Below are 72,089 nucleotides of genomic sequence, written 5' to 3'. Positions count from 1 at the left end.
AAAAATGATGTTAAAGAGGAATTAAGTGGTGTGCAGTCCAATATAGAATCACTTATTGCAAAGACGTCCTCTCATCAGGAACATCTCGTCGAACTAACGACACAAGCGGAAGAACAAGTTTGCAATATAAGTGCTGTTAAAATTACACTAAATAAACAACAAGTATGTATTTCTCGCTTAGAAGACGAGATTGGTGATATTAAAACTAAAATAGGGCACATTAGTAGTACAAAAGTGTTAGCTTCTGAGAATGATAAAGCACCAACCGTTGATAAAATATCTGACGTGTCTGAAGCCAATCAAGTCGATGTAAATTCTCAAACTGCACAAACTACTCCAATAACAGCTTTAACTAGAAACCATGTTAAGAGAAAGAAGAAATTTGTTTCTTTTAAAGGCAAAAATATAAACACAACTTCATCCGATACAGATGTAACAGATTTTGGGAGTGAAGATTCGAATACTACGCATGTAAAGCAAATGTACAAGGGCAAGAGAACGAAGAGAAGCAGATTAGTTAGGGAGCGTTATCAGGCCATCAATAATGTTAATTCTAAACACTGTACAAATGCTTCTTTCACTAATTCATATGTCACACGAGATATATGCGGTTGTAATAATTCATTACAAGGGCAATTTAACACCGGTTCTGTTCACAACTCGCCTGACAATTGTATTAGCAATGTCCATGCTTGTTTCTCGGGCTGTTCAACAAATGCTATGACTACGGATTCTATTAACTGTAGCATTCATACCAATTCCTGCCCATTAACAGTTTGCAGAAATAGTTGTGTGTTAGACAATAATTCTGAACGAATTAATGCTACATATAATCGCGGCACAGGTTTTGGTACTGCCAGAAGTAATGTACACTTCATAAGTCCGAATAATCAGGATAGCACAGTAGTAACTACAGTACCGTTTGACCCAATGACACCTCGTCTTCAGAATTTGATGACTTCGTTGAGTAACCGTCCTTCACAAGCAATAGTAACTGGCTGTAATGAGACTATGCAACGCATATTAAAAGTGAGTGACTTGAACCTACTCCCAAAGTTCGGGGGAAATTTAGAGAAACAAAGTCCTAGAGACTATATTGATCAGTTAGTTTCAACATTCAATCTAATGGGAGTTCCGGAGGAATACAGGCTGAATAGTATATATAAGTGTTTTTACGGCAAGGCTTTGTTATGGTATAATTCTCATAAGAAGAGATTTTCATGTTTTCAGGATTTCGTAGGAAAGTTTTTGCATCACTATGCTTCTGAACAAGTAGTACAAGCACAATTGGCAGCTCTACGAACAAGAAAATATGATCCTAATGTTGATGAAAACTTAGCTACATTTGCATTGAAACTCTATTCTGCCTATTCAAATTTGGAAGAAGACCCATCTGAATCTGATATGATTCAGTTAGTGTTGCGACAAATACCGAGAAATGTGTCAGAATATGTGTCATGTCATGACATACCAAGTATGGACAGACTGATATCTATTTTAGACAGAATTGATTTGGTTCATTCGGGAAAAAACAAATCTTTTAGAGTTCCAGAGGACCAGGAAGAATTTATGAGAAGAAATAAGACAACCAAATTTCTGAACAACAAATCCAAACGATCATTCAATGTTGGACAAGTTTCTGTCAAAACGCAAGATTTTCGTAAGACCAGAAAGTTTACATCTTCCCAAAATACCGAACCTACAACAATTGGTGGTGCAAGTAGATTTTCGAGCAACGTTCAGCAATCAAATCCATGCCCAAATCAACAGATCCAAAATACTTTACGAACGGATGAAGGCTTTTCATCTCCGAATAGTGTTCAACCAAATACACAAAGTGGTTATAACAAACGTCCAGTAAGGAACCAATGGGTAGATGTAATTGGAACACAGTACGAAGCAACACTGAACAATCTAAACAACAATCTCAACCTTCTTTAGCTGAACCGGGGTTAAGGCCTTCGCAGACTATGCAGGTGAATCCATCTGTACCTTTACCTCAGTGGAATGCAAATAATTTAAATTACATGGTGCAATATCCTACTCAACCGTGGATATTCTCTCCCTGGACTACACCATTTACTTCTTGCAATACTACAGTAACTCAGCCAAGTATATATCCAGCGAATAACTCTTTATGGTATGGTAATAATTCCAATTTGTTACCACAACCTGGGACTAGCAGTAACGTGACCCAAAGTCAAGTACCTTCGAGTAGTAGAGTGTGCAATTTAACAGGAACTACTGCTAATACAAGTGAACACTCATCCTTAAACATGTAAGGCAGAGTAATGAGCTCCGGTTCCTCTGTCCAGTTAATTACAAGGAGCATATTCATCACTATACTCCAACATCAATTGAAGATAATCTCAATTTTCAGAGCAACACATCTATTGTTCCCAACCATTCGGAAAAGGAAGTTCTTACTATAAACTTTGTACTCGATTGGTATGAAGCTGAACCAGAATGGGCAATGGACGATGACGGTGTTCTTATTTCAAACAGAAGAGTTATTGTGTTGCCAGGTCAAATTTGTGATTTAACCATTAACTGTATTATTGATTGTGGGAGTCAAGCAAATTTAATGGATTATGCAACTTGGTTAAAATTGAAAACTATTATTCCTACTGCTAGATTAGATTCAGTGGATAATGTTAAATTATTTTCTTTTGCTGGTGACAAAAGATTTAGAGTTATCGGTTCTAAGAATATTAGTTTAATAATAGCTTCAGAGAACTTTCATATAGAGTTATATGTTATTAAGCAGTTACATGCCGAAGTAATATTAGGATTGCCATTTCTTTGGCGCTTCAGAGCAATAATTGATTTCAAGAAGCAAAATATCACATTATCAAGTGATAAGGGAGTTCAATCTAATTATGTTTTAGAAACGACTGACACATTCCCTTCATGTTCTCTTCAAAGTAACTTTGTAATATTTTATAAGAATTCTGAGGAAGAAGAGGATGAAAAATACTTAGCATCAGAAACCGATCTTAAAGCTACTTTAGCTGATAATAGTTTGTTGATTGCTACTGATGAAATGTATGATATATTTGTGAAGTTATTGTTAAAGCCCCTATCACACGGAACTAGATTTCTAGTAGGAATGCTCTAGTTGACGCTGGACTGACTACCCATTTGCTAGTTTTCGTCTCACACGGTACTTGTTACACCGTACTTGTCGATAGTCTTTCGTTCCCATAATGGCGGCCGCGCGAGATGTAAACAACGTATCACTTCACACTTTTAAAATACGATAACTATTCAACCGAGAGGAATATCGCGTCGTATTAAATAGTTTTAGGTAGAGAAGAATGGCGCTGATAAAATACATACTTTACAACGTTCATTATACACGTATGGAAGAATATTTTAGCTTTTTCAATTGTAAACACCGTGCACTCAGTCACCATAGATGATACTCGACATGCCTTTCGTGCTGTATGCACTCGGAAACCACAGACAAAAAACGCTACTTTGCAAACTCACAGATTATCTTCACATGGCGAAACTTTGCTCTGATTGGCTGTTCCACAGAATCTAGTCGAAGAATTAGTAGCAATTAGAACATGTCCTATTCCTCCAAACCAGTCAAGCAGTGAGACAGGCAGCCATGATTGCTACCTGAAAAGTTAGTTCAGCGCCAACCTACTAGAAATCCAGTTCCGTGTGATAGGGGCTTAAGTTTCAGAATATTGTTTTCTGCCAAACCTAGGCAAACTAAGGTAAAGCCTCAAAACTTTTCAATTGTACAGAAGAAAAGAGAAGAGAGCTATTGAAAGAAAAAAATGTGTAACCCAAATCATTGTTGTGTATAATGTGTTTATTTTCTGTGTTCTCAATTAAGTATTTGTGTATATTTATGAAAGTCATAAATTTTGCTTCTTTGTATAAAGAGAATATGACAAAGAAAATTGCCTAAATTATGTATGAATGGCATGCTCGAACGCAAATATTGTATTGCTTTAGTGTTTGTAGAAAGCACTGTGTAATCGTGCCCCTTTTATTGAAAATTTTCTTATTGTTCAACAATTTAATGTATATTGATAAAATTTTTCCTAAGAGAGGGGATTATATTGTGACGAGCACAATAGTTACAATGTTGTGTTATGTTGAGTTTTGATGAGTTTGTAATGTGAATTTATGAATGTACGTGTTGTGTTATGTTGAGTTATGATGAGTTTGTAATGTGAATTTATGAACGTACGTGTTCAAAATGAAACAAATGACTATCGAATATAGTAAACAGTTTGTAAAAGTTATGTACCATATCTAAGTTATGAATACAAGAAATATTAATATTGGAATCTAGTTTTATGTTGATACAAATGTGTAGGTTTCAATTCCCACCTCACTCAAAGACCTTGTGAATCCAGTGACGTGCGGTGACATCGACACTTGGGGTAGCAATCAGTGGAGTGCCAAAGGAGGGTTGGTGGTGTCATACCCCCCCCCTTTTAGGACAAGTATAGCTAAATATAAAGAGCTTGACTTGCAACAATATGTAGTATTGAAGATTGATCATAATCGTCACAACCTCATCATCAAAATTATGGATAAAGCGAGATATGAGAATACACAAACTTTAGGTATATGCTTAGGTATCCTGAAAATCTCACATTGTAGTCGAACAATTTGGTTAGTCGATATGTGTATAGCACGAAGACGATAATACAAGCGACAAATCAAATTATATTGTGAGACTACATCGATCTGTACCTTCTAGTATGTTCATGGACGTACCCAGAGATTTTTCCAGGGAAACAAACTTTCTCCCGCGGGGGAAAACAACATTAAGATATTTTTTAATATTTACAAATTTGAAAATGTATATTTTATTCAGGCAGATGAACAACTACAATTTTAGTGTTTGAGCAATATCGCTGAACCAATATTAAAACGTTTGCCATCACAAAATTTAGGACAATTTTTGGGGAGAGGGTGCTAACGCTCCTCGTTGTCCTCTCTGGATGCGCCCGTAATTATGTTTTTCGTCTCAAATAAACAAAGAAAAATAAAATAGATATAACAACATCAAATCCATTCAAAACATACAGTCACGGACACTTCTGGAATGTAACGATTACATTGAGAGTTAATGGGGTTCTTACAGCCCAGAAGTGTCTGTGACTGTACAATATAGAATGCAAGACAAATCCAAAGACTTACCTATTTGTATGTGAAGTCCATTCGACGCTCTGCTGTAGCGAAGTGGTCAATTACAGACTCAAAAAATGTATCTTGTTCCTTTAGTTCACTCAGCAGTCTTGATTCAATTGATATAAGCGCAAGATTAGAAAGACGAATTTGTCCGCATCTGTTTCTCGCTGAAAACGATCGTTCCACGGTGGCTGTCGTTACCGGTATTGTAGAGATCAAGGAGGCTAGTATGAGAAGCTGTGGCATTGCCTTCCCAACAGGCGTTGCGCTCAGATAAAGTAGCAGCTGGTGAGGAGATTTGTCTGCAAATTCAGCAGAAGAATAGGCTACGACCAACTCATTTTTCAACAGAACTTCATCAAAGAAACGACCGTAACTTGCAATTAGGTTCTTGAAGTGTTCCGAAGGAAATTGATGTTTATATGTCTGAAATTTGGATGTGTCCAAAAGACTCAAAAATGAAATGCTATTGTAGTCCTGAAATCTGGTCTGAATCTGTTGCTATATATTATCTAATATTTCAATGAACAAACGCTTGAAATTTAACTTCGGATCTAACGAAGCATCGGAACTACGTGGTCTTCTACGTGGTGGCCCCACATCAGTGACAATTTCATCATGAATTTCATCAAAAGAATTTCTTAGAGAATGAATCGCCATTAATGTTTCCGACACCTTATGTCTGCAGTACACAATGTCCAAAGCTTGCTTCTGAAGATAGGAAAAGAGAACATCTGTGTGCATGAATATTCGGTGGAAAACAGCAAGAAGGAAACAAAATTGAAAATTTTCCATGTTTGCTAAGTGACCCTCTTCAGATTCCAAAACATCTCTTTCAAGTTCATTGTTGTGGTCGATCATGACACAAAACACTTCGCGTAGGCTTTCTTTCTTTTCGTGCACAGTGTTTACCAGACGCGATGAATAGTTCCACCTGCTTGGACAGACACTTGGGAGACGGCGTTTCAGGAACTCTTCTAAATATTTTGCACGTTTTGACGACCGAGAAAAAAATGCTGCCAATCCACCTAAGGTGGCAAAAAAAATACGACATTCTGAAATATTTGACGCACTTTGTGACAGTACTAGATTTAAAACGTGTGCGTAGCAATGAACAAAAACCGCTCCAGGAAAGGATTCCTTGACGATTGCTTGTACTCCATTCAGGCCCGAAGCCATTACAGCAGCTCCATCGTAAGTTTGTGCTATAACTTTGTCGCAACAGCCCATATTTACTACATTTGCGACAATGACTTCAGCAACAGCTTGGGCTCTTTTGTTAGCACTATCGTCACAAAAACCAACAAATCTCTCAACCACGTGGCCATCTTTAATGTACCGATATACCATTGACAACTGAGATTTATTCGTGACATCAGTTGTCTCATCAGCCATGATTGCAACAAATTTCGATGATGTAATTTCATTCTGAATTTTGCTGTAAAGAGCACATCCAATAGATTCAATCAAGTCGTTTTGGATTCTGTTCGAAACACCCTTGAAAACTGTTGCACTTTGAAGATGATTTTTTAGTAAAGTGTCATATTGGGCGGTGTAATTAAGAAGTTCTACATAGTTGCCCCGATTCACTGAATTTTCTGTTTCATCGTCACCACGAAATGCGAGTTCTTGTTGGCCTAAAAAGCAAGCTGCGTTTATCAGGCGTTTCAAAAGTTCCCTGTTTGTTTTTACGGTTTCATTATGCAGCAACCTCTCCTTTCTAACCTGCTCACTAAGTTGAGTCTCGATTCTCACATTGCCAAACGTAGATAAGGCAAGAGACGCTTTAATATGTGTTAGGGATGTTTCGTGAACTTTTACAGCCTTGGTAAACCCCCCTAAATTACAGAAACCTAATTTCGTCCAAGACGAATTTCTGTCCGTGCTGAAAAGTAGGCAATTCCAGCAATACAGTTTCTTATTTGTTGTACTACCTGTCAACCAGTAAGTCTTATCGTAATTAGACGGTAAGAAATGGCGCGTGTAATTCTTCTTCTGTTGCGATATTTGAAGAGGTGGAGTTGGTCGACCTTTCTTGATCAGTGCCGCCTTTTCTTCAAATGTCCTGCAAGCAAATGGTCTCTGAAGAATGTTGGCCACAAGATCTTGATTTTCTTCGGACATTTGATTTGTTACACACAAACGCACACGCAGGCACACACACTACACACGCACAACCACACAACGAACTTTTCTTTGCTTAAAACGCACTATGAAAACCTTCGCGAATCGCAATAGCACTCACGTCTACACTCACAGCTCGGAACGGAAGCAACTATTTTAACTAACCCCCGTACCCTATTTTCACCAAGGGTCACGAGACATCGTTGCCAATATTTGTCTGATTTCAGTTCTTCTATCCCACTGAAACACGAGAGAAATATGAATATTTTTAAAATCCAATTCAAGTATTGGCGCAACAAAATTTTCGAATAACATACGTTTATTTTACTGGATTGCTAGATGCATTGCGCAGAATTGTATTATGCAAGTTTATACACTATCCGGAGGGTGATTCCATAAATTCTGTAGTTTTGCAAAAAGTCTAATAGTTGGCAACCTTTTTTTTATGATACTTGTAAACTGCGGCATCTCTCGCCTCTCTTGGCCAGTGATATCTCCGAGGGACACTTGTTTCTTGGCAGGAAACGAGGAGAAGGGGAGGGGAGTGGTTGCTACTGCTTCGGTGTCTATGCAGCTATATAGGAAAACAAGGGTCCTTTGAGACCTAATGCCAACCAAGGGCCTTTTTTAAAAAAATAAAGAAAAAAGTGAGAGGAGAGAGGGGGGTATCGCGTAGACAACGCATCGAATCCCATCGCGCATTTTTCTGAAACCGGATCCAATACGTATTCTTAAGTAGCTCTCACACACTTTGGGGTCCCCATTAGGAACCGAACCTATTACAGATGACAACAAAGACGATTTGATTTGACTACGAAGATAGACATACGGGTTCGAATCCCGGCCTGGGCATTGTTGTTCTTTGTGTGTGTCCCTTCATCAATTTTATCGTATCATCTTCGCGATTACCCAAAAGTGGCAGACAAGTGAAATAGAATAAAGCATATCAAGCAATCAATCAACGATTTGACTTTTGTTGTTTGGCGTAGCCTTTTTGCCACATTTGGTTAATCTCGGGGTAGAGGATGGGCGATGGTATGATGACATTGATGAAGGGATACTCACAAAGAACACGCATACCCAGGTCGTTGTTTGAAACCAGGACCCCTGGTGTCGTAGTGCGCTATGATAACCACTTCCCCAGGGAGGTTGGCCAAACAAAAGAAACGGGAGGAAAGCTCTAACTAATCGGATACGGTTGTATCGGAAAAGCAAACTGCACTTTTCTGCTGTTGTATTTTTCAAATGGATTTTTTTAAACACAATCTTTGCATATGATTCGTGTTTTTTGAAATAATGTTTATTTCTTGATTTTCCTAATTTCACAATCGCAAGATCTCGTTACTGAAAGATCCAGGCTCGAAGCCTGGCCTGTGCATCAGTGTTTCTTGTAACCACTATTCACCCGTTTAATTTAATCAACGTTCATCGTCATAGCAAAGATTAGGTGATGAAAGAGCAACGCTAAATAACAAAAATACAAATTATTTCCTTCCAGTGCATTTGCAAGGCACTACGAAATCAGGAGTCAAGAGCTCTCTATTTATGAATGTCCCTCATCACTTCCAAAAGCTCATTAGCTACTTATTATGGCAATTTAATCTATACAGCTAGAAAAAGTGATGGAAGGTGGCAAACATTCAACATAGTAAAAGGCGGATGAACTGGTAATAATAGACACTTTGTGTACTTTCTTCAATAATATTCAGGGCCTCCCCGATGGCGCAGTGGTAGCGTCGTCGCCTTGTAATGAGATGTCTCGGGTTCGATACCTAGTGGAGGCATATAGCAGTTCGGATCCGTACTTTAAACTGTAGGTCCAGTCCGGATTAGCCTTACTGTGCATAAAGCGGAATTAAAACACCAAATCAATCAATCAATACTATTTATTTGGCTCCTTGAGCTCTGGGACACATAATTCATTCCAAATTATTTCATTTTTCACTGCAGGACTGCAGAGTACAGCACATCGAACAGGAATGCGCGTTCTTCACGGATTCGAATCCTGGCCTGGCCATGGGTGTTCTTTGTGAAGTTCCTTCATCAATTTGATCACATCATCTTCATCTTCGCGATAACCAAATGTGGCAAAAAATCGAAGTAAAATAAACCAAACCAACAACAATAAGAACGCGCGTTCTTTGGCCCAAATAAATACATTCGTATTTATGACCGTTTAGCTTACCCGTTTTTTTATTTATTTAAATAAAACACTACTTAGACGAGAGAGAGAGAGCGAGTGAGCAAATATTTGTTATTTAATCATTTTATCTTCCATATTTGAAAAAATAAAATAAAGCATAACATTTCCAAGTATTTTTGTCTGCACATAATACGTTCCCATTTCATAAACAATAAAACTATATTTTTACATCCCACATTATACATTCATATTATACAACGTGCATAAATACAGAGAACGTATTAAGTACTGCAGACATTTCCCCCCGAGTTCTTTAGAGGATTTACAAAGGAATCGAAGGGAAACCAGTCCCCTATCTGTCCTATAGGAGATAGACTGGGGGACCTGAAACCACGGGCTTTCAACCATTGCAGCGGGGAGCGAGGGGCCAAGGGAGGTAGAGGCAGAAATATTTCCTTTCCCTTCGAAAACCCGTTTCTACCTGAAAGTGCTGCGGCGGAGGAAGAGCGAGCTAGGCCAGTCCTGCCGGCTGATGTCACAGAGGTACGAGAAGCGCGTGAAAAAAAGTATTGTATATGAACTGCGGCTTCAACAAGACAATAAATATTTTGATTTGAAAATAATTAGAGACGTGAGATTGATTGATCTATCTCTGCTAGACTAGCTACTCCTCAGTGCACGTCACTGTGTGAATCCAATCCAAATTGTGCCATTATCTACAGCTGAGTGTGAAAGCGGGTTCCGTGCTATGAACTTTACCTTAACTGATTAGAGAAATCATTTAGAAGTTTTAAACCTGATTTTTCTTTCAATAGACTCCTAGTGCAGAAAAATTTGCAACAAAATGGACCAAGTCATCAGCATTACAGTGTCCTTTACAAGCCAACTGGCAAATCATCGAACCTGCAGAGTTTCATTAATTTCATGCATTCAACTGAATAACAGTGACGTGAACTGAGGAGTAGCTAGTCTAGCAGAGATAGATCAATCAATCTCACATCTCTAATTATTTTCAAATCACAATATTTATTATCTTGAATTGAAGCCCCAGTTCATATGCAACATTTCTTTCCACGCGCTTCTCGACCCTCGATGTGATCAGCTGGCAAGGCTGAATACCCTAGCTGACTCTTCTTCCGCCTTACCAGATCCAGATATAGACAACTGCCCAAAGGGAAAGGGAAGATTTCTGCCTGTACCCCCCTTGCTGCCTCGCCCCCCGCTCCCATGGTTGAAAGCCCGTGGTTTCAAGTCCTCCAGTCTATCTCCTATAAGACAGATAGGGGATAAGTTTCCCTTCGATTCCTTTGTAAATCATCTAAAGAACTCAGGGGAAAATTTTCTGCAGTACTTATTTATGTTCTCTGTATTTACACAACCTTTTAAACGTTGTACAATATGTATGTATAATATGGGATGTAGTTTTATTTGTAGGATATGAATGTGAATGTACTTGTATTATGTGCAGATAAAAATGATATGGTTTCCTTTCTTTTCTTCACGTTTAGAAGTAAAAAAAGAGATTACTTGAAAAACAAAATTAACGAAATTGAAACAAACAGCAAAAACAAAAATATCAGAGATTTATATAAAGGTGTAAATGAGTTTAGAAAGGGGTGGCAATCTAAAGTAAACTTGATAAAAGATAAAGACGGTGATTTTCTAGCTGACCCAAGCGATATTCTAAATAGATGGAAGAACTACTTTAATGACCATTTAAATGTCCATGTAGGAGATAAATCAGAAGTAAATGAAGTCCACACAGCAGAACCTTTAGTTCCAGAACCTAACTTGACTGAAGTTAAAGATGCTATTAAAAGGCTAAAGAATAACAAAGCACCTGGCATTGATTTAATACCAGCTGAGTTAATTAAATATGGTGGAAATTCATTAATATGTCAAATTCATAAATTAATTTGTTTAATATGGAATAAAGAAGAAATCCCTCAACAGTGGAAAGAATCCATAATTGTTCCTGTGTTTAAAAAAGGTGATAAAATGAACTGCAATAATTACCGTGGAATTTCTCTACTCTCAACAATAAAAAACTAAATATGCTGACCAAGGCAGTAATTTATTTTATTAAAAACATAAACTAACGTAACGTTTCAACCTTCTAGCAAGGTCTTCTTCAGACTCTGTATCAAGTACAAAAGTACAAGTACAAGACTTTTGTACTTGATACAGAGTCTGAAGAAGACCTTGCTAGAAGGTTGAAACGTTACGTTAGTTTATGTTTTTAATAAAATAAATTACTGCCTTGGTCAGCATATTTAGTTTTTCATAATCATGGAAACAAGGCTTAATGGAGTTATAATCTCAACAATATATAAAATATTATCTAACATTCTTTTAACAAGACTAACCCCATATGCTAATGAAATTATAGGGGATTATCAATGTGGATTTAAACGTAACAGATCAACTACAGATCAAATTTTTCACATCAGACAGACACTTGAAAAAAAGTGGGAATATAATCAAAATGTAAATCACCTATTCATTGATTTCAAAAAAGCATATGATTCGGTCAAAAGAGATAAATTATATAATATATTAGTAGAGTTTGGAATACCTAAGAAGCTTGTTAGTATGATAAAAATATGCACCAGTGAAACAGAAAGTAAAATTCGTGTGGGTATTAATATGTCTGACAAATTTACAATTCATGATGGGTTAAAACAAGGAAATGCATTATCTCCATTGCTCTTTAATTTTGCCTTAGAATATGCTGTCAGGAAGGTAAAAGAAACTAAAGAAGGACTAAAATTAAATGGTGTGACTCAGTTGTTAGCATATGCAGATGATGTAGACTTATTGGGGGATGATGTGAATGCAATTAAGAATAATGCTAAAATATTTTTCAAAACTGCTAAAGAGATAGCTTTGGAAGTCAACAAAGAGAAAACTAAATATATGCTTACAGGCCGAAACAAAGTGTTATGTAATAATCAAAATCTAATTATTGATAACAACTCATTTGAACCAGTTTCCAAATTCAAATACTTAGGAGTAATATTAACAAATGAAAATTAAATTAAAGAGGAAATAAATAGTAGGCTTAATTCAGGAAATGCATGTTACTTCTCTCTTCATAAACTTTTGTCTTCTCGTTTAATATCTAAGAAACTAAAAGTTAAAATATACAGAACAGTAATTTTGCCTGTAGTATTATATGGATGTGAAACTTGGTCCCTTACATTGAAAGAGGAACATAAATTGAGAGTATTTGAAAATAAGATCCTTAGGAAAATCTTTGGACCTAAAAGGGATGAGGAGACAGGTGAGTGGAGAAGGTTACATAATTTAGAACTACATAATTTGTATTCATGTCCAGATATTATTAGAATAATTAAATCAAGAAGACTTAGGTGGGCAAGCCATGTGGCACGAATGGGAGAGGAAAGAGGAGTTTACAGGATTCTTGTTGGTAAACCTGATGGTAAGAGACCTGTAGGAAGGCCAAGGCGAAGATGGAGGGACAACGTTGAGATGGACCTAAGGGAAATCGGTAGGGATGGAAAAGAGTATATAGAACTTGCTCAAGATAGGGAAAGATGGAAGGCCTGTGTTGCTGCAGCCATGAACCTTCGGGTTTAAGAAGGCTAGGGAGTTAGTTAGTTCTTTTTTTCAAATATGGAATATATAATGATAAAAAAAAAATATTTGCTCACGCTCTCTCTTGCTCTCGTTTTAGTAGTGTTTTATTTAAATATACTAATAATTTGGCCTCCAATAAAAAAATGGGTAAGCTAAACAGTCATAAATATGGATGCATTAATTTGGGCAAGAAAACGTGCGTTCTAATTGTTGTTGGTGTTGGTTTGGTTTATTTTACTTCACCTTTCTGCCACATTTGGTTATCGCGAAAATGAGGATGAGTGATGATATAATGAAATTGATGAAGGGACCTCACAAAGAACAATTCAGGCCGGGATACAAACCCGTGACGAGCACGCATTCTTGTTCCTATGTGTTGTAATCTGCAGTGAATAATGAAATAATTTGGAATGTAAAATGTATCCCAGAACTAAAAAAGCCAAATGAATATTTTTGAAGAAACTACAAAAAAGTGTGTTTTGTTACCTGTTCATCCCCTCTAATATGTTTAATTTTTGCCACCTTCCATCACTTTTTCTAGCTGTATAGATTTAATCGCGATAAGTAGCTCATGAGCTTATGGAAGTCACTAGGGACAATCATAAACACAGAACTCTGGGCTCCTGATTTCACAGTGCCCTGCAGATGCACTGGGAGGAAATTATTTGTATTTTCTTTTTCCTTTCTTTAGCGTTGCTTTTCCATCACTTTATCTTACTTCTGCCATGACGATGAATGTTGATTAAATTAAACGGATGAAAAGTGGTTACAAAGGAACACTCATGCACAGGCCAGGGCTCGAGCCCGGATCCTTCAGTAACGAGATCCTGAGATGAAGAAATTAGGGAAATCAAGCAATGCAAATTTTTTGGAAAAACGTTAATCATATGCAAATATGGTGTTTCAAAAATCCAATTGAAATTTACGTACCACTGAGTAAATACGAAGTTTGCTTTATCGATACCCAAGTATCCGAATAGTTAGAGCTTTCCACTCATCTTTGTTGTACGCCGACTTCCATGGGGGAGTGCAAGTGGCCCCAGATCGGTACCAGGTGGACGCACATAGTGGTTTGGATCCCACTTTAAACTGTGGGTCCAGTCCCAATTAGCTTTTATGTACATAAAGTGGACTTAAGAACCAAATCAACCAACCGCAGGTTACTGGTTATCACTGCACGCTATGACACCAGGAGTTCTGGGTTCAAACCCCAACCTCGGCATGCGTGTTTTTTGTGTTTGTCTCTTCATTAATTGTATTGTACCATCTTCGCGATTAACCTAATGTGACAGCGACGATAATTAGCATAAATCAAATCATTGATTGATTGTTTCATTTGGTTTGTTTTGCTTCGCTTTTCCTACACTTTTGGCTAATCGCCAAGATGGTACGATAAAATTGATGAAGGGACAAACACAAATAACACCCATGCCCAGGTCGGGGTTCGAACCTGGGATCTCTGGTTTAATAGTTAAATCAACATGTTTTGTATTTTCGAAAGTGGGTGGGATTGACACGTGCCTCTTTTCAGTAGTCCTTCCTCATTATGCAATCCTTTCCTTTCTTTGACGTTCTATTTTTAGGAATATTGGGCCCTAAAAGGGAGGGGGGAGATAATGACCCACACCAACCTGCCTTGGGCACGCCACTGATTGCTACCCCAAGTGTCGACATCACCGCACGTCACTGCTGAATAATGTAATTTTCATACAGTTTGACTTTAGAATTTAACTTGAAATGGCATTGTGTTTGTGTTGCATTCAATCAAAATTAGATTTAAGCAATTTATGTCCAATTCTAAGCATATCTAATTCATAGGTAAATCCTCACCCTTCTGATAAAATCACAAATCGCACCCTGTTTTAATGTCTAGGAAACATCGTTGATCCATTTCAACTAGGAATGTTATCGAGATGAGACAAATGTGTCACCACTCAAACTTTCACAACGTATAGGGTCATTAAAGCAAAAATTTTCCTTAATAACGTTTTTCTGCTTTACATTTTTGTTGGGTGCTGCAACAAAATTTATCCTGAATTGATGAAACCAGGCAGCACAGGCTCGCAATTGTCACTAATGGATTAACTTTTCAATTACAATAAACAAAATAAACTACTTTTTTGAAATATGAACAAGATATACACTTGGTATGTCTGAATAAGACACAGTAATTTAAATTTATTTTAAGTATATTCTTCAAATGCGATACCAAAGATTCAAACAAGATCATCTTAGACGTCAAGTATCATCTCGTTTTGATTTTGCAGAAATTTTTTTCAGTCTCGTCTCCAAATTTGAGACTTTTCTTGCCTCTTACCATCTCTATTTTCAAAAAATCTCTTAATATAGGTTTAACTACAGATTTCGGAACACCCTCTGACAAAGTTATAAAAATAATCGGTGAGATTCATTGTACCCCCCAAAATTGGTCTATTGTGTCGTGTCTCGAAAACAAGATGAGGCAGGAATTGTGGAAGGATTTCGTTTCGGATAGTTCCATTTGAAAAATTCAAAATGAAAGAAGGACAGTCATATACTCCTCTGATGCAGACTTATATCTTCGAATCGACGCGATCACTTGTTTACAAAACATGTACCCCCCTTATACGAAGAGGCATTTGTCTTCAGTGTGATTTTCTGAAAGTAAACTTTAGCTCATTCCATCATTCCACACACATTTTAAATAATTTTCATCTCCTTAAAAAGATTCCAAACACACAGATCAATGAACTAACTAGTAGCACGCGCAATGTGGTACATGTAGAATAAGTTTACAATGGTTTGAATTCCTGTGCTAAGGAAAATAATGCTTACAATTTACACTTTTTGAGCGATTACAAAATACTAGTTTCTTTTAACAGCAGCATCTTGTACCTGAGGAGCGATACAAGGGGTACAACTAGAATCTTCAATTTAGAGGGTACAGTACCCCCTTCAAAAATTTAGGGTGGTACAATGTACCCCTGTACCCTACCATTCCTGCGCCACTGTTGTCTTGTGTAGTTGTGGTGTCTAGTGTGTATTTGTTTGTCTTGTGTAGTAGTTTTTCTGCCTCATGTGTTTGTTTCTGTTTTGTCTCTTGTCCTTAGAAATAATGATTTCTTTAATTTCTGTTCATTTTGTTTGTGATCTGGTGTGTTATTTATCCTTGTCTATAATAATGTGATTGTGTGTCAAATGTTACATTTTATGTTGTTCTGGCATGTTGAATGTTCTATCATTTTGTTATGTTCGTTTCCATTATATAATTATTCTTTTGAGTTCATATTTCATTTTTAACATTTTTTTATATTTTTTTTGTTTATCAGTTATTTGTTATGTAAAGAAGTATGTTAAAGTTAATATATTGAATGTTTCTTACCCTGAAGTTAAGATATGAATATTATCTAGTTGTTTTTACAATCTTTTTATTTTTTGATAATTTGATGGTTGAAAATTTCTCTTCTCTTTTTGCAGAATGACAGGATTTAAATAGTTGTTGCAAGCCCCTTATGGATATGTGCCTACCATGGATATGGTGAAAGCAAGTTTTGAACATTAAAGTTTGCAGACATTGTGACCAGACTGATAATATATTCAACTCTCAACAGCTGCATGCAGGAGTAAAATGTAAGAAATTATGTGAATGGCTGTATTTGTATTTTCCAGTGTATTTGAAATATGTATTAGTTTATGATTTTTAACATAGTGTGCAATATACATACAAATGTAATATACATCCTTCATGATAGTGTAGTGGAAAATGCTGTCTGGCAGTTGACTTCCAATTTTTGTCCTGCACTATAGCCTCTTAATGAGCCGAGGTAGCTCAGTCGTTAGGGCATCTGACTACCATGTGAGAGACCCGTGTTCCATCCCCATTGGGGAGAACTGGAATTTTTTCCACCCTTTCAAGCAGCTCCAGCACCCACCCAGTGTTCTTTAAAGTGGTACTTGGGGGAAACTGTGGGGCAGGCAGGCAGGAGCGAGGTGTTGATCATATCACCACCACCTGTGGCTGTGATCAAGAAAGTGTAGTGCCTTAACTGCAGATCCCAAATATGCCTTCATGGCATACTGTTAAGCACAGAGGAGAACTTTACTTTACTGTAGCCAGGGTTGTTAAAGGTTCAGGAATTTGAAATAAAATCAATTCCAGTTCAGGAGAGAAAATCAATAATCGTAAATGGGTTCTGGACCAGAAATAACCTTTTTATCTGTAGAGTATTTCAATTAGGTCCAGGAACCTTTTTTCCAGATGAATTTAAATATGGTGGGAATAAGTGTTATGCAAGAAAAAAATAGTTCATTGTAAAATCAACAACTTGACAAAGTATGAAGAACAATAAATATTTCTGTTAGAAAGAATAACTTTTAAGTTTTTTGTTGAACACATACAGACATTGATAGAAAGAGTCTCTGGTACAAATAATATATTATTATTCAATCAATATACATTGAGCTGAGTGCTAATTGGTCGTTTTTCATTGCCTAGTGCCTTTCTAACACTAGACTTCAGGTGAATTTGTACTTGCCAGTGATTGGGATCAGATCTGCGATTCTACTACAAACCCAGTAGATTAATTGATGCTTTGGCCACCAACAGGGCAAACGTTTTCAAATGTTCCTCTCCTTTCGAAAAACGTTTGTGATATTCTCAAATCTAGGTATTATCAAGAGTTTAATAGACTTATGCAGCCACGAAACTATTGAGAATATCTAAGCAGTGAAAGCAAGCCACATGAAAATTCATCTGAATGCTCTTGAAGGAATTTTAGACTGATGTAATTTTTTAGATTTTAGAATATCGTGGAGGTTTTTCGAAGGAGAGGAAATGTTGGAAACACTGCCTTGGCGGTGGCCGAAGGTCCAGCCAATCCTTAATCCATAGAGTTTGCAGTAAATTCACAGGTTTGTTATAAGTTCAATCCTCACGATTGGCAAAAAGAAATGTGTTCAGCTGATGTTGAGACAAGAGGTGTTCTCTTGAAGCATAGTGTTAGAATCATCAATATTTGGTGCATTAATAAACATATGCTCAGTTACAAATGCAGGCAGTTGACAATTTCACCACCCATGCAGACACTGTTGTAGCTTGGAGAACTTGATGCACGTACCTACAAGAAGAAAATTTCACATTACTTCATGCATTAGAAGTCATGGACACTTCTGGTTGTTACAACCTATGATTAAACAATTAAATTGCAACAAGGAAGTTTCACAAAGATGCGTGAATGTGTAAGAAATGGTTATAAGAAGTTACTGTATGTGAGCACCCAGAAATAGTTAATGTGGCAATATAGCTTCACAATCACTATCTCATTTCAATAGACTTGCTTTCAGTGATATTGTTGGAAGCTCTACACGGATCATAATTATTGTCAGAATCTGAGTATTTGATGAAACAGCACTTTCGAGCACCTCTTGTGTGCTCTCAATGTGACTTTTCACCACATTTTGTGGTCTTGTTCTTTATGTCTTTAAAAATGTCAGCATGTAGTATTGGAGGAATGGAAACGAAAGAGCGCATTTACTTATTTTAAAAGTTTGGAACAACACTGTATGTACATGCGCTAATAATGTACAATTGCTCAAAATGTTTTTTTTTGTTTTCTTAATAATAAACTGAGTAAGTACTGTCCCTCTTGGAAGTAGTTAGTTACCATAAAATATTCACTGGCAGCGTCCGCTTCTATGGTCAACCACAAACATTGCAAACGTGAGTTTTACATCTAAACATTTCATTAAAACAACTATGATGTAGCTATTTTCGAATTTGAGTACCAAGTTGTTTATGTAATCTCTGGACTGAATCTTCTTATGTAGATGTCACTCTTGTTTGATGTATGTTTTCTAACATGGAATTGAATCATCTGCATTATTGTTGATCTCAAGGATAAAGTATGAGCAAAGAAAATGTCAGATTTTTAGCCCCTGGAAACGGCATTGCTATGGATGTAAGAAAAAGGGCATTTTCACCCTTAAAAAGGTGATGGATTCTTTAAATTTTCTATCTCTTGGCCTCCCCGATGGCGCAGTGGTAGTGTCGTCGCCTTGTAATCAAGGGGTCCTGGGTTTGATTCCCGATGGAGGAACATAGTGGTTCGGATCCCACTTTAAACTGTAGGTCCAGTCCCGATTAGCCTTACTGTGCATAAAGTGAACTTAAAACAACAATTCAATCCAATTCAATTTAAATTTTCTCAACGTTTTGAGACAAATTCGTGGATGGTTGTAATAGAGCATTTTTAGCCTCCGGGACTTCCTTGAGTGGGATTCAGTCTTTATATATTTTGGATGGATATACAGATAAATTCAACAGTAAAATGAATGTGTCTGACCCCTCTGAATGAAGAAAAATAAAATGTTTGTTTCCTAATTCTTGACCCCTCTACCCTAGAAGCTTGATATTCATTGTATGTATCAGACTTCATGTTTTTTGTATAGTAAAGAGACTTTTCGAGTTATGTTGGTACATCAAATAATTCTGGATTTTGAAATATTTCAGGGTGGTCACATAACTAAATAATTCCTCATTGACCATTCATGCCAACCTGGTCAAAGTACTGAGGCCATTGCACAAATGTTATTGGTCAAGAATGTCTCAAATTGGACAAGGAGAATTGCACTGACTGTACAAAAACTAAGTCTTATTTATTATGTACAATCAGTTATACTAGTATAAGCAACACATCTCTCCTCTAAATACAAATTATTTTTGTCTAATGCAACAAAACAAACTCAACATAAAAGCTGCTTGTTAATATGAATTTTTCGGCTGACTGTCATTGACCCTGTTGACATGCTGCTATGGAGTGTTAGCTAGAAGCAAGACATTAAGGAGGAACTAAAGGCAATTTTGCAGTAACGTTTTGATAACAGATCGCAGCACCATTTGTCATGGCAACTGAGTGCCATGTTGCCAGATCTACGCATGAATCAAGGGTAGGTACTATTTGTCTAGGTCCTCCTCCGTGGATGTGTGGTCTGAGGTGCTGTGCTTTGGGCTCCGACTGCGGGACGGCATGGGTTAGAGTCCACTTGTGTTCAGTCTCTGGGTTCTCAGCCTGTGTATAGGGCTGGTGGCAACCCACCATCATGAGGAAATTTAGGAGCTACAAGTGAGTAGCTTCACCAAGTCACGGATATCTCCTATAAAGGCTGGGTGTTCGACGTGCTGACCATACGTCACCCCATTATCTGTTGAAGAACTCCACACCTCTAGGTAGGATTGTGGGAGGGAGACTGACAGTCGGAAAATAGGCCAAGGCCGTTTCAGGGCTGTCGAGCCACGAATTATTATTATCATCATATTACTATTTGTCTAGAATGTTTGTGCTTGGTTGATTGTGGTGTTGCAAGCAAAACTTCAAATATTAAATATTTTAAGGTCGTATGTGTGACTGAACACACCAGTACCACCTCACGTTTTTTTAAACGAAGATATTCTCTTTCTCGGAGTTGTGCCCCAGTAATGTATTGCAGAAAGATTTACATGTGTAGCGGGAGGTTATAAATTATAACGGTCTGAAGAAAACAACTGCATCTGAAAGAAAATGAGGGAGAAGAGATACAAGTTGCCCGTGATGATGCAATCGAAACAACTTTCATTGTAAGTAAATACTCACGGAGCTACCAGTAGGAGCTGTGGGTGAGTGGTCAATGTTATGGCTTCACATTCTGAAGGATGCATGTTTGAGCCTGGTCAAAGAACTTTTTTCTTTATTTTGTAGTTACCAATGAAGGTCCAACATGTTGTGAACAAATCCATGCTTTTATTTTCTTTCTCAATAGCATTGTAGACTGCACTCATTCTCCAAATAGGTGACCTTTTCATGATATTTGTTCGTGCTTTGCTCACATAGAAGTTTCCATGCTTGGGTTGTGTTTTAATGTTCGGAATGCGTATTTTGAATTGAGAAAGCCACAGATTGGTGGCCACGGTGGCTCAGTCGGTAACGCGTCTGACTACCATGCTCAAGGTCCCGGGTTCGATCCCCGGCCGGTTCAAATCCGGGAACTTTTCTAACGGTGGAAGCGGCCCCGGCGCCTACCCAGCGTCAAATAACATGGGTACCTGGGGGAAACCCTGGGGGGTAAAGGCGGTCAGGGGCGTGATGCTGATCACATCACCCCCACTCACGACCGGATCAAGAAAGTGTGGGGCGTTACCCCCACACCCCCTATACGCCTTCATGGCTTGGTGCTATGCACAGGGGAACACTTTACCTTGAAACCGATAGAAATTCATTACCGCATGACAGTTCAGAATGGTGACAACTGCATGACTTGATCACAAGTGTACAAGTGGGCTGAGAAGTTCAAACAGGGCATAACCAGTGTTGAAGATTCTCCGCATCCAGTTCACTCTGTCACTGAAGTCACGGATAGCAACATTACTCAAGTGGAGGGCTTGATACGGGAGAACCGGCATATTACTGTCAGTGAAATTGCTTCCCAGATGGAAATAAGTGTAAGATCAGCCCACCATATCAGTCATGACATACTGAGGTTCAGGAAAGTGTGTGCGAGGTGGGTTCCAAAACGTTTGACACCAGAAATAAAGGAGAGATGTGTTGCTGTGTGTAGGGAGATTTTGTGCCATTATGAAGCTGATGATGAGGCATTTCTTCATCGTATTTTCACTGGAGATGAAAGTTGGGTTCATTTCCATGAACCAGAATGTAAGAGGACAACAATGGAATGGCAACATCCTTCGTCTCCCAGACCGAAGAAAGTGTGTGCACAACAGAGTGCCGAAAAGGTTATGTTAACTTTGTTTTTGGACCACAAGAGGCCGATTCTTGAACATTACATGCCCAGAGGTCATAGTGTAAACAGTACCACCTACTCAAAATTTTTGCATGAAAAACTGAAACCAGCCATTCTGCAGAGATAACGTGGTCTGGTGTCCACTGGTGTACTATTGCTCCATGACAATGCGAGATGACACACCGCCAGTGTCACATTGTCTACCATCGAAGAGCTAAAGTTTGAGTGCTTCCCACACCCTCCATATTCACCCAATCTCGCACCTTCCGATTTCCACACCTTTGGCCCACTGAAAGATGCATTAAGTGGATCGATGTTCCAGAATGATGATGAAGTCCAGTCAGTGGTGCATGAGTGGTTACACATGCGTCCAAAAGAATTATTTTCCTGTGGAATCAGTGCCCTTATCATTCAACTGGGGGGAACTATGTTGAAACATAGTACTGTAGTTCTTTTGGTGCTTGTAATAAATACAGTTTGTAAAGAAAAAAAATAGCGACACTAGCTCACACACGGTTTACAAAAGATATATTAACCAGAATGAAGGCTGACAGGAATTTTTGATCACAGTACAATCTATATTGTCAATGACCATTACAATCTCCTCATTTACACCACAATTTGAAACAAACAAGCACATTATATTGAATTTATATGCATATATATGTAATATATGTGTTCAGTAGTATTTGGTAACTCCCCCTTGGCTTTCTTCATGCAGCCAATCGTCAAGGCTGCTTCAAACAAGATTACAGCAAAGTTAAAGCTCGATTGATGAATCCACACCCTGACAATCTGGGCTATGAGTTTCAGCCTACTCGAAAATGTCTTGTTGCACAATGGAATGGCAACATCCTTCGTCTCCCAGAAGGGGAGTTAGGTAGCCAATGAAGTCTCAAGAATATCCATGTCCGTGAACTACTGATTACCCATTCGAGATGAATGCCATGATGCATTGTCATCCTGGTAAATGAAGTAGTCCATATTTGACCCAGAAAAGTGATCTCTGGCTGTTACCAGTACTTTGTGATGTAGAATGTGCAGATATTTTTGAGAATCAACTTATTCTTAACGTATCTCGATCCTTCCAACACCTTTAGCTGCAAAGCAAAGTAAGCACATACCATTACTCCCCCAGAGAATTTCTGTGTCTCAGAAATACAATCATTTTGAAGTTCCTTGTCCTTTCGTAACCACAAACTTCAGTCCTGCATCATTTCCTAGAATTCTAAATTTCCTTTCATCTGAGAAAATCATGTGTTTCCAATCATCCTCAGTCCAGCTTGGATATGGGCTCACAAATTCGCATCTTGCTGTCCTGTGAGCATGTGTCAGCTGCGGCTTCTTACGCAGTTTTTTCTTGGTAATACACACATCTTGCAATCGAGACACTATACTAGTATGACTGAGATCAATTAAAAGGACTGTTCGCAGAACAAACGCACTTTGGCGGGAACTCAGTCCTTGATTTGTCAATGCTGTTGTTTTTATTTTGCGATCTGCCCTAGATAATGTTTCTTCCTTCTGCCACAATGTTGTCAGAGAGACGATTTATGATGTTCATTCTGTTCTTTAATAACTCTGCCTGCTTTTGAATGATGAATTATCAGTATTCCAGCAATCTGTCTCAGGGATTTGCTTTCACTATGCAAAGCAAGGATTTTCCCTTTCTTACAAGGTGAAATGTCACATTTTTTACCCATTTTGGCTCATTCACACTTTCCAGATAGCAGCAATAATATCACGTGACACTGTTGAAACAATACTGCACAAAATAATAAAAAGTCACCACAGGGTCAGTTAACGCAGATTAAAAAAACTCCTCACACAGACTTCTTACACCTTCACAGCAACTTCTTTCTCAGAAAATTAATGGATGTACGATTTCAGCATCATCTGGAGGTTGTATTAACAATACAGAAACAAGTGACTAGCACCATAAAACCCATTAGCATTTGGCTTTCATTTGCTTATTATATGCCTGTGTTACAAACTGATATTCATGAAAATTGTTGTGAGCATGATGTGTCGCTATTATTTTTTTTACAAACTGTATTTGTTACAACTTTTTTCCGGTTATATATTGAATGAACCTTGTATCATATGATCATAAGTAGAGCCCAGATTTGTAAGCGAAATGCATATTCTTTTCCAGGAGAAAAGTTATACTTCGTATTACATACCTTGATGAGCTATTTAACTAAGGTGGAAAGTGCATATAAATGCTTGTTTCTGCAGGAAACTGTTATGCTTGCTTATTTTACGATTTTGGTTTAAAATTGCATATTTACCCAAATCTCTCATATTTCAATCCTATTTCAATCACACGACGGCATTGGGATGACGAGATCAATGCTTCTAAATAGCCGCATGGGAGAAACGGCATCCAAGAAAAGATACAGTACATCCAAAATCATTTTTCCAAATTACCTGATATTATAACACAGTTGAAAGCTCGAAATAATCCATTGCAACATTCACTTTCTCTCATTGCTGAAATTTCAGTAACGTTGTCTTCAGAAACTCACGATGTTGCTAAAATTGTGTCCAACAAGCTCAGTCAGGTATTATTGAAAAATCCAGTTTACAAAACACTGTCAAATTTATAAAAATATTTCTGGTGAAGAAACAGACATTGAAGAGGAATTCACGGAAGAAGAACTGTGGTGTTTTTCACATGCGCCTGTGATGTGACGGTTAATATATTTATATAAATATCATTCCGCCACAGCTTCATTCTTCTCTTGATATACGAGAGTAAAGTATTCCACTTGCCCAAATAAGTCACTGATTATTACGTAACTTTATCAAGTTGCGCAATCTTCTCGATAAACGGCGTTTTGCTTCCTTGAGAGGTAACTCTGCGCATGCAAAAATTTTCTTGTCGATCGGGCAGTACTGGGAACTCAGTGAGTGAAAGAGACACAGTACAGTTCCAACAGAGTAGAGACCCAGTACAGACCAGGATTAGATGCCAGCCGGAGCAGAGAGTCTTCAGGTATATCAACTAGTTCGCGCATCAAGCGCACGACCTTTTACCTCCCCTTCGTTGGCATGGCATTTTAGCTGACATACTACGTTTGAGTTGCCATATCTTCCAAGTCGATTTGGATTCTGCCATGTTATGTAACGGGGAAGGAAGGAGGTCAATATGGGGCTTTTGTATAATTCAGTTTTTGTAACTCGCTAACACAAGATGTTTAGTGACAAGAGATTTAATAGCTGTTCTAGATTCATGAGTAACGTTAATTGACTTCCATACTACAAAAAATATCAAGCAGTGATAAATAATTATTTTTTTTGTCTCTACGCCGAACCGGCTGGATTATTATGTAACATTTTTATAAAAATTCTATCTGTGACTTCTTTTGGCACTACCACAATAGTGTATGTATAATTGTTAGGATGTATTTCAAATGAGTGTATACATACATATATTGGGTTTTAATACTTATGTCTTCCTTGAATGAAGAATTGGGAGGGGGAGTGAGTGTGTGAATGCATAGAAGTTAAATTTGGGAGGAATACATTTCTATTTATTATAGGAAGTATAGAAAAGAATAGAAATAAGAAATCTTCAAAAAATAAGGGAACGGGAGAGTAAATTGTAATTGAGGTCCACTTACAGGTAAATTGTGAACATTATTGACTCCGTTAAAATGTGTTCGTTGAATTATTCTATTCAGGGTATTTAAGAATTTGAACCTTGTTTGTACTGGTCAGGTAACTGTTCTTGTTCCACGTAGTTCAGGGTACAATATTGGGCTGGGCGAAATAATACTAAGATAGCAGCTTCCTAAAAAATCATACGTTTCAAATATTTATTTAGAAAATTTCGTGTATCGGGTAGCAGTTTGTTTGGATAATTTGAAGCGCAATGACAAATATGATAGTATTCGCCTCGCCACACTGGAAAGAACATTTTCACTGTACAAATCATTCTTCACTGGCAGACACAGGAGCATCACACAAGAAAATCTCAGGATGACCTTCCTTACATACTGTAACAGCTTTGAATAAGATAAGAGATCTAATAAACAAATGTTTTTTCAGATTTACCTGTATTTGTGTGCTTATTTTGGTGCTTATTAACTTGCTTATTTTACTGTCTGATTGTACTTATAAATCTGGGCCCTAATCATAAGCTTAATGGTGAAATAGAATAATTTTCACCTGCTTGCCTAAACCCAAATGTCACCACATGCTCCTCTTTCCCATGGTGTTTGAAGATTACATTGTAAGAAGTATTTTTAAAATTATATTTAATTCTTTTTTATGATACTTTGTGTAAATGTATGCACTGTTATGGCACTGAACGTACTGTCATTCATGCCATTTACCTACTTAATGTCATTACAATTTTCCTTGCCTATGATAAACCAAGTGATTTCACATTTAAAAGTCCACTTTTAGAAATCCCCATTCCATCACCACAATAATCAGAAGCAATTTAAAGGGTGATGGCAGCTGAACATAGAAACTTCTGTTTCATAGATCATTACCCCATTGAGCCCTACAACAAATGTATTATGTAGCAATGTAATGGAACAACTGTGTGTGGATTGAACAAGAATGAAACAGCTGAAAATTTATCGAAATAATAAATTTTAATAACATTCATCTGAACAGCATTTTTGCTTCAACACAAAACCATATTAATTATTATCACATGTTAATAACATGTCTTACATTTTCTTTGACACACATGAAACTTTTATGATTTAACATGAAGAGTTTGGATAAGAAAAACTTCTTAACTATTAACAAATACACTTTCAACTTTCTACATTAATTTTCTGCAGGTACTTAAAATGCCGATAGAAAGGCTTTAAGAAAAATATGGTAAGTACCACTCAATAACTTTTCTGAACATGGAATGAGATATGGCAGTACCAGCCAAATAATGTGTGTGTGTATGTAACAGACTAGATATATTTGAACAGTTTTTCACTTTTAAATCTTATATCACTAGTATCACAATGTTTCTTTGGTTTCATTCATAAATATCACTCTTGAAATCTCCCATGATACTTAATATCATTCAGGAAATATGAATTTTATTTAATATACATGAGTCAAATAAATTCAAAAAAGAAATTGTATCACCTGACAAAAATTTCTGTTGATATCTGTATCTAATAAAAAATTTTCATCCATCTAACACTTACAGATCAATAATTAAAATAAACATGTGATAGTTAAAGAGTCATTGTTTCAAAATATTTAGAAAAACTCTCGGAACTGCCCTTTAATATTTTGGGAACAAGAAATCTGAACTAACTACATATAGACAACGCCAATTTAAAATCTTAGTTGACCACATGAACACTTTAAAAAAAATTAAGAATCTTGAACAACATTAAACACTGAACAAATCTTAGTATTGATAACATAATTCTTCGTAACTGCAACTTTCCAGAATTTTTTTTCTTTATTGAGGCTCTGGCAGGGCGCACAATATGTTATGAACTGGGATAGAAAGCACTCCTGCCAAGGTAATTCCAATAGCATCTGCAACACATGTTATTCCCATGGAGAATTCCCTCTGGTCTTCTGGAATCTAGAAAAGAGAAAAAAACATCAATTTTGCTCACACTATATCTTCAGGACACTACCATTATGAAGTAGTGTGTGTTCTATATTTGATTGAGGGTTTATGAGCATATATGTTACTTGTTCTACAGTTATGTATCCCTAGAGAGGGGTAACTTAGGCACTCACCCAAGACCTTGCACTTCAGTGGACCATTAACCAGATATAAATTACTTGGGTCACAAGTTTGTAGGGCACTGGCACTTCAAACTGAGAAACTAAGATCTTCACTTTTTTCCATGCTGAAGGAATTCATATGAACCATTTTGTTGCATAATTTCTGTGCATGCCTGGCCTTGCAACAACCTTGAGTCAATTTTGCTCAGTGATTCTTCCATGGTGCACGTATTAAAGGGAGCTTTCAGACCAAAGCAGCAGGTGATAGGTGACACAACCAGTGACTCTGGGATTAATTACACACCTTCATTGTGTAACTGAAGTGAGAAAGGCTTCTTTAGTCTAAAGCAAAACATTTATCATGCATGTGTGAACAACAGACCGAGATGACAATGCCCAGACGCATGCAAGTGACATGTGCAGCTTGTCGTATTTCTTGTCACCCATCAATCCGCTTAAGGTTACCACATTTTGTGAAGTAAAAAGAAGAACATTTCTACATCAAGATGTTTGTTCATACTTTATTACATCTTTTTTATAACAACTTTCTACTGTAACAATAAAATGCAATAACAAAGAACACTAAATCAACAGGATGTAACATGATACCATGTTTACATCAATGTAGTAGACACAAGTTTGAATCTGAAACAAAGCAACATGAGAGATGGTTTGTGTAGGTTTCTGATATTGACTTGTTTGTCACTATCAACGATATCTGAGAATTAAATTCAGTGATGATTGTATTCAAGTTTGAAATACAGTACCGTGACATCCAGTGAGCATGTTGTGACTTGCTATGCTCATTTTTAACATTTTAAATTTTTGTTAAGGGTTTGTAAGAAAACCCAGGTCTTTTTGCTCTGAAAAGAAAATCCACCTGCTTGACCCTTTTATTATCTAAGAGGAATAATGTGGGGAAGAGAATATATGTTAACCTTGGTGTATTCTGTAAATGAAGACCAAAATAGTTTAGTCAAAGTTTGTTTGATTAAAGTCCAAATGCCCAGAAAGGCTCAACACGGCTGGATCCAAAGTTTAAAGTGGGGTCCAAACCACTATGCAATGTGCCTCCAATGGGGATCAAACCCAGGACCCCTTGATTAAAAGGCTTCAGCATTACCACTACATCATAATTCCAATTGACTTGATATTTTTTTTTTCCACATTTATGTATTTATAGAGACATGCATATTTCGTTTTTGATTAAAACACAAAATATGAAATAACACATTGAAATGATAATTTTTCATGTTTCAAGAAGGTGTAACGTGCATTTTCTTGCCTTGTTTTGTCACGAAATGACCCGCAAAATGCGAAATGGACTCTTAAAATGAAATTTAGTGTTTATTTACCGATGCAACACTTTCTGAAGTTTGAATTATCCTGCAAGTTATGCAAAACATGGAAAATTATTAATTTTACTGTAAATATTTGAGAAGCAAAAATGACCCCTTTAAACACGAATAAACTTAATACTCTGTTAACTACATAAATGTACTATTAGAAGGGATATGTGTTATAAGTGCAGTGCAAATTTAGGATTATATTCACAATTTTCAAACCAAAATCTCATTTTTGCATACTGCTTTTGATCCACCACTAAAACACCAGAACATTATTTTTTACCGCTTTTGACCCTGAAATTGACTTTTTGTACCGAAATTTTGCTTTTTTATCTTACAAAATTATATGCCTCTATGTATTTATAATTATTGTAATTTTATTTATTCCAATGAATCTCTAAAGTTCATAAGTACTGAATTGGTATTGATGGCAAGCCAACACAGGAACAAATGCTTACAATTTACAACATAAATTGATTGTAAATTAAATTTCATACTATAAATTATTACATTTCCATTACATAAGATATTGCTGTGTTAAAGACTGGTTGGTCTCTTGAATTCACAGGAATATATTTGGCAAACGTTCCCTTGCACATTTCTGCTCCTGCAAAAAAACCTACTATTTTTTTTAAAAAAAATACCTTTGGGGACAAGTAGAAAATATATCCCTCTTCCCTCTCTCTTCAGTAATTGTGAAAGGAAAAATGAACAATAAAAGACATAGTGAGAACGAAGGCATGCTATTTGGCATTTTCAATGGTTCAAATATGATTTTAAAATAATTCAGATCTTCAGTTAAAATTTCCAGTTTCCTTGCAGTTTCATAGTTCAGCACAATACATCAGTCATAACAGGAGGATTTCCATTTATCAAAAGCAGTTATGCTAATTCAACAATATTTAAAAAAGATGCAGTAAACGTTATGTTATGAGTTAAATAAGAATCAAATGCAGAATTTAAGATGTATTTTGTTCCCACTTGGAAAATGTGTGGTATGTTCCAAGTATTTAGAAAATCCCAATTTGTTTAATTTACAATTCTTCTCTGTTTGCTTGTTATGTTTTGTTAATTTAGAACTTGTAAAGTTTCCTGCTTCCTGTACATAACTAATGAAACTAAAATCTTAATTTCAATTATACGTGACTACCATAACTACAAAGGTTTCAATTTATTATTTATTCAAGTTCAAAGTAGCTGGTGTTATATACTTACACTATATAAAATTTTGTTGTATGTGTTAACATACGCAGCTCCTCCGAGCAGGCCTTCCCACAGGACTAAACCAAAAACAATCCATATATCACTGGGATGTATTTGTAAATCACTTGCAACGTAAACATTCCTACATTTATTGCCTGAAAAAATATATATATTATTTAGAAACTTACAGATATAGTGCATTCTACAAATTGCTTAAAGCTAACCTTCCACCAAATTATTATTATTGACATTAATGATACAATTGATCTCACTTGAATGATTTAGTTTATTTTACTTTGTTTTTCTGCCACTTTGAGCTAATTGTGAGGATGAGAATGAGTGATGATATGATGAAATTGAATAAGAGATACTCACAAATAACATCCACCCCAGGCCAGGATTTGACCCTACGACCTCTGGCAACATAGTACTGTCTGACTGCCTTAGCCGAGACCATGGATGAAATTGCTCATGTCCCAACCAGACGCATTCAGTGGCTAAATAGGGGTGACAGAGTTTTGGACAGGAAGCGGGTTCCTTGAAAATCGTCTGCTGTAGAAACAGCAATGAAGTTTCAACGTAGTAACATCGCCGCCAAAATACATACAGAGATGATTACGAATTATGTAAGCCAGTCATATACTATATCAGCAAACAGAACATATCAGGAAAGTATTCATATCGTCACATTAGTAGATAAACTTGTTTGTAAAGCAGTAGCTTTATTTTAGATCATTCAATTAAATTGATCTTCTCAGTAAATATTATAATTAGCACAAATGTACACAACATTAATCAGGATAGTATTCAATAATAATAATATTGTTGTATATAGTATTATAAATATAAATGTAGTAACTGAATGGCTTGTGACATTTTCTAGCATAACGAGGTTTTTTTTGTAGAATGTGCAACAGGGGCCAAAACGTCCCAATTCTCCTCATTCCACTTCAAAACGATTTGTTGCGAATTGTAAGAGCCATCACAAACAACACAGAAAGTAATAAACACAACAAGCGAACCCATGCAAGCGAAATACCACAGGGTAGTTTGGTGAGTGCTTCTCCATGCTTACCCTCTCGTGTTTGGAATTGTCCTTTTCAGGTAGTTTTGTCTTCCATGGCCGGACTGTACTGTTCTAACCACTCTGCCATGGAGGTCAGCAATCTCACTTGAGGATGAACTTGTGGCAAGCTTTATAATGCTACATATTAAGCATTTCATTATATTAACCTTTCACATGCAAAGAATAGTCTCTTTTTTTATTGATTTAGTGTTTTAAGTACAGCTCAAAGTGGGATCCGAACCACTATGTGCCTCTACCGGCTATCGAACCCAGAATCCCTTCATTACAAGGTGACGACACTACCACTGCGCCATCAGGATGCCCTGAATAGTCTTTTTCTTTTACTGTGGAGCTAACAGCCTCCACAATCAAACAGAGGGTATTCAAGATTGGTGTGCAAAGCTAACAAGGAAATGTGTACAATATGTTGAGGCACATATAAGATTCTTCTCTGCCTCTCTAGGCTTTCATGATAATGAATCATGATTAGACAAAATTGATGAAAGGATGCTCACAAGGGAATTCCCATGCCAGACCTGAACATTGAATGTTAGGTGGCAAGATTTTGAGTCAAGTAGAGGAGAAAGTCTAAATATGGGCGAAGGTTTAAATATGGGTTTTGGCGTTATCAGTGCTCCAGTGTGCTACAGCCTGGTGGATGCTATGGGAACTGGTTATCTGTCAAGGACAAAGTTTGCGGTGCCATTTCACAAGTAAAAGTGGTGGTTCGTTTTGGCTTTGGACGCTGTTATAGATTTGCGACCTCCGAAAACTTTTTTCAGGTAAACTCAACGTTTTCTGAATTCTCATCTGCTTTGTATAGGTTATGATATTAGCGGTACATAAAACAAATGTGGGCTTTTATAATGCCATGATTTGTTTGTGAAATATGTACCACAGAGTGTGAAAATAAATTGAAGAAGAAAATGGCATGATGGTCTAAATTTTGGCTATGGCGTAAGGTCTAAATATGGGCTCTATATTAGTAATACTTAAACAAAGAACTAATAAATTGTTATTTTTGTTTTAGAATGCCCAGGACAAAGCCATGCTACGAAAGGAAGGGAAAACGAAAGATATGGAATCAAGATGATATGGCGAGTGCCATAGCAGACGTAAGATCAAAGAAAATGAGTTGTGATAAAGCGGCCGTTGATCATAAAGTTCCTCGTTCTACGTTGCAAAGACTTAGCAAGAATAATTCATTGATGCCAGCTGAAGCATCAAAAGTAAAGTTAGGAAGAAAGACAATCTTAGGGGATGAACTGGAGAAGTTGCTTGTGTCATATTTGCTTTTCACGGAACAAAGATTTTTTTTTGTTTTACAATTGGCGATCTGAAGAGAATTGCCTATCAAGTTGCAGAAAAGAACAACATACCCCATCCTTTTCGGTCAGCTGAGGCAGGAAGAACATGGTCAGATCTCTTTCTTCGTTGTCACAGCGATGTCTTGTCTATGTGAAAACAGAGTGGTACCTCATTTTCCAGAGCTCTAGTATTTAACAAAGAAAACGTCCAGAAATATTTTCAACTTCTTGATGAAGCTTACGAAAGGTTCAAATTCCTTCCCGACAGAATTTTTAATGTCGACAAGACAGGTATCATGATAGTGCAAAGTAAAGTACCTTACATCATCGGAAGGAGAGGAAAGAGGCAAATTGCTGCACTCACATCAGCAGAAAGGGTGGCTACAGTCACAATCATTGTTTGCATGATGGTAGTGGAGTTTTCGTTCCCCCAACAATCGTGTTTCCAAGGAAGAACATGTCCGAACAGCTCATGCGAGGTGCTCCACTGGGATCTATTGGTTTCGCACATCCATCTGGGTGGATTCAAGACAACATTTTTATGAAATGGCTTAACCATTTCATTGAAAAAGTGGTCCCTACAGCAAAGTCCCCTGTGCTCCTTATCTTGGATGGACACTACACCCATGTTAGGAATATGGAAGTCAATGACATTGCCAGAGCTAACCACATACCCATAATTTCTCTGCCTCCGCACTCAACACACAAGCTTCAACTGCTAGATAAAACTTTAATGGAACCCTTGAAGGTGTTTTATAGCGAGGAAGTGCGGATGTTGATACGTCACAATCAGAAACCTGTCACTCCCTACGACATGATGGAGCTTTTTGGAAAAGCTTATTTGAAGGTCCAAACCAGTGAAGTTGCAGTAAATGGATTTAGAACAACAGGAATCTACCCTATGAATAAAAATATCTTCTCCGAGGTGGACTTCATTGAAGCTCAAAGGGAATCTGACAAGACATGCTCCTCAGCTGAGATGTCACCCGACACAATCCCTGGACCAAGTGGATCAATCCAGCAAGGTTGAACACCGCCAGCAGGCTTGCTAGATTCTGTGCCACATTGCATGCAGGATGAGACCAATCATCAAGGAATGTCAAGAGATCTCATTAGCCCATTTGATATCTCGCCTGTTCCATCAATCACAAAGAAAGCAAGTAATTGAGGTCCGAAGGTTGCGATGGCTTCTGTTGTTATGGGATCTCCCTACAAGGCTGCTCTTTCTGCATCAATGAAGAGGTCGACAAGTAAACCACGAAAGGGAAAGAGGGAATTGGATTTTGGAGAAGGGAAACGAAAGTCATTGGTAGAAGACCAAGAAAAAAAGAAAGCAAAAGAAATCCTCTGCAAACAGGGTTCATCAAACCTTGCAGCACGAAAGACAAAACTCAAGAAAGGTGCGGACAGCAGTGATTCAGATGAATATGAAGAAGAGGCCGTCACTAGGATGCAGTTCATTGAAAGTGACGAAAGTGGTATTGAAGTTCCTTTTGGAGAAATGCAGCCACAAGATAATGATGCTGAGTGCATGTTTTGTAGTGAAAAATTTCTGAAGACTGTCCTAATGAATTTTGGGTGATGTGTCAATCCTGTTCTTTGTGGGCACACAACGAATGTGCACGGGCAGACAAAGATCTGTATATTTGAGATTTCTGCAAATTATAGACTGACACTCATCTACGTAAAACATTTTCCATCTTGCTACATGAAAAATGAATATATTTCATTGTTTACTTTTGATATTTTATGTTATTTCAATTGTTCATCCATGTTGAGATCACATTTTCAAAATATTTGGATATTTTTCTTCATTTCAATTTTTTCCCATTCTGCTTGATTTTCAAAACAAATTATTCATAAATGTGAATTTTATAATGTTTTAGTCATAAATTACTGTTTCTTTAAATTTTAATTGCTTTTTTGTGATATTGCCAATGGTAGCCCATATTTAGACCACCATTTTGAAATACATCATTTTACCATTTTCTGGAAATTCATTTTTTTTAAATGGAGATCATCTAATCTTTTACATTTAAGTATATATTTCATAGATATGTATTTTAAAGGCAGGTGCTTGATATATTAACATTTTTCCTCCGAAAATGACAATAAAAAGGGGGCCCATATTTAGACCTTTTCCTATACTCAATGTGCCATCAAGGTGGCAAAATAAACATTTGATTTGATTTTTGTTATTTAGTGCCACTTTTGACTAATCACGATGATGTAGCTGAGTCATCATATGATGAAATTGATGAACAGACACTAACAAAGAATGCCCAGGCCAGGATTCGAAATCAGGATCTTTGGCAATGTAACTCCCTGTGCTAACCACTCTGCCTCACAGGAAGGTGGCAAAATATACTATCCATAAAATATATCACTGCTATGGGCTATAACTACAGGAGATGCTGGCTTTCAAATGTTAAATGGAAACATGAATGAAACAGTCTAACGCATATATAAAGAATGAAATTATTTTTTCCAATTGTCAAAGATGATAACAACAATTATCATGTAACATTTTAGAGTAAGCACATGACATAATTACCTGCAATACTGATAATACCCACAGACGGTCAATAGTGAAACAATTAACCGATGATCGAGACAAAAAGATGCCAATCTGGTATACAACTTGAAACCATCTGTACTGTTCATGGTGGCTTATTGAAATGTTATCAAAGTAGATCAGTTCAAACTAAATGAAGGAAGAAATAAAGAAAATAAAAATATAAAACATAAAAAATACATCGTCACAGATAACAGGTTTATAAAGTAAATTTAACAAGTGTAGAGGAATCAACATAAAATAAATTAGAGAAGGAAACATAGAAAAATTTTAAAGAAAGCTATAATTAGAATTTTAGTCAAATAAGTGTCTCCTCATCATACCTTGAATTTGCAAGGATGGTGATATCTTGAGAATTTTCATAATGTCATTTGCATCATTACATTTTTGATTGATTGATTGATTTGGTGTTTTAATTCCACTTTAGGCACAGAAAGGCTAATTGGGACTGGACCTACAGTTTAAAGTGGGATCCGAACCACTATGTGTCTCCACCGGGTATAGAACCTGGGACCCCTTGATTACAAGGCGACCATGCTACCACTGCACCATCGGGGAGGCCTGCATCATTACATTTTTAATCACACACATTCCTACCAATCAATCTTCACCTTTCTTTCCTCTCTGAATGATTTAAAAATTACTATGCTGTCTCAATGACAGTGGAGTTTGAGGCCAGCAAAAGAGAAAGTTGCCTGATCCTCTATTGCCTTCATCTGTTATGCTCTTACAAAAACTCCCACTGATGTTCAGCAAAATACACTTACAGAAAAATATGATCATGAGATGCAGTCACAATAAGAGAACCTCTAATTTTCTATTTGTCATATTCCAAGCAGAAATAGGAAAGGACTCATCGGGTCCCTGATTTAACATTATTTTTTCAAGATTTTCCAGGTGATTGTAATAGATTTTGCCTTAGTTTGAATTTTTGTTTTAAGTCCACTTTATGCACATATAGGCTAATTGGGACTAGACCTACAGTTTAAAGTGGGATCTGAACCACTATGTGCCTCCACTGCATATCAAACCTAGGACCCCTTGATTACAAAATGATGGCATTACCACTAAACCATTTGGTACGAAAAGAAACCATGTATCAAAACAAAAGCAGAGTACATAAATTACATGAAAAATAATTACGATAATTTATATTAATCTATAATATAAACACATTTTGCATGCAACTTACCAATCCCTGGTTGATGAAATATTCAAACAACAAGACTGTTCCCAGAGCAAGCATGTAGCTAAACAGTGCTGGCACAGACTTAAGCTTGTCCACAAACTCAGAAAATATATTTCTTCTCAAATCAGCACTTTCGGATGGAGGAGTGCCTGGTGGACTGTCTGGTGGTGTGGGTACGGTTGATGTCTCCACATCGCTGGGCATTTCAGTTTTAATTTCAACACTCGCTCCAATGGGAATTTCAAGATAAATTTCCTTGCTGGAAGATTCGGTTTCAATGGTCAGGTGAGTAGCAGCACTAGCGACAGTGCTGGCGGCAGCACTGACGGCAGATTCAGGGCGCACTGCAGATGTACTTTTACTGGCAGCCTTTGGACAGCATACTCCTACACCTTGTCCTTCTGGATGCTTAAGTAAGCACCAAAATCTATGGACAGAAAGAAAATAAAAGATGAAGTTAGGTTGCAGAGTAAAAAAAAATGTTGAAATACTGAATAAAGTCTAGCACCAAAAAAAATTCACTTGTAGGGAAAATATTAACAAAATAATATATTTTTCCTGTAAGGCCTTTTAATGTGCTTTTCAGTACATATCCATTAAGGTAAGGATTGACCTCTGTGGACTGAGCACATTTTTCCGATGGGGATTTTTTAGAAAACACCATCTAAAAAAAACACCAAAAATGCAGGTTTTCCAGGAAACTTTTGCATCATCATGATAGAAGTCATGAACAGTGAACAGATTGGTGTAGAATAATGAAAACAATGCTTAATAGAGTTCTAATACCTCCACTGAAGTAATGGCTCTTTTTTATACAGATAATTTTCAGCATTTAGTGTTGATTATACTTCACGAAGGTTAGTGTTTTAAAAAGTTTGTTTCAAGTTGAGTTAATGCTCAAATAGGTTAATTGGGGATGAACCTACAGTTAAAGTAGGAACTAAACCTCTATGTTTCTCTATGGATATGAAACCTGGTTTAATGGGTGATATTTAGTGGTTAATGTTGTGGCCTCAGGATAACCACTGCTATGCTATTGAGGAGATGAATGCACTCAGCATTGATAAAAATAATTACTTGCTTGTTAGAATGATTGGCTGAAATTTTTACGAAGTGCATCCCCTATGTTTGCCATATTATGAGGTAATATACAGCTCCATGCTGGGAGAAACTAGGCACTGTCAACATATCAGTGTTTCAAGGGCAACACATCCTGTAGTGATAGCACAGAAAGACAATTCCACACATGTAAAATAGCAGCAGCAAAACCAAGCAGACTCTCTAGCTCAGTTTGTAGAGAAATGGCACTGTATGCAATAGATCCAGGTTCAAGTCCTGGTTCAGCCTGCCTTTATCACTGAAGTTTCTACATACTTAGGGATGGATGATATAGTTTTTCTTTAAAAATACATTTCACACTGATAAGGTAAAAAAAAAGGTACAGTTCCCTGTGCATATAGCACCATATCATGAAGGCACATTTCACATATTTGTATAAAAAAGTCACAATACTATGTTGTTCAGGATTGTCAAATCTTTTTAAACTAACATTCATAAGATAACAGTTAATGCTGTACAAACACCCGATTGTTTCAGATTAAGGGATCGTAGATAGGCTATGTGAAGCCTGATATTCGAAGTTAATTGGCTGCGAGAGGTGTATCCTAAGAGGGGGTATTGCTCTGAAGAGCTACATCTACACTTAACACATTGGGGTCTCACGACAGGCACTTAAAGCCAATGTGGACGAACGACGGGCATAGCCCGTCCTGTGGTATGCAATCGCTTTGCCGATTGAAGGACGGGCTATGCTCGTATTTAGTCTCATGCGCGTGTTCATTCAAGCCCCTCTGTTGAAATTCCGACCGCTAGATGACTCATGTGCTAGTTTTATCTCGCACCTGTGACTGTTTGTTGTCGGGTTAATGTACTGTGCATTGTTTAGAATGGCATCGTTAGATCCAGACTGCATAGAGGATTCCCGCTCAGAGTTTTAAGTTAGCGACGATTTTGATGATGCAGATGAATTTGAAGATTTGGAAGGTAGGTTAGATTCGTAATAATTATTGTCGACAATATAAACAGTGTTGCAAACTCTAGTATTTTATGAATGAAGTGAGAAGAGGTAATTTTATTGGGTCTATTCATCTTGCCTCTTGCTTGATTCTCCTACATGCACTGATGTACTTTTAGTTTATCCATTTATTATTTTGGATAGTGTATGTAAAATGAAAATTTATTTTATTTATTTAGTTTATTTATTTATTTGTTTAATTTTTACAGATGACGCAGAACCAACTGATACATTGTCTACATGTCCTGCAGCCACTTTTTCATACAAAAGATAATTACTTGTAATTTGTAATTATTTTTTGTTATGTGCACATAAGAAGTATTCATATGCAAGATTCAAAAGATGTATTGATAGTTTATGTAGTTAATTATTGAAATTTCCAGATTACGAACTTAAAATATCCCTATATTAACATTTGTTACAATGTTGTATTTTTTCTTCTTCACAAAACATTGCTGAAAAAAAAATATAAAAAAACGTCTGAAAATGAAAATAAAATTTAACAAATTTTTGTTCATTGAAAAGAGGACGTTTTGTAGATTTAAGAAATATGTGGTAAATAAAAACAAATTAAAAATATTTTTTCTATGATTTTTTGAAAAACAACCAAAAACCGCAGATCAGAGGTAACAATGCTGTATTATGAGGCCAGACCCGAATGTGTTAACCAAACAAGGGGGCTAGCCCCGTGAAATAAGAACTACACTCAACGATTAACTTTAAACACTACAATTGACTGGTCTGGCAGGGGTGTGAGAGAATGAAAGACAAGGATAGAGGAACGTTCATTACCTGTAGATCTCGAAGTGACGATCGACTCACTGGTTCGTTGATGAAACTGATGAACTCTCCTGAAATAAAACTCCTTTCCGATAGCGTACTACTCCTCGCTGTAACTCCTTTTGTAATGTTCGGTAATCCAACTTTAAGTCGGAGGCAACAACTGTTCACGCCATTAAATTTCTTAGTTCAATTGTTTGTATAATTCAGAGGCACCGACTGTGCACGCAATAGATTTCAGATACCGACTGTGTTAAGAAATATTCTCCCAAGCTATTTAAACGAAATTCGAACTTCGGCCGTTGAGAGAACGCATCTATCAATAACTGTGCTTTCAGCATAAAGCTGTGTTTGCAGTACCTTTCCTACAATTCTGGAAGAATTCGTATCAGCGGATTTTTACATCCTCTGGAGATTGCAGGTGCATTTGCTTGAAAGAAGCTCTTTCCAGCTTCTTTCATACTCGGGCCCTTTTTATGAAATGATTAGGCTATCGGACTATGGCACCCGGGGTCCCGGATTCGAGTCATGCCTTCGGGACTGGACCTACAGTTTAAAGTGGAATCCGAACCACTATGTGCCTCCAACAGGTAACGAACCCAGGACCCCTTGATTACAAGGTGACGATGCTACCACTGCACCATCGGGGAGGCCCAGAACTTGCTTCATAATGGTGCAAATTTGGATCAGGTTAATAATAAAATAAATACATGAGGCAAGTGAAATATTATTTCTGGAATTTGATATTGATATCTTACTTCAAAAATATATGTTACTATGTTTATGTATACACAAAAATTCTACATGAACAGCAGTTGCAGCAAGTTAATCAAAGAGATTTCTGTAGACCTAGAACGTTGTACAGTTCTGTTAGAAAAATTCCATGTGACAAATTTTTCTAAGTCTAACGTCTTACCAAATTATGTTGGTAGCTCTGCAACAAGGAAGTGTTGTTAAATATACCATCCTCCAATCAGAGTGAAATTCGCTTCGGAGGAGCAGGAGGCATGACTCACGGTCTTCTTCACAGAAATTTCATGAGATAACGTCCCCATTGGTTAAATATTGTTCCAATAATGTGAAAAAACAGAAAGATTGCGCAAAAGTTTACTTTGTCACTTGAATTGCGTTTAAGAATTTTAAATTAGTATTAAATTGTATTATGTAGTATTATTTCATGCTCAATCCCCCCTCTAACTAAAATACCTGACATAATCTAAGACCTAGATTTGGATACTGCTCCCCCCGAACCAATGTTGAATTGGTTCAGGGGGAGCAGTAAGAGCTGGATACCCCTGTCCCTTTTTGATAATACCCTTAAACACTTTCTTTTTTCATCTAATGGATTAAATATGGTGCATTTAAGGGGTAAAATATTTACATATATTTTAGAAAAATATATAAATGTTGAATTTTATATTATTTGAAGGGAAAAAATCCCCCCAAAAATCTCGATGGCACAGCCTGCACCATCACATGTAATATTGCATGTAGTGCGTTTAGCTCAGCATGTTGGCTGTAAATATAACTTTTTATTCCTCCTGATTAACAATTTGTTTTTATATCTATTTAAAATCTAAACCAACCTCAGTTCCACGTAGTACACCCTGGACTGAATTTAGCAGACTAATAAGGCTCTGTCGTCTGGACCTACTGCCAGTATAATCTTCGTAGGACTGTGTGTGTTTTGTCCTTCTTTGTGCCGAGTGTCCCTTTACAGCCTCAGCTTTTAACCCAGGTAAGGATATTTTAGTCTTCAGACACGCTTTTATCTTTGTAATGATAAAGGGCTGGGCCCCTTATAGTGTGACGGGTGAAAAATACCCTAAGTTTTGACGCACCCAAATTTTAATTCAAATTAAAAAATTCTTAATATAGATGTTTCAAAACACGTATTTATCTACTGAAAACAGTAGACAAAAGTTTCAGAGGAGTAAGTAGAAAAGTGACATGAAATAATACCCAAACAAGCCAAACATTATGAATTTATCTTACATACGTTTTTTTTTATTTCACTTTCCAAAACCTAGGAGCTCCAAATAATACATGGCATGCGATTTACAAGACAGTCTGCTTTTCTGAGCTTGTTTCAAAGTGCCTAGTCAGAGATTACTACCGTTCAAGGTAAAAGAGGAAGGGGAAGAAATCCACCAGGGCATCATGAAATATGAAGTAATATTTTCAAAGGCATCCAATACAAGTGATAAGGGTTCACCTGACCTTGCAAAATGTGGGAAACATGTTTCATGCTGGTGTTCAGAAGGCTGTGGCTAAATCTGGAACTAACAGTGGAATGAGAAAGCATTTGTAACATGTAACAATGACATTTCGCATTTACAAAATATGAGATATGTAGACCTTGATTTATTTATTATAGTAGATGGTCTAGAATTACATACCCCAAAAGTGTAGTTCTAAATTTCAGACCTCAAAATCTATTCCAGGTTGTAAAATAAATTTGTGATAGAAGCAGATAGGTTAATAAGGTTTGCAAGATTGCTAATGACTCTTAAGACAAACGTTCAACGAAGATTTTTGAGTAAGAAAGTGGGAAATTGTTAAAAATAGCGGCCTTGTTGAGTGAAGATCGATGGTTCGAATCTCATAGAATCGGCTATTTTTTCCACTAACTTTTGGTGTGTAATAGAATTAATGTATTGTTGGCATTTACAGGTATAAGAAACAAGATATGAAAAGACTCCTCCTCCGTGGTGGTGCGGTGTAAGGCACTGTGCTTTGGACACTGACTGCGGGATGGCATGAATTCGAGTCAGCCTGGGTTCTCGGCCTGTGTATAGGACCGGTGGCAACCCACCATTGTGAGGAAATTGGGGAGCTACGAGCAACTGGTGTAACCTGGTTTTAGATATCTTCTATAACGGCTGAGGGTTCGATGTGCTGAGTCATGTCACCTTGTTACCAGTTGAAGATCTCCACACCTCTAGGTAGGATTGTGGGAGGGAGACTGGTAGTCGGAAGATAGGTCAAAGCCCTTCGAGGGCTGTTGCACCTTGGGTTACAAAATATGAAAACTATTCCTTCGGTAAATCTAATATCTCGTCATTGTCAGTGATTTTTTTTTAAGTATGACTATTGCAATACTAATTACTTCCTAAGTGAGACAATGAGATGGACAGAGAGAGATATTGATTAAATTCGTTACCCTTCGTAACCCAGCTGATATAAAAATATGAGTTCACTGTTTAAGAAATGAAGAAGCACTAACACACTTTTATATTCACACACCTCTTTACAAATTCCTGAGCACGTCACTACAAATGCAACAATCTAGTGCACACTAGAGCCTTGACTTCCCTGTGGGGTATCCTACAATTACAATCACAACCACAACCTTTGAAGCTGTAGCCTCTCCATGTAAAATGACTTGGACGTAAACAGTAGTAGATTTTGCTTAAATGTTTTGTGACATTCATACCACCTTTCATTAATTTGATACAAAAGAATGTTTGGGTGTGGTGTTTATATGGAGGAATTTCTAATTCACATTGAACAAATTCATCTTTAGTTATAATCATGCCGTATGAAGGAATGAACTTGTGGGTAGTGGTTATCGCACTGAGTTGTCACTCTAATGGTCGTAGGTTCAAATCCCCACAGTGGCAAAAACTTTTCGCAAGCTTTATTCATTCCTCATTGTTAGTATTTGAATTAGTCTTTTTTTAAATTAACAACGAAAGATTATACAATTAACTCCTCTCTTTCAAAATGAAAAGTTGAGGACAGGTTTCTTATTATAAGAATTAGTAATTTTAGTGGTCTCAACGCATCTAAAATCCGAAATACTAGATCGACGTCATTTCCCTACTGAATTCTAAGTCGACCTTATGCACAGATAGACTAATCGGGCCTGGACCTACAGTTTAAAGTGAGATACAAACCACTATTTGTCTCCACCGGGTATACGACCCGGAACCCCTTTTTATCCTGCACTGAAGTTAAACAGCTCCCCGCCCCCATTTCTAAAATAAATGGTATTTATAAGATAATCATTATTGATTGTTTTTATTACTGAACGTCAAAAAAACATATTCTACATCTAAAATAATCACCTCTTACTCCTATCTCACCTAATATCTTTCTGTTCCTCTCTTTCCCCCTCCCTCCCCCACACGCACATGCACCACAATAAATCTTTTCGTTGGCTTGTATGTGTATAAATATAAAATTCAAAACTCAAAAAAATACTATTTATGTTCAACTTTCTGTCACCCCTCGCCCTCTCATACAAAGCTCATTATTATAAGTGTTCGCCAGAGGACAGTGGTAATGTATCGACGTCTTGTAATCAGTGTGTCTTTTCCGAGTTCCAGTCAGGTCGCATAATGTTTCAGATTCCAATTTAAATGTATTCCAAGTCGTGATTAGCTTATGTGTGCAAAAAGTGATGTTAAAACTAACTCTTGATCTCAATAATGCAATTTCTGTATTTTCTTTCAGCTGTGGTTCCTTCTTTTCCCGAAAAATAACGAATTAACTTAATCATTAACTCAACAAATAAAAATGCATCTCTAAATTAATTAATGAAAACTGTTATTACATCCAAACCACTATTTTATTGTAAATGTAAATGAAATATCATCTCAAATAGTGAAAACAAAATGTGAAAACTTTTCTAATGAGTGATATAATATTGTCAAACACATAAGTGAATACATATATTAAGTTCTTGAACTATAAATGGGACAATTTAATACTAATTTGAAATGATTAAACACAATTAAAGCGACAAAGTAAACTTTTGCACAATCTTTCCGCTGTTTCGCGTTATTGAAACAATATTTAATCAATGGGGATGTTAGCTCATGTTTGAAAATGCTGCATTGGTTAAACTTCCTGTGAAGAAGACCGTGAGTCAGTCACACCTCCTGCTTATCCGAAATGAACTTCACTCTGATTGGAGGATCCTATACTTCACAACACTTCCTTTTTTCATAGCTACCAACATAATTTGGTAAGACGTTGGACTTAAATTCAATGCAACCAATTTTTCTAACATGACTGTACCATCAAAAGGGTTTTGCACAAAACATGCATGTGCAATCAGAGCCGTATTAATCAAATTATACTACCTACGCAAAAAAGTTTAAAGATGGCAGCATCAAAATTAGTAAGTGCACCTAGTCTTCATTGTGAGGGAATAATACGAGGGTCACTATTTATATTTTGAGCCTAACAATGAAAAAACAGGAATTTGGCATTGAAAACTCCTTTATTGTTTTTCGAAGTATTCTCCTTTATGGTCAATACACTTTTGCATTCGTTCAAACCATTTGTCAAAGCAGTTTTTCCAATCTTCTTGAGACACCTCCATAATATGGTTTTTGAACACATCAACGGCGTCTTCTGCCGACGAAAATCGTTCTCCACGCAATTTATTCTTGACATTCGGGAACAAGAAGAAGTCATTGGGTGCCAAATCAGGACTGTACGGCGGATGACCCATCAATTCGATTTTTTGACTGTTCATAAAGTCGGTTGAGAGACGAGATGTGTGACAGCTGGCATTGTCTTGATGAAGAATGATCCGACGGCGTTTGTTTGTTTTCCGTATTTGACCGAAGACCTCTGGCAAACAAAGTGTTGTGTACCATTCAGAGTTGACCGTTCTACGTTCCTCTACAGTTGCCACATGACCAGTTTTCCCGAAAAAACAGGCGACCATTTGTTTCAATGTGCTTCGAGTGTGAACAACTTTTGTTGGATTGGGTTAATCTTGAAACACCCACACAGTCGACTGCTGTTTACGTTCCGGCTCATATGCATATATTTTGAAGCACCATGATTGTATTTATTGAGCATTTGTTTGCACCAATTGACGCGAGCGTCTTTTTGAGTTTTTGTCAAATTGTGTGGGATCCAATGAGAACATACCTTTCTCACAGCTAAATGATCATGTAATATTTTATATATGCTGGTGGAACTAATGCCTATGGTTGCCTCAATCTCACAGTATGTCACATGACAATCTTGCAGTATTAGGTTTTGCACAGCATCAATGTTTTCTTGAACAACAACTGATTTTGGACGACCTTCGCGAATCTCGTCGGTGAGCGAATGGCGGCCACGATTAAATTCGTTATACCAGCATTTCACAGTGGCAAAGGATGAGGCTTCATCGCCAAATGTGGAAGTAAGTTGATCGATGCACTCTTGTCTTGATAATCCACGTCGAAAATCGTAAAAAATCATCGCACGAAAATGTTCACAAGTTAATTAGATTTTATTGTTGTCGCGCAATGTCCAAGGCAACACAAATCAAGCTATTGACAAAACATTTGAAGTACGTTATGGTCAATAATGCCAGACGATTCTGTGCAAACGTCAAATCGCGCCTAACTTCAATCAGTGTTGCCAAGGCTCAAAATATAAATAGTGGCCCTCGTATGTTTAAGTTGAGACCTGTGCAAATTTTCATTCCATAGTGAGTGGGTGGGATTGTGGATGAAGGAAGTAAGATGCAAATTACATAACAAACCATATAAGCATACCAAATGGAAATGTTTTTAAAAAACGTATCCACTTACGTGAACACCATCAGAACTTGAACAGATAGCATGAGCAGCAATGAATTCCTTGGTGAAATTCCTCCAGTCGTAAGCCATGCATAGGACACAGCGCCTGCTATGCCTGCACCACCAGTGCCAGATGACCACGTGGAAATGACATTTCTAATTTCAGGAAAAAATCAATTATGTCTTAATAAATTAAATCAATGTGAAAGTAGCATGATTTGATCACAATATAAGTACTTCCAGAACATGATGAAATGGAAGTTATAAAGCAATAATGTATGATATTAAGGTCCTTATTTTGCATGGAAAATAATCTGAATTAGATCTATTCTAATTAGGACTGAACAATAGCCACACAAAGAAATCAAACATAAGCCTTAACGCATAATGTATCGTGAATTTCCACATAGTTAAAAAAAACTGGCATTTGGAATATTAATTGAATATAGGATACTTCAAAAGCTGATAAAATATTACACAAACAATGACATTGTTTCATCTTCTACTAAACTGTAAAGATGTTTTGTCTGTTATATGGAAACTTAATTCATCTGGGATAAGGGCAATTCGGAAAAAAACCTCCGTTTGGTTATCAATGACAAACACTGATAGATACAGAACTTTTATTATACACATTAGAAAAGTACATCATTACATTACTTTTCGACATAATCACCATTCAAATTGAGGCACTTGTCGTAACGTTTTACAAGGTTTGAAATTCCTTCTGCAAAAAAAATTCTCGCCTGGGAATGAAGCCACCCTCTAACAGCACTGTGCTGCACCTTGTCCTTGTCGAAGTGGTGCAACGCAAGCCACTGTTTCACGTGCCTGAAGAGCAATTGTATGACTCTGTTAGTGTTGTGGGCACGGGTGTCATTAGCTGGAACAATGTTGAACGTATTTGTTTGGTGCCAAATCTGGGCTATAGGGAGGATGATCATGAACATCCCAGTGGAACTGCTCCAATGCGGGCAAGCATTATCATGAACCAACACCACACCGTAAGTCAGCATCCCCCGACCCTTGTCAATTTCATTGCTGACTACAACTTCTTGCTGCATCATGCACGTCAGTTCGTCCATCTTTAAACATACGACCATTCACGTATGACACCTTCACTCATCACGTTTGGTCTGTAAACATTGCACAGTTCGCGATGAATCGCAGCTGCCGAAAGCTTTTTCGCACACAGAAATCATATTACTGCACGAACTTCACATTTGGCGGGATTTTCTATGTAGCATTCATTTTCAATTGTTGTAGCGGACGAGTGAACTGAAACACAACCTTTTCCTTTCACTTCTCACTGCCTGCTGAACTACTGTGCTCAGCGCCAAGAGGCTGATGTTGCTATCCCGAGCTATTTCACGGATAAGCGGAAACGGATGTTTTTTTTTCCGAAATGACCTCATACAATTAACTGATTTGTATAGCAAAGGAGACTGAATCAGTAGCTTAGAAATGAATAACTTATTTTCAGATAGCGAAACAAATTATATTGTACATAAATATCATTTGAAATATATAAATTATTAAAAAATAATCACCTTTCAAAAAAGGCTGAGTAAGATAAAAAGGTGCCTTCTCCCAAACCAGAACCCAAAGATGTGCAAACTACGCCAAAAATAGCAACCCATGGAGCAGATGACATCGCAACAAGCAAAAATCCAGCAGCTCCTAGGATGATGACCATGAGCACCCTTATGCTAGAAGAAAGAACAATATTTTAAGTAAAAAATTCTCAACCAATTTTTTGCAAACACTAGAACATAGAAGTTATGTTTCTTGACATATATACATATATAATAAACAAGAAGAAAACAATTATGATACAAATGACTTGCAACGATTGTGTTGTTTAGTGTTATTTGATTTTGGTGCTTTTTCCATCATGAAGAAACCATCTGCACAAATTAAAAATATGACAAAAAGCCCCACATATTGTTATATAAATTTGATCCTGGCAAAATATGTGCTTATAAAAAAAAATACATATTCTCCCCCTTCTTTTGCAGTAGACATTTGTGAAGAAAATTCACTCAAACAAACGTTCTCACAAAACTCCTGAATTTTACTAATTATAGAATACTCTCAATTCACAGACTTTCCAAATTTCATCTCACATTCTACTGAAATACGCAATCTGCCTATATGCCCCATATACTGAGAAAGAGATTTTTTATCTCTCTGAAATAGAAACCTCTACTATACTGTTAAGTCCCGGACCATGGCCATGAGTTCTAAGGTTCAAGCTTTGGGCTATGGGAAAGCGCAAGTTCAAATCTTTTGGAGGCAGGGTAACAAATTTTCTGAGATTTCAGCCAGTGAATGACCATGAGGAAATGTACCATAACCTAGTAAGAAAAAACCTAGGATAACGACTTGGGGTCGACTGACCACATCTAACATGTCTGATGGGAGTGAGGCTGGCAGTCTGTAGGTTAGCACTGGCCCTCACAGGCTATTATACCATGGGCTGTCATTATATGAGGGGCAGTCAAATGAAAACCGAACACCAACCATAAAACACATTCCTCGCAAAAGTTGGCAACACTTGTTATGCATCGATACTGCCATCTGTAGGGTAGGAGAAATGCATAGTGAAAATACACAGGTCCACACAGTTGCTTGGTCATTGCTCAGGAGGTGAGCGTAGTGAAAAGTGTGTTCGTCCAGCATTGGAAATGGAGGCAAGCAAAGAAGAGCAGAGAGGTGTGATTCGTTTCTTGGTGGCTGAGGGTGCTGGAACACGCAAAATTCATCGTCGCATTTCTGCAGTGTATGGCGAACACTGCATGTCCCTGACAAGTGTGCACGAGTGGCAGAAGAGATTAAGGGAAGGATGCACATCACTGCAAGATGATCTGCGCCTGGGACAGGCTCATCGAGAAATTACGCCTGATGTGATTGCGAGGATAGATGGTCTGATCCAGGAAGACAGATGAATCACAGAGGAAGAAATTCGTGTTCAGGTTGGCATTAGTCATGGCTCTGTGCATGCCATTATCAAAGATCACCTGAAGTTCCGAAAAATATGCACGCAGTGGGTTCCGCATCAACTGACAGAGGGACAAAAGATTAACAGAATGACTGCATGTTTGAGTCATTTGCAGCATTAGCACAAGGAAGAGTATGCGTTTCTATCACGTATCGTCACAGGGGATGAAACGTGATGCCACCATTTTGAGCCCGAGAGCAAACGGCAAAGCCAACAATTGAAACACATCGATTCTCCCCCGCCAAAGAAATCCAAAGCTGTCCATACGAGTTCCGGTAAGGTCATGCTGAGCTGCTTCTTTGACTGCAAGGGCCCTCTGCTTGTCAACTTCCTAGAGCGTGGAGCCACAATCAATACGCAGCACTATGCAGACACGTTGCAGAAACTGTGACGTGCCATAGAGTCAAAATGCCCTGGAATGCTGTCGACGAAATCATCTTTTTGCATGATAACGCCTGTCCCCATACTGCCAATCTGGTGGGGGATAAGCTTCAGACATTTCGCTGGGAAACACTTGAACATCCTCCGTACAGCCCCGATATTTCCCCTTGCGACTTCCACATTTTTGGTGACCTGAAGAAAGACATTCGTGGACGTCTGTTTCATTCGGACAAGGAAGTGCAACAGTGGGTGAGGTTGTGGATCCGTTAGCGACCTACCTCTTTCAACAAGACTGGAATTGATCGTCTCGTCTCCCAGTGGGATAAATGTCTTAACACTTGTGGCTATTACTTTTGAATAAAACAAACTCCATTGTCACTTTGTAGCGGGTGTTTGGTTTTCATTTGACTGCCCCTCATATATTATTATTATACTGTTAAACCTAAATCAGTTCTTCAGACATGTTATCTTTTTCTATGGCCTTTCCACCCATCTGCATCTTCCCTCAATTTTAATCTTCTGAGTAGCTACAGCTTGCCATTTCAAATGTAGTTATTGTTTTTTACATGGTTGATTTAATATTTTTAAGGATCTGCCTTACACATGTATGTCATATTTTCAGTCAGATACTTACTGCACTAGAAATGGGAGAAAAGGAGCTATCATCTTAATAGTAAGAGATGGAATCACATCAGCCAGCAGAATGGCACCAGTTGAGATAGTGTTGCAGTCTCTTGAACCGTTGGTAACATTTTTAACAGTCTCCCCCTGCAACAAAAAAAGAAATCTGCTAATAAATTTGGTATCCTCTTTTTCCAGTATATCCTGGAATTTTTCAGTTATTTATTAATTATCCTTTTCTATCTCATATCTACCACAGCCAATCAGTTTTGATAAGGTTATCACCCACCCGGAACCTCTGAATGGAAAATTACATGTGCCTTTCCAAGGGCAGTCATTCCATACACTGTGCCATCATGTTGCAATGTGGAACATTTTCAATGCTCATCTGTAGCGGGGCCGAGCATGACACTTCCTGGAGCTAAACGAAGACATGCGGAATTACAAAAGAGAGCTTTTGGAGATGCGACAAATGGAAAATTTCCACCCTAGAAACATGCAGACATCTGGCACAGAAATTCTGCACTTCGGTTCCGTGTGTTTCACTGTAGTAGGTTTTACACTGTTTGATTACAATAGAAGCAGACAGCAGAAGTTCTGTTGCTGCATTTCTCCTTGTCTTAGTGGGCATTAAATTTTAAACAGGAGCTGAGAACTACCTGTAGTAAATCTTACATTCCTGTCTTGCAAACATGACTACCACATACATGGAATTTGAAGCACGATACTATGGCAGAGGGTCTACCAATCCAACAGAAAATGCTTTCTTGGAATCTCTTAGAATTTGCACTAAAGCAACAAGCAACATGTGTCACTTAGGATTTCACCAATGGAATGCAGGCTTGTCTAGCCTGTCATGCCATTATGGTGTGAAATGTTGCGGTTGTTTGGTTCGTTCCCAAGCTGCATGCACCATATGTTACTTGTTCCTTCGGTATGAAATCTCCATAAGTGTCATGAGCATATTCCCTGAAACAGGTTTCTTGCACCTGGACCATATAATTAGATGTGAATAATTTAAATTTTTGAGATGCAGTTTTAGGTCCTGAAGTGTGCCTCTATCTTTTAGCATTTGAGCAAAATGGCTCTCCATTCCGTTCTGTGGAGACATTCAGTGTCAGTTCATACATATCCCATTCCTCTTGGAATTTCATGCATGTATGGGGCCAAAATTATTCACTTTGGGAAGAATTACTCAATACCAAGATTTAGAAAATCATAAATACTTTGTAGAATAAAATATTACATAAAATAAATCAGTATTGACAGCCATTTTCTCACATGTCTCACGAAATAAATTGGATTCTCTAATGAATCAAAGAGGAAATTGTGTATTCAGTGGTACTGATGTTAATCAAGGAAGATATATGTCCTTTGCAAGATGGTCGATGATTTTTTTTAATGGTACAATTAAAAGGATCATCTACTTGCCAATGTACACTACAATATAGATAACTTTCAGGTGATATAAGTTCTGTTTGTCACATGAAAATGTCTTCTTCTGTTCAATAATACACAGGGTAATTCAAAAGTCCAGTTACATAGGACAACTCCATTATTAGTGTACATAGCAAAACATGGGAACAGGGGAAAGTTGTTAACACTATGTGGGTTTCAATTTAAAGCATTGGGATTATTAACATATGCACCCCTGAGGCTGTACCCTGATATGAGACTCAATGGTAGCTGAAAATGCCATGTGAATCATGAACTGATTATGATAATCATAGGCAAAGTAAAAAGTGTGAACACATGACATGTGCAGTCTCCTCCACCTGTCCACATCAACCCACACAAAAGGAAAAACACGTACAAATGAAAATCTGGCTATATTACACTTGATGCTGTTGGATGGTAAACTCTGTTGATTTTTGCACTGAAGGAGAGACTGATGGATGTCTGACTGGCAGCACAGTCATATCTTCATAAGTGTAGGATGGGGAGGGGTCCTGCATTTGTCACATGTTCACATCTTATTTTGCCTCAAATTATGGTTAAGGTATTTTGGATAAAGATAGCAACATGGTATTTTCAGTTCCCATCAAGGCTCATACCAGTGTACAACCTTAAAGGTTCATGCTAGATTAAAAATCCTCAACACTGGATTGAAACCCACATAATTCCAACAACATTCCCTCTTTTGCATTTTTTTTTTCTATGTGCAACAATAATGGAGTTGAGTTGTTCTACAGGATGGGGTTCTTGAATCAGCCTGTACACTGGGAGAAGAAGGATGAATAAAAACATCACAATCCACAAATATATACATACGCCAGCGTGAAAATCAGCACTCAATATTGTAACGTACAGAAACCTGGTAGTTACATAATACTGGCATTGTTTCGAACTAAGGAAAGACAAGAAAAAGACACACACATGCACACACACACATACGTACAATTATCTCATCCTCAGTTCTTGGAACTTGGTCAAGGATCTACTACTTCCTATGGTCGGTGCAAGTGAACTAGGAAAACCACCAAACAGGATATCATTGTGGCTTTTGCGATGCCAGGAGTGCTATATGGCCCTGGCGATTCTGGGAATGAACTTTGAACACAACAGGATGTCATAGGTGCATCTGTTCTGGGAAGGATGCACCAGATGGGTACGAAAGTACCCATCACTTCCTTCGTAGGTGCAGAGGCACCTGCACATCCTTAATTCCTAGAAAGGACTAACTAAGTACACAAGCCACTCAGTGCAAGTGTCCCTAAGGGAGAACTGAGGGTGAGACAAAGGACATACACAAATATAAAAAGGGCAGGATATAGAATGGAAGGGGGTCAGTTGATTCTGAGAGTCCAGAGAGTCGAGAGTGCAGTCCTGATAATCCAGTCAGCCGAGGGGGAGTTCACCTACATCGATACCGAGACGCTGCCAGTCTACCTCGCTCCTCTCTACCTTAAGTGGGTAAGACGACGTTCCTTTCTTTCTCTAATATAACTGGTCATTTATTTAGCTAGAGTCAGGCCTTAGATTGTTGTACGACGCAACATGACCAATGTTTAATGCAGTATACAATAAACCATATTTAATCTACCTCTGTTGTGTTATGTTCTAGCGAGTAAGATTCCTTTTAAGTAACGTTTGTATCCCCAGAGCGTTACAGTTTGGTGGAGGTGCGTTACTTTGCTAACGGCAAAGGCTCGACCCCTGTCCACTTCATTATGTACTTGTTAAAAATGTTACAGGCATAGGCAAATCTCGTTTTGTCCTTAGTTCGATGTTGTCGGTTGTTCATTGTTCGTTTTGTGGTAACTCTGCTTCGTATGATGTTCATGTTGTGGATTCAAACTGATTGGTTGAAAGTTCCATTTTATGCTGATTGTGACATTACACTATGTTTTCTTAATGGTTCTTACACGTCAGCAAACCACTGGTGAACGTAAACCCCTCCTTACTGACGTTGTTACTTGTCCATTACCTGGTTGCTTAAGAGAAGCAATAAACATGCCATTACCCGCTGATAGCGAAGCATTAGAAATGCCAGACTCCGCGTCAAATCCTAGTACTTCAGGCGCTACGATGTGTACTTCCTCCAGAACACCGTCAATTCAACCCGATACATTTACCGCTGACACGGGTGAAAATATCACAGATTTTTTTGATACGTATAGAAGAGTTTCTTCCATATTGGGATGGACGGGATCGCAAAAAGTAAAATTTTTGCCTGCTTACTTAAAGAAAAGCGCATTAGCATACTGGGATTTGAACCGAACTACCTTAGAAAATCTAGAAGATTTCTCGCAGGTCGAAGAAGCTTTGACCAAGGCCTTTCAACCCGTTTTACCAGTTGGCCAAGCCTACCTTGACCTCGCAGCGCGGAAGAAATTGCAAGACGAATCGATAGAAAATTATTTCTACGACGTATTGAAACTGTGTAAGAAAGCCGACCCTAATATGAACGACGAAGGGAAAATTAACTTCATGTGTAACGGTTTACCGGCAAAAGACGCCGAAAAATTGGTAACTATGAACGCACAAACGCTGGACGAATTGTTAGCCAATTTACGTCTTTTAGAACGGGCGAAACGTCAATCCGACATTTCTTCACGTACTTACGCACAAGTAGTGAGAGGAAATAATGACAGACAACGAGAATCTTATTCCAACACGAGCAATCACACCCGTTATGTCCATACAATGGATCAATCACGGCATACTGACCGTCAGGATCAAAATAGGCAGACGGAGGATAATCATGGGAAAAGTAATCAAAGAAATACTGGTTATAATCAAGGTTCGTCAGCATTTCGTGGGTCTTACAGGGGCAAGTCAAACAATGCACAAAACAGTGGGAATACGTCGCGACAATGCTTTACGTGCGGATCTACCGGTCACTTTGCAAGAAACTGTCCTAGGCGTGTTTCATTTACACAGAGGGGAGGATATTCAACTGATCGTGGTCGTGGATCATTTTCTATTCAAGGCAGAAATTCACAGAATAATCGGCGAGGAAATTTCAGCAGGAATTACAGTAGAGAAACACGAAGTCCTTCTCCCTTCTCTGGAAATGCAAAACCCCCAAACATTTAAAGGGCCAGCGAAACAGGGGTCGTTTTAGCCCAAGGGAAGGAAAACCCCTGAGGAAACGAGCGTATCACGCCGAAACTTGTTCGTCATTCTTGTCAAATAATGATCACTCTTCTCAAAGACCTATGATTAATGTTAATATTTTCGGGAAAAATATACCCGCTCTTATAGACACAGGTAGTACTTGCAGTCTATTACATTTTGGAATGTTACCTCCACATTTTAGGATTTATGCACGAAAAACTGGATCTGTAACCCTATCCACTTTATCAGGAGTTGCATCAAGAAACACTCCAGTTTGTAATTTCCATTTCAGAATCGGGCAACATAAATTTACAATGCCATTGGCTATCTGTGGTAATTCTTCATTGCGTAATCGTATTATTTTGGGGGCTGATTTCTTTAACTGTTTTGTTAAGTATTTGACTCCAACCGGCGTAATGTTACGCAGATCACGAGATTCATTCATACCAAACGTAATCGAAACTCAGTTACCAATGAGTACAAACAAGATTCAAAACCGGGACAAAAACGACGATCAATTTAGTCTAGAGACGACAGTATTAGCTGCAGACAGTCAATATCCCAGACAAAGTAAAGATACTATAATGATTCCACGTATTTTTAATCATCCGCGTAAATTTATCTCTTTTGCTTTACCAGCTAATCGCGACGAAGTTCCACAGCAGGAAACAACATTTCGGCAAAAGGAAAATAATCCAGACGAAGACGCGGAAACACTCACGGACAATCTTCCTTCCGGAAGAAAGAGTTTTACACTGCCGCATTCTAATGATGTAACAGATAAGACTCTTTTTCGAGAGCTTCCGTTCTGCGACAAGAAGGAAAACGAGAATAATGGAAGAGCAGCGTCTAAACTAAAGGTTTTTTCAGCGCATTCAGTAATTTTAAAACCGTATGAATATATGGAACTGATAGTGACTTTTTCTCCAGCTGTTCCATCTAATCAAGATTTTGTTTTAGAGGTAAATAATGGTCTTTATGACCAATATCGCTGTTTAGTGCCAAGATTGCTTATAAATTCATCAACCACACTGCAAGTTCCTATTATAAATATGAACCATTTTCAAGTCTCCTTTCCACAAAACTATGTTCTAGGTGTTTTGTTTAAACCGGAAGTTATTTCTTCTCCTCCGGAAGAAACGTCACTTGAATTTATCAACGCAATTCGTGACGATAAATTAAAGAGCGCATTCACGTTTTCAAACAAAGAGTTCAACGTGAAGACAGATTTGGATATTTCAAAAGATATAACTGATGAGCAGAAAAACGAATTGTTACAATTATTGGAACAATTCAAGGATTCTTTTGCGTCATCTCCCGAACAATTAGGTGTCACGAATGCATACGAGGTTACTATTCCACTTGTAGATGATATCCCAGTCCGACGTACTCCCTACAGGGTGTCCCCAAAGCAACGTGACTTTATTAAGTCGGAATTAGACAAAATGCTTAGTCTCGGGATTATCAAGGAATCCGAATCTGAATATGGAGCCCCAATTATTTTAGTAGCAAAAAAAGATGGCAATTGTAGATTGTGTGTGGATTTTCGAGGATTGAATGCGAAGATGAAGGTCCCAAATTACCCTCTTCCATTAATTTCGGATATAATACACTATTTGAGTGGTGTAAAATATCTTTCTACGTTGGATTTGTATTCCGCGTACCATCAATTGAAAATTGCCGAGGAAGATCAATATAAAACCGCTTTAGTTAGTCCGGTAGGAACGTATGAGTTCACTAGACTCCCTTTTGGCCTTGCAAATGCACCAGCTGCATTTCAGCGATGTATTGACAAAGTTTTTGCTGGACTAAAATGGAACAGTTTATGCGTATTCTTAGATGACATTATAGTCTTCAGTGATACATGGGAACAACACATGGAAAGGTTAAAAAAGACGTTCCTTGCTCTAAGGAAGTCTAATCTCAAGGCAAAGCCATCAAAATGTCACTTCGCCTTTGCAGAAACAGAGATTCTGGGTCATATTATCAGTAGAGATGGGATAGCCACCGATCCGCGTAAGGTTTCAGCAATTCACGATATAGCAATCCCAACTAATTTAAAACAAGTTCGTTCCTTTTTGGGATGCGCGAATTTTTTTCGCCGTTTCATCCACAACTTTTCTCTGATAGCTAAACCGTTAACAGACCTAACAAAGAAAGGTGTACCATTTAACATGGGAGAAAAACAAATTGCTGCATTTAATGAGCTTAAGCACCGTCTATCAAGTGCACCCATTTTACGACATTTCGATCCTAAATTAGCGATTGAATTACATTGCGATGCATCTCAGCTTGCCTTTGGAGCAATGCTCTGTCACGTCACAATTGACCAAAATAATCCAAAACGACATATCACACAACCAATTGCTTTTGTGTCAAGATTGTTCACAGGAGCGCAGATAAACTATAGCATCTGTGAGAAAGAGGCCTACTGTTTAGTATTTAGCGTTCTACACTTTAGGCAATATCTAACGGATACGCCGTTCACGGCTGTCGTCGATAGCGCCGGTGCGTGCTGGCTACGCACAGCGAAAGATTTGACAAATCGTTTGGCTCGATGGAGTATTCGGCTTAGTACGTTTAACTTTACTATCCGACATCGTCCAGGAAAAGTACATTGCGTACCGGACTGTCTCTCCCGCTCAGCTAAAGAACCACTCACAGACCAAGAGCGCGATTTTATTGATCATGGAGACGCAATCTGTATTATCGATCAGCAGATCGGTACAACATCAAGTATGCGCTCTCAAGAAATTTGTGAACGCCAATTGCAAGATTCAGAGGTAAAAACACTAATTGAATTAAAAGAAAGGGACCCAACACATCTGTCTGTCCGTTATTACGACTTAATCAATGGTGTCCTATATAAACGTCATAATGACAGAAATCTACTTGTCATTCCAAACAATATGATACAGGACGTGCTGTCCGAAGTGCATGACTCGCCATATACCGGAGCGCATACAGGCCAAAGTAAAACTTTGCAAAAAGTAAATGAACGATTTTATTGGAAGACAGCTCGACGGGATGTTCACAATTACGTCCGTACGTGTCAATTATGCCAGGAGAAGAACTCTCCTACGGGTGTCAAACAGGGTTTACTACATCCCATACCTACGGGTAATATTTGTGAAAATTGGTCATCAGACATATTTGGACCAGTTACTTCTTCACATGGGTATAAATATATCCTATTTGCAATAGATGCACTATCCTCGTGGGTCGTTGCACAACCGTTAAAAAGCATATCAGCGAAAAATGTCGCTAACTTTTTGGTAAATAAGGTTTACACGGTGCACGGACCCATTAACACTTTGCTCACCGATAGAGGTTCAGTTTATAAGGCTGCTTTGGTAGAGAACATATTGGATGAACTTAAAATAAAGCATCTAAACACCTCAGGGTACCATCCGCAATGTAATGGGAAAGCAGAACGCATTAACAGAAGTTTCGCCAATATTTTAAGTAAATATACGGCACGTAACCAAAAGGATTGGTCCACATTTTTGAATCTAGTCGTATATGCATATAACGTAAGTCCACTAGAAGGCATAAATATTTCTCCATACGAGATAATGTACGGTAGGAAGCCAACATTTCCTTTGGAGGTAGGATTAAATTTTAATCCGACGGACCCTTTTTCCATGAAATTTAGAGAAAAGGCAAAAGATATCCAAGAATTGGTAAGAAAACTACACGACAAAAGACATCTAGCCTCTAAGCGACGTTACGATAGCAACAGAATAGAACCTACGTATCAGGTAGATGATTTAGTAATGGTTTACATGCCTGCAAAGAAAAAAGGACTTTCGGATAAACTGCGCAGAAAATACGACGGTCCTTATCGCATTACAGATGTCAGAGGAAATAATGTTTATGATTTACAGAAAGTCAGAGGACAGAAAACACTACGGGTTAATATTTCTCGGTTGAAAAAGTATTGGCCTCGACCAGGTCAATCGATAGATTAGATACGATTAACTTATCCTTCCATTATACGAACTCAACAAAGAGAAACGTATTTTTAACAGACGGGCTTAACATAGCGAAATTCGACAGAAGAGATATCAAGGGAATTTCATTTTAATCATCTAAATTAACGAACGAGGAAATTCTTTCATATAGGCAGGTCAGTAGACAGAATAAATGAAAAGAGGTGATTAATTAAGCAGTGTGATTAATCGGGACGCCGATTACATTACATACACTATTCAAAATAACGTAAGCACGCAAAGTACTGTGAGAGAATTTAATTCAGGTTGTCCGGATAACAAACCCGTCTCTCTCTTGATTACCAGTCAATTGTTTCCGTCAGGATATCACGGATGTACAGCTCGAGTAAAGGCAATGCACAACTCGTTTTAAATATTCACGTGATTCTTCGTCGGGATAACTCTTTTCTTCATTTACTTTAGACTCTTCGGTGGTTTTGTTACGCGAAAATAGGAAAGATGGAATAGACGAAACTATTTTATTGTCATGACACTAACACCTATCCTGCAGAATTCGTTTTCCGTCAACACTATTAAGAAGCGAAAACAAAATCCCTCTTCCTTATGAGTTATCTGAATACTGCGGTTGACGCTTTATCTGATTTCCGGTCGACAGCCTGAGTAGCTCCGAAAGAACACACAATTGTTATCAATCTTTCGGATATTCTCTATTAACGTGAATATGAAAATAAATTACTTCTTTTCTGAATATACAATACAAAAGGAGTGCGAATTTTTACCATTCTTATTAATTTTTTTTTTCTCTTTTCCTTATTTCAGGCGTTTATACCACGATTCTCAATAGACTTCAGGTATAACATTATATTACAAATTTACGCGCAGTTGGAACGCTTTATTTTGCTCGAGCTATTAGCATATCTTTTAACAAACTGTATATGGGATTCTTATCCTTATTAATTTTTTTTTACTACAGTAATTTTTAAAGCTTTCGCTCTATGTCGCCTAAAGTGATAGGGAAAATCACAGTGGAAGGATTAGATCTGGCAATTACGCAAGACGGCCCTCAATTTCAATCTATTGTAGACGGTTTAGCCTCTCGCCTACATGTTTGCACACCGCGAGTCCTAGAACAGTCTAAGGTTGAATCAATAAATAAGCATTTGCTCATTCTTTATAAAACACAGACGGCAGATAAATTCTTTGCCGATTGTGCAGAAATTGTCAACAATTTCGTAAGGCTCCACATTAAAGCAGGTATATACAAGAATTTTCCAAGTACCATAGATACTAGAAAGGACGACAGGGACGCCGTTGATTTGTATACCCAATTCGACGAGCTCTTACCTTACAAGGCGCCGTAAGAAATATAGTTGCAGAACTCTATTCCATGGTTAATATATCATTGACCAAGATTTACACCTAAATATATGATTATTTCAAGGCAGATTAAGTTTTCTTCACTAGTACATTATGTTTAGGAAGAAATAATATGCAGTCATGAGTATCAACGTTGATCATTGGTTCCATAGGTTAAGTACTGAACCATTTTTTATTCCTCCTATAGGAGATATTCGTGACCACGTATGTGAGTTAGTCATATTTTCCGAGTTGTTTTTATTTGTCAAGTTTGTTAATGGATGTGAAGTAGAGGCTCACATTAAAGACAACTTTTTGCAAGATTCGTTGCAGAGAATCAAACATTTTGTAGCTAGGTGCTATCGCAACTACGATTTAAATTTCATGTTCGACTGTGAATTTCAGGCTAGAACAGGCACGCTTGAATTAATTGCTTATTAAAAGGCTTATTAGTGAATATTTTTTCCTTAAGATGGGCGATGAAAGTCAAGATTCTTTTTCAAGTATCACTACGTTACCCTATGTATCATCAGACGATAATATGTCTATTGCAGACGATAGTCCTTTTGAAGCATATGGACGTATACTATCAACGCATGATTTTGAGTCGGATATTCTTCCAGAATACCCTTCTCTCCCTTTTCAGTGGAATTATCCCAACGCCATGGATATTCAGGCCTGTTTTCTTCTTCCAATGCCTAATGAAGAAATTGAGCTACTTATTTTTGTTTTTATGAATGTCGATTTTATCCAGGCATTCATTTCAGGTGAAAATCCTTTCATTGACGAGGGAGTCAATATTTTACCTATGGTCCTAAATCGTAGTTCAATCGCATATGTGTATGTAACTCATGACTTTGTGAAATTTTTACGTAATGGGCTTGATATGTTATCTTCCCCACAAGAACGTGTTTCGTGGCTTAATGAACGTTCCTCAGAATTGAGGACGTTTGTAACTTCCGTCATCAATTTGGCGGGAGATCTATGGACGCTACATTCGCATTATGACCCAAGCACGGGTTATTTGCATTACTGGCCCTGCTTTCTGGAAGCATTTATTGGTCTCTATGAAGACTAATACCTTCATGTCTTCTTCATGATGTACATAGCTTCGGGTATTATAAATATATATATATATATATTTTTTTTTTAGTAGGATTAAGGATATATTGTATTTACAATTCCACTAACCTTGGAATTTTAACTAAAAGATTAACTTACCTCTGTTTTTGTACAGTTCATGTTTCATATCGCGAGCATTACTAGTTTTTGATCGATATCATTAATAGTATTAGTTTAGTATTAGGGATTACTCTTATTAGGTTCATAAGTACACTTTGTTAGTACTATTGGGCTCACACAATTCATATTTTTAATTGTACATAGTTTAATAGACCGTTCGGCATCCCACCACCTCGCTGATAACTGGGATGGGAAATTTTCTTTTCCTGTGTGATGTCGTATGTTCACCCAGCATCTGCATACAGTGTACTCAAATTAGCGATTATTTCGTTTTACTTTATATTCGTACATTTTCTTATTCGCCACGCTTCGGGACGAAGCGCCTTTTCTAGAGGGGAAAATAAAATGTGAGATTGCAGTTGCTTATACGTTCTCTAGTTTCAGAACCATGAACTTCCTAATAGTACTATTATGCGTAAATGTTGGTTGGGCTATTCCAACAATTAGACTCATGCCGGGGGCCTATTGGAGACAGCTTCCCAAAGTGATCCTCTACGAAGGAAGTGTTCCGCTCACCTACAAGGAGAATCTTCCCCATAAGGATGTGGTCGATCAATCTCTTCTCGATTTGGCAAAAAGGGAAAAGGTAAATATTCTACTGACGAATCCTGAGGACGAAATCTTCAACTCATTGGATCAAATGGTAGGTAATTTTCAGCAACTTTTTGTGTTACATTTAAATAATACTGATATAGAATTTCCATCACCACCTGATGAGTTTCCAAGAGCTAAGCGGGGATTAGGTTTAAATTTTATTGGTAATTTTGCAAATTGGTGCTGTGGGATATTAAGTGAAAACCAATTCCATGATATCCTCGTGAACGAACGTACACTGAATTCAGAAATACACAAGGTCACTTCTAGCTTGAAAAATGAACATCAGGAAGTGCATTTATTAAAGTCACAAATACGCGATTTAATTCAGCAAACAAATAGTTCTTTATATACTATTGAAACACAAGTTAATATTTTAAAAGCAAACTTCGGAGAACATCTTAAGACGCTAACTGCGAAAGCAAATAACACAAATCACAAGGTAAATTTAATGGCTTTAAAATCAGTTGTTTTGCATCAATTATTAATGAGTTCTACAATTAATTCCGAAATGAGAGAATTACGAACCGCATGTTTCGCAAACAAGATTCCATTGTATTTAATTACGCCTCAAACACTGAGGCGAGACCTTAAACAATTAAAATTTACACTAGCAAAAAATGGATATCAGTTGGCCATACCAACTTCTAATTTAATGAAATATTATACTGTACCATTGGCTCACTGCTTGTTTTCTCCTAAGCAAATAGTTGTTACGTTAAAAATCCCAATCACGAAAATGGGAGATAATCCTATTCTTGAAGAATTTCTCACTGTACCTTTCCGCTGGCAAAATAACACTTGCAACATAATTCACCCACCGTTATTTTCAGCCACTAGTACAAATTCCGTTCGACTTTTATCAGGTACATTTCTCGCCACTTGTGACCCACACAATTCACCAATGTGTTATTTACCTCGTTTTGGTCACGACGCTACACTTGGCAGTTCTTGCGCCCAGAAGATACGATTAGGCGCTACGATTAAGGAACTAGCAGGACATTGCATGTTTCAATGTTATGAAGGAAATAATGTTATCATTACGGAAGTTGCTCAAGACCATTATGTCGTCACAAATCCACCACCTCAGATTCACGGCGAATGTAGCGATAAGGCAGTCACTTTAGAAACTTACGATACAGAGCCAGGAGCTCTGGAAATCACTCTTCCATGCAGTTGTTCACTAACAATAACCGATACTACGGCTATTCCAAGAACATTCCCTTGTGCTAGTCAGACTAGTGATAATCTACACAGCTATCATATTCTACCCGCCTCCTGGGGTAAAATACCAACAATGAAAATAGACGTATTATTCGCAGGGAGTAAAGCGGCAGAATTTAATCACTTTAACGATTGTTTAGACGCTGATTGGCCTAAGAAAATACCATTTCTAAAGATAACAACACAAACCGAATCAGTTAAAGATAATGAGGATTATACTGACAGCTTACAGGATATCGATACCGATATCTCAGACGGAAATTTAATTAAAATATCTTTTGGTCTCGTGTGGAATGTTATCCTTACTCTCACTGTAGTATGGATAGTTTATAAATATCGTATGATAACAGCTCAATTAATGGCACTTAAGCAAGTACAACCCGCAGATGCATTGGAAACATCACCAGAATTAATTCAGGATATTATAAGTTACTCAACTATTACGTTAATGATGCTCTTGGTAATTATTTTTATGTATTGGATATTTAAGAAATATGTGAGACAGTGTTGCAGACATATAACCATAATAAGATCAAGACAGACTGTTCCGTCTACTCAAGTGTTATTTCAGAACGACACTTCCTCTAATGTACAGATAAACCCTGGAATCAAAACAAGACCTAAACCTCTACCACGTAAACTCAATACGGCACATAAACCTGTGCACCTCTCAATGACCGCATGACTAGTCGTGTTGATTCCTATCTTTCAGTCTTCTATTGTAAAAGTTGAAAGCTTAACCATGAGAACATTCGTTACACCTGGAATATATATGACCGAAATTGAACCCCCTATCTTGTATGAAACTTCAGTACCTCTACTATACCAACTTCATTATAGTGAGGCATCTTCTGAAATTATAGACTGGGAAAATCTACCTTCATCTATAGGAAACACTCCTATTACCACCGACCCTTCACTTCAAGGATGGAGCTATTTCCTTATTACGAAAACCCATATCCGAACTCTATTTTTAAAAGAACAAGATATCACTAAAATTCGATATCGAATCCTACAATTCCCAGCAACAGACTGGATTAATATCCAACGTCTTGATCTTGCTAATGCACCCCACGTAATGCATATCCTAATTACTGCTTGTCAAAAACGAAAGATACATCCAGCGATAATATCCTTCCACACGCTAGCACAACATATTCAGACGCTGGAAAGTAAGGTAACCAAGTATAATTACACTCTGGCTATATCGTCCAATAACTTAGGACAGTATTATAACGTACCGATTTTAGAATGTACTATTGGACCCAACTACACCTTACTCGCACTAAAAATACCTCTTATCAGGAAACACTCTACTATACAAGCATATAACTTGAGACCTTTACCTTATCAATTTGACCAGCGTGTTTGTCAAATACAATTGACAACAGACGTAATATTATTCGACGAACACGAACATACTTATTACGAACACTTTTGTTCCATATCAACTGATATTTTATGCTTTATCACGCCTGTCAGAAACATTTTTACATCGGAATATCGATGTATTGACTCTATAGTTAAACAAGAAGTTCAATCAGTAGTGCAACACTGCCCACTACAATGTCATGATGAACCGATATTAAACTTACCTGTATTATTAAATGTTTCAACTTATTTAGTATTACCATCTTCAGATGTTGAGATCACAGTAAAATGTGAAAGTATACTCTTTAGTTTTAAACGTAATTCCCCTCATGGCACCTTAGTAGTACAACTAGGATGCCAGTGTGTTATGTGTATTGCTTCGCAATGCTATCGAGCACAATTTCCATGTATTTTACCAAATCCTACAAAAGCGCAGATCTCGCAGTTTCTGCCCATACATTGGATAGATCAGAACAACACCAATGATACCGAATACGAATGTACTGCCAATATTATTGAAAAGCCTATATGCAAAGTAGTGAATCAACCTACCGAAACGTCTATACAAAATGTGACGTCCTTGGTACATATTCATGTATGGCTTAGTCTAGTGACATGCCTGTATATCTTTCTCACGGCATGGATCTCTTATAGGATCAATTGCAGAAAGCATAGGGCACAAAGAACCACTTCTGTTCCTGTGGCCATAAGAACTAAATTAGATCAGGCACCTAATTATGAAGCTCCACGATGCCCAATCTACGAAAGTATTTTAGAATAACGTATGTATCAATTGCTAAAGATATGTTAGTTTCAGAGCCTGGGACAACTATAAAAATCGAAGCCAGCCTCTCCGGGGATCCGGCAGTAAACCAGCCGCAGTACCATTCCAATGGACATCAGGAAGAGGAAGTGGACTCCAGGTCAAGATGAACAAGGAAGTGGAAGTTCAAGTGCAAAATAATGGAAAATAATAGACGCTCAAATACATAAAGACTATTCCGATAGAGCAATGTAACTCACCATATATATATATATATATAATTGTATTCAAGTATAATACTTCTAGTATACTAGATTCCGGATAAATAAGTGACCAGAGTAAGATAAGAATAATGAACTGCAATATAGCACAGTCAATAGTTCCTTACGCAAGGATACTCCAATACTTAATATGATTAGATGGAGACCATCTAAGCTAGGGTGGGGCGTAATGTAACGTACAGAAACCTGGTAGTTACATAATACTGGCATTGTTTCGAACTAAGGAAAGACAAGAAAAAGACACACACATGCACACACACACATACGTACAATTATCTCATCCTCAGTTCTTGGAACTTGGTCAAGGATCTACTACTTCCTATGGTCGGTGCAAGTGAACTAGGAAAACCACCAAACAGGATATCATTGTGGCTTTTGCGATGCCAGGAGTGCTATATGGCCCTGGCGATTCTGGGAATGAACTTTGAACACAACAGGATGTCATAGGTGCATCTGTTCTGGGAAGGATGCACCAGATGGGTACGAAAGTACCCATCACTTCCTTCGTAGGTGCGGAGGCACCTGCACATCCTTAATTCCTAGAAAGGACTAACTAAGTACACAAGCCACTCAGTGCAAGTGTCCCTAAGGGAGAACTGAGGGTGAGACAAAGGACATACACAAATATAAAAAGGGCAGGATATAGAATGGAAGGGGGTCAGTTGATTCTGAGAGTCCAGAGAGTCGAGAGTGCAGTCCTGATAATCCAGTCAGCCGAGGGGGAGTTCACCTACATCGATACCGAGACGCTGCCAGTCTACCTCGCTCCTCTCTACCTTAAGTGGGTAAGACGACGTTCCTTTCTTTCTCTAATATAACTGGTCATTTATTTAGCTAGAGTCAGGCCTTAGATTGTTGTACGACGCAACATGACCAATGTTTAATGCAGTATACAATAAACCATATTTAATCTACCTCTGTTGTGTTATGTTCTAGCGAGTAAGATTCCTTTTAAGTAACGTTTGTATCCCCAGAGCGTTACAATATGTCATGAGCAGCACTCAGCATAACAACATATCCATAGTTGTTGCAAAGGCCCAGCAGCCAGTACCCCAGCAGATTCCGTTCGTTACGGGGACCTTCTCCAGATGCAGCTGTCATGGTTCTGCTGTCTGTAAGGAAAAACAAGTGATATAAAATATAGCAATGCCAATAGTTCAAGTACTTAGTCAAAACCCGAATTCAATAATAATAGCTTATGTGTGAAATGTGAAGTCAGCCGGTCACGAGCAGATTTACCTTAGAAAGCGAAATTAGACATTAAAAATGTTGCTTGTTTATGTGCAGGTAGGCTAATAATGATTCTTAAACATCTAAAAAACACTTCTTTAGCACTACATATGAAATTTAATGTCACCTTACAAACATTCATATATATCACTCTGTTGTTCATCGTAATCATTATTACATTCCAGTTCAGTCTCCAAATCACCTTCTCTATCCTCTACATTATCACAATTGCCAACAGACCCTTATCACTGATCTCATCATATTACCTGCATTCACCACAGTGATGCAGAGAATGGAATGAATGAGTTCAGTGTTTTTCCAGATCCTGACAGTCCTTTCTGCGAACAAACTGTGCTACCATTAACCAGACTGGAATCGGTTACTATGTATCTCCGGGATATAAAAAGCTAGCCCAGACATGAAAGTTGCCAGGCAGAGACCGTGGTCATCTGTATTCAGACAAAGAGGAAAGAAGCTCAGAACAGCATGCCTAATCATTTCCAAGAAAATAAGCAATTTTATTTGCATGTGCCTCCGTGATACAGCATGACCAATGGAGGAATAAGAATATCGAGGAATCTGCTGCATGTTTAAAGCAGTCTGTAATCTGTTTCTTGAATGCAAGGAACATGAAACCAACTTAAATTGGTTAACTTTGTGAGATGTATGGAGAACATACCATAACTAATGCAGTGGTATGGAGATGGGTGTGACTTCAATGAAGGATGTGGAAATGTGCATGATGATCCATGGAGTAGCTAACTGTCTGTGGCACATACAATTGAAGAAAAAATTAGAGAAAACAGACATTATATCACTTTCCTGTGTGATTAGCCATGGCTTTCATGTGCAGAACAATTTTTTTCATCCCATTTCTATATGTTTCTTTGAGTAGGTTAAGCAGATCAGATTTTTGTGTTCATAGCACAATAATTAAGTTTCTACAGGCTCATCACTATTTATACTTTTTAAGTAAGGGTTGTTTATATTGAACCTACATTTCCTTCATTTCCTGCATGTGTATACAATATTTCTCTTGCAAGGAGAGTGGCACTTTGTAATCATGATGTCCCAGGTTTGATACCAATTGGAGGCACATAGTGGTTCAGATTCCACTTTAAACTGTAGGCCTGGTCCCAATTAGTGTAGCTATGCATAAAGTGGACATTAAACAAAAACTCAAGCACATATGAGAGGAACTTTTTGGCAGTGGTGATCTACAAGCATGGTCACTTGCACAATCTACGGCCCAAGATCCTTTTGTTTTATCGAGATATCATCATGCTATGTATACAATTTTTACAAGGCTCGATTTCGATTTACGACTGTTAACACATATTGCTGAGTTTTAGCGATTACTTACTGTATTTTTTTTCTTTCGTAATTAGGTTAGGAAGGTCAGGTTTAGTTCCATTAGGATTTTCATAATAACCCTAAATGCTTTTGGGGTTAGGTTAGGCAGGTCAGGTTTAGTTCACTTAGCATTGAAATAATATTCCTTTTGCTTCTATCAACGGAGAATACCTTGTCCATGAGGAGCATGCATGCTTGCGTAAGCTAATTTTAAAGTTTTTCTTTAACATAAGCATCCCTTTTTTCAAATCTAAATAGTGCTCATTACTTTAAGAAAGGTTCAAATTTTGTGTGACAATGATTGCCAAAATCATAAGTTTATTAGTATTTCTGCTTCGCAAATCTTTTTTAAAAAAACATAAAACAATTGAAACGGCAACTGTTCCGATTGTTTTATGATTTCTTCAAATTCTCCTAGCAGACACATTAATTATCGTAGAAGTTTGGCTAGCATTGTAACACGAAACTTGAACCTTCCTTAAAGTAATGAGCACTGTTTGGATTTCGAAAAGAAAGTATTTATGTTGAAAAAAAAAACAATTTAAGGTAACAGTATGGTATAGTAAAAACACATTTCACTCTTTTATTTCCTAATTATTATATTTGTACTTACCTGTAATGCATAGCGGAACATTTTTGAATGTGAGATTTTGCTTTTTACACTGAAAAAAGTGTAATTTTTCACATTACAAGTATTTATTGCTCGTTGCTAATTCGCTTTCATTACACACAATATGGCGGGCAAATCTTGACTCACGTTGTCTATCGTCAGCTGATATGCAGTGTTTCCAAACTTATTAACCAAAAAATGCCGCACAAACTATTCACAGAAGGTTTTTAAGCAAAAATTGATCCACAAACCATTCACGGAAGGTTAGGTAAGGTTCAGTTATGTTAGACAAACATAGAAAATTAAATTGGACAAAAAAAATTCACAATGCAACCTTCACACGTTATCTTGTAAAACTACCACATGGTTGCTACACTAACAGGGGGTTACATAATCGAACGCACGGAACATTTGATTTACGTAGTCGATGGTAATGATGGCAAGAGCTATCGTGAATCAGAGATACATTCATGTCTAAAAATACAAGGTATACCAGCCGAATAAGTTTTACAAAGGGAGACAACACTTCCACAAGCTTCCAAATGTCTACAGAAACTCAGTTCCGTCAATAGTCTCTCCTGTAAATTTGAAGAAATGTGTTTTCACTATACAATACTGTAACCCAATTTCAAAATTTCCTTACGCAAGCATGCTAGCTTCCCATGGACAATGTATTTTGCATTGACAAGCGACTGCACTCACTGATTTTATTTTAATGCTAAGAGAACCAAACCTGGCTTCCCTAACCTAACTACGAAAGCATATATTGAACAAAATCTTAGTAATCGCTAAAACTCAGCAGTATGTGTTAACAGAAGTAAATCAAAATATAACCATGTTAAAATTGCATACGCAAATAAACCAAATGAACTTGGGCCATACAATTTAGTGTCCCCAAACTTCAAACTTCCATCCACAATCATTTCCAGTATTATAAATATTTAAGTATTTTCTCTATCCTAGATATTTAAGTATCTGAATATTTTCCTTTACAACTTGCAAAAATCATTATACAATTGGAAAGTAGTATTTTACTAGAGCATCAAAATAGCTGTCCCCTCAGAAAAAAATATGCACATTTCATGCTTCGAAATGTTCTAAACATGTCAGAAACACCACTGCTCCCAAAAGTACAGGTGTGGTGGTGGATCAGTAGACAAAGTAGTTTCAATAAATATATTTAGTGACAGGTACATCATAACATGTTATTTCAGTACTATTATCTTGCTTTAATTTGAAATATGTTGCATCCTTTACAAACGGTTCGGCATTACTCAGAAAAACTCTTGCATACACACCCATGACTACAAAATTTTAGATGATTTTGCACACTGTACAGAAAAGAAAAAAGCATTCACAAGATTAGAAAGTAGTATGAAAATATCATAAAAGCTTTGATGATTTCGAGGTAGTCCTTTTTATTCTTTATTTATGAGTGAAGTTCAGTCCTCGAATACAGGTTTTTAGTTTGTTTTTGCATGCTTTTTGTGTTCAATACCCTACAGGAAAAATAAAGTACAAAAAATTCAAGCAACCAAATCTAACTGACCTAACCCGCTCAAAACATTATAAAAAATTCCTACTCTATTTAGTTTAACCAACTACAATACCATATAACATTCAGTAGTTGAACCCATCTTAACCAAGTCCCCAAAGATAAATTCGGGTAATTTAAACCATGTACAGTCGAATTCAAGGATATGTTGATGCAAATTGCCGAAACTAGTTTCATTCACCTATCTTTTACATCCTATGTACTTTCACAGGATGATTTTTATTACAATAGGTTAACATTAGTTTGTGCTAGCATTATATTTTGTTTTACCCCAGGAATTGTATGTAATTGTTTTTGCTATTGGGTTGAAATATTTGTATTTTCAAGAATTACTAATACAATACATGAGAAACCACAACGGCTTAGTTTCATATGCAATGGCCTTTTCCATTTGTGAATTCATACTCAGTTTTCATTTTGAAAATTGTAATTACGGGCAAAAAACAGTGTTTAAAGTTACCATTACTCAACTAACTCACCATAATGGAAGAACTCAAGCATTGTCACTTATATTTGTTTATGTTAGTCTTCTTAGTAAGTATTCTCTTTAAAGTTCTTTCCTACATTCACAGACTACCACCTTTCAGTTACTTATAAGCGGTATTAAAAATATTGCTTAGTTCAGGTTGGAACTTAAGCACTTCACGTCTTTTAAAAGCGGCCGCGTTCTAGCCAATGTCAGAGAGCAGCCAATGTTGTCGTCACAATTTCCCTTTTAAAGGTGAAATATTTCCCTTTTTCTTCCAATGTATACCGTTTCATCTAAAATTTCCCTACATTTTATAAAAACCACTGGAAAAGCTGATATCGCCATCACAACTTCATAAATTTTTATTATTGTCGCTAACATTACGTAATAATAATAATAATAATAGAACTATTACTATTATTTCCACTTGTTCACAGAGAACAATTCGCATAAATATTGAAATTGAATTTTTAATATATTAAAACAAGGAAGGAAAAATGAGTGATACCAATATCAATATGTTTATTATTCATTAAGCATTATTTATAAGTATTTTGTAAGGCAAAGTTCTCCGTGCATGTTGCAGCGAGCCATAAATGCAGGCATATTTAGGAGATGTGGTCAGTGGCGCAACCACAGAGGGGGGGATTGCCCCCAAACTTGGACGGAATATTATTAATGCATTGTAAATTACCAGAGAGAGAAGTAAGACCAAATATGTACTTCCGATTGTTGCTGCTGAACAGTTTTGTCTTAAATGCATTAACAACTTTTTTGGAGCAATAGGAGCACGCACTTGCGAAAGGCAATTTATAACATTATTATTGTTTGTTTGTTATGAGATGGACGAAATGATTATGTAATGTATTTAAGTAATATGTTTTATACACACACACACTCACACACAGAGACAGAGCCGTATTTAGGATCTGTAAATCCCTAGGCTGAACCTGTGGTTCGGGCCCTACCGGGAGGAAATTATTTGAAAATAATATTTTAATTTTAAAAATAACATACTGTAATTTTAAGTAAACATGTTACACAAATTTTTTGAAAATAATATTTCAATTGAAAATAATATTTTAATTCTAAAAATAACATAGGAGAGAGTCGTTGTAATGTAAACTTTTGTGGTGCCATATTAAGCCACAATCTTCAACATACGGACACGACACAACACAACTTCCGAGGGAGGATTATACTGGCGTCAATCTGCAATGTCAACAGAATGGGAAAGAGAGCGAAGGCAGGGAGAGTGAAAAAAACAGACTGTAGCGTGCGACTGTCGCGGACCTGTTCACCAGGAAAGACAAGCGCTGACGCAGGGCCGCTTGCCGCCGAGTCTCGTAGCGAATGTCAGGGAATGCTCTGTATATACGTCAGATTGTTGCTGCTTAAATACATGAAAAATCGTTTACCACATTATAAAGCATGGCACATTTCACAGTTTAACGTGGAAAACTGTTTGAATTATTGTGGCACTTACAGCGTTTACCAATTTTAGTCTTTAATTCTTTTGAGGAAAAGGAGCGCGCACATTTGAGAGACAATTTGGCGGATGAATTGATCATACAGCGTGTTTATAAATGAATGGTGCGGTTATAAAAATTAATAATAAATCTATTTATTACCTTACACTGGTAAACCCTACACCGTAAGCAGTGGCAACTGTCCAAGTTTTTGATGCGCTACCTGCTGTTTGCTTGTCATGCTTGCTGCGGGGCCGCATCTTCAATTCCGAGTCAGTCAGTTTCCGCAGCGAGCGTTAGTTCCGAGATGGCGTCGCAACAGGAAAAGGCTTTCTGTGTGCTCCGTTTTGAGGTGTCCATATCTGTGGTATCAGTGCAACGTGAGTTCCGTGCACGGTTTAGGAAAGACCCACCACACAAGAATAACATAAATCTGTGGTACCGACAGTTCGTGGAAACTGCATACTTGTGTAAAGGGAAGAGTTCTGGTCGA

General features: G+C 37.4%; 1 pseudogene; it reads right to left on the bottom strand.

Moving 5' to 3' along the window:
- Positions 1-27,212: 27,212 nt before the first annotated feature.
- Positions 27,213-70,186, bottom strand: LOC145981452 (battenin-like; annotated as a pseudogene).
- Positions 70,187-72,089: the final 1,903 nt, after the last annotated feature.

Source organism: Lepisma saccharinum, chromosome 2 (assembly GCF_977018435.1).
Source record: "Lepisma saccharinum chromosome 2, izLepSacc3.1, whole genome shotgun sequence".
Classification (NCBI taxonomy): Eukaryota; Metazoa; Arthropoda; class Insecta; order Zygentoma; family Lepismatidae; genus Lepisma; species Lepisma saccharinum.
This window is presented reverse-complemented; position numbering and strand designations above follow the sequence as displayed.